Source organism: Lygodium microphyllum, chromosome 22 (genome assembly GCF_053477565.2).
Source record: "Lygodium microphyllum isolate KBCC chromosome 22, Lygodium_microphyllum_v1.1.10, whole genome shotgun sequence".
Lineage (NCBI taxonomy): Eukaryota > Viridiplantae > Streptophyta > Polypodiopsida > Schizaeales > Lygodiaceae > Lygodium > Lygodium microphyllum.
The window spans coordinates 50028103-50100191 of NC_141156.1; the positions used below are offsets into that span (position 1 = coordinate 50028103).

The 72089-nt window shown below is 40.3% G+C and overlaps 1 protein-coding gene across 1 annotated transcript; it reads left to right on the forward strand.

Annotated features, from left to right (window-relative positions):
• The first annotated feature begins 1736 nt into the window (after window positions 1-1736).
• LOC148017136 (uncharacterized) lies at window positions 1737-38952 on the forward strand. The gene is made up of 4 exons (XM_087663423.1): window positions 1737-2333; window positions 2449-4618; window positions 37600-37634; window positions 37815-38952. The coding sequence occupies exons 2-4, from the start codon at window positions 2824-2826 to the stop codon at window positions 38736-38738; spliced, it is 2754 nt and encodes a 917-aa protein (XP_087519549.1). The 5' UTR covers window positions 1737-2333; window positions 2449-2823; the 3' UTR covers window positions 38739-38952.
• The last annotated feature ends 33137 nt before the right edge of the window (window positions 38953-72089 follow it).

A 72089-nucleotide genomic window follows, 5' to 3' on the forward strand; every position in this document is an offset into this window, starting at 1 on the left:
CCTGGATAGGCATGTCTTTATTCATTTTGGTGTATTCGCCAGCACTTTCGGGTGCTTAGAGGGTATCATGTTATTTGGATGGCCATACAGGACAGAATTACGAGCTATTATCCTTTGCCTACATTATAGCTCTTGTCTCCTTGGCACGATTGGATATTTGTGATTTTTGATGATTTCGAGAAAAGGTTGGCCAATTAGATATATCATTAGATGGTGGAGGCCAAGACATGGGTGACGGATAAGGCAAATAAAGTATGGCTCATTTGGGAAAGCAAAAAGAAGTGGCAGGACAGATTCATCAAGCTCTGGAAATCTAAAGTTCTGTATCAGGGAAAAATGTTTATGTGGAGGCTACTTATTGGGGCACTTCCTACTGGGAATGTGCTGCGTGCTCGTAAGATCATTGCTGGGGTGATGTATATTCTGTACTACATGTGATGAGACAATGCTTCATCTTTTTGTCTCCTGCCCTGTTGTAAGACAAATTTGGAATTTTGTTTTCCGTGTCTGGTCCTCGTTGACTCGACACCGGATTTGAGCTCATTTGTGGATTTTGGGAAAGATGACCTCCATGACCTCTTTGAGTTTAGATTATTCCTGCCTTTTCCATTTCCTCAGATGGACAGCCTTGTGGCATATTTGGCATACTCCAAATGCCTTTATTTTTGATTCAATATTTGGGATTCATGGTCATGTGACCCGAATCTGGGGTTTAGTGTTGTGGCAAATCACCTCTATGGTGTTTGCTGACTTGGTTCTTCTTTATATTGCTACTCCCTAGCTGAACATTGTCCACTCCACACTAGCTATGCTTTCAGTGTGATAATTCTGTGTAGACTTTCCTTCATGACTGTTATTTTCCGTTATTTTTGAGCCAACTTGATGGTTTGATGTAAAATATTTACTACTTAATTCAATTATCTTCACGAAGAGAGAGAGAGAGAGAGAGAGAGAGAGAGAGAGAGAGAGAGAGAGAGAGAGAGAGAGAGAGAGAGAGAGAGAGAGAGAGAGAGAGAGAGAGTTGCAAGACAATCATTGATTTATATTTTCTCCACAAGTGGCTTCACCATTTGCAAAGAGAGGATGGACTAAAGAGTAAGGATAGATTGCCATATGATGATGATGGTGATTAATTTTTCCATTTAGGCTTTTCTCTTTTATTATTTGTAAATAAACTCATATTTAGCACACTAAAGAAAGTGTGTTTAGGTCTACTTCTCTAAGAATTTATCTTACTTTTCCTTTAAAAGTTCAATAAGTGTACTCTAGAGTGTTGACATTTAGACAACGTCTATGGATGTGCAAAACTACGACAAAAAGTGCAACATTGTGGGAATATGTGTGCCAACATAAAAGTGTACAATTAAGCAATAACAATAAATATAACTTGCATTTAACAAGCAAACATTTTACTACTAGTTAGATGTGTCTTTCGCCCATCTTGCACCAATATTGGGTTGCCTTTGCAAACCGATGAAATTGCCTCCTCGAGCGATGCAGCTAGGAATTGAACTTGAGAGCACATACAGCAGAGAGTGTGATCCCACCAACTCGGTTGCCGTTCTTGTCGTGTGAAGGTGGCTTTATAATGGGTGTTGGAATCAAGTTTTGCACCGTAGTACCAATGTCTCAAGACACTCCACGTTAGTCTTTGATGCCATGTTGACACTTTCCACTTCGGGGAAGTGAGCTAAATGATTGATTAGCTGATTCTGATTCATTTTGCAGCACGGGGGTAGGGAAAAGCTGTCCACCACCATAAACCACATATCTAGTAGACTAGACGTCCAGTCCTCTTTGCCCTTTTCTGCAAAAAAGAAAAGATCCATGTCTGCCCTTTCTCCTTCCAGCAGCGATTCACGGCCTATCCCTGCCTCGTCGTGTCCTCCCTCTGTGCCTCGCGTTGGATACGCATTCATTGGGCAACCAAAAGGCAAAAGTGCCTCGGCACGCATCATCTCCATCCACAGCTCTTCTGCCAACCAAGTCCATCCCTGCTTTCCTCCCGAATCCTTTCTGATTGCCTAAGGCATCCACAACTCGCGTGTGTGTCTCCGCCTCTCCTTCCGCTCTACTGCCAACCAAGTACATCCCTGCGTGCCTCCCAAATCCTTTCTGATTGCGTAAGGCACTTCATGATATCATGCCTTGTTCATCATCCTTTAGACGTGCAGCAGTTGGTGGCCATGGCGGATTCGCTATCTCGGCCTCCATGAATGAGCCTCCATTAGGTTGCCGTCGCGTCTATATGCTTGCTGAAGACACCGACTTCATGCTTCCCTCAGGTTGCCACGGCTTCTTCATGTTTGTTGAAGACATCGACTGCTGATGAGGTAACATCTGTATAATTTCTCAGGACACGGCAGGTCGAATGTTGTTTGGTCAGAGTGCATGTATCTTAGCAATGACAACTAGATGATTCTTGTGAAAGGATGAATGTTTCTGCAGGTCGTAGAGTCGACAAACACATGAGCGACTTGCAGTGCCTTCAGAAAAGTTTCTGTTTGCTAAAGCTGGCCTGTTTATGCAAATATCAATGTACGTCTCGGACATCCATGTGCAGCTTTGATGCTGTAAGAGCAGCTTGAAAAGCAGCAGTGTTAGCCCTACAGAGGAGCTTGAATACCAGGTGGCCTATTTATGCAAATATCGATGTACATCTCGGACATCCATGTGCACTTTTGATGCTGCAGCGGTGGTAGCTCTGTAAGAGCAGCTTGAATACCAGCAGTGGTAGGCCGTAGAGGAGCTCAAGTACCAAGAGGAGATGGACATCTTACAGACATCATAAGATCTTGAGTCAAGTATCAAGTCCATTCAGAGATGTTGGAGATGGGACAGCCTTCAGACCTTGACTTGTTTAAGCAGTCTGTCAAGATGCATGCCTTAAGTTCTGTCATGGCTTCTGATGCCTTAGCTACCGTATCGGCTGTTAAAGCCAAGCCTACTATTACAGGCTGCCTCCCCTCAGAGACTCTCAGCACAGGAAGCTTAGGAGGGGATAGAGGGCTGAAGTCATCATGGATTCAACGTCTAAAGCCACGGGATGAAGTTGATATGATAAGCAGCAGCTATGCTGAAGCTTCTTCAGAGAAACCACAATCACATGGCTATCTGGAAGGGAAAGCATTCCTGAAGTCTCTTGATGTTACCATTGATGAAGCAGGAACAAAAATCTTGAAGAATGGGAGCATGTCCAGGCAAGTGGTACATGGCCAGAAGGATTTCCTATCAGAGAAAGGTCTTGGTTTGGGACCCTGGATTAATCTTAGCTCAGGAAGTTGGCTAGATCCAAAAGCACTAATGGAATCTGAACCAGCAGAAGCTAATCTTGTGCATGTTGTTGGAGGTGGGATAGCTACAGGATCAGATACAGAAGCTGAAGGAAGGGCAAGAGGTAATGTTAATGCATCGCTAGTCTCAAACAACTTTACAAGTAGTGGTTTGCAGCCAGATGTTGTTATGCCTGTAAACAAGGCCAAGCCTCCATTGCCACCTCGGAACAAGCTTGGATTGCCCCCGAGGCCCAATCAGAAGAGTCAGGGTCTCACTGCTTTGTCAGGAAATTCTTCTCCAACGGCTGGGGATAAGGTCAGGTTTTTAAAATATAACTCACATGCAAAGGTCAATGAGAAGCCTTTGCAATGGGAGCTAGCAGTAGAGGTGGTGTCACCAAGTAAGGTTGGTGTGAACGAGGATGTATCTGATGACCATGCAGTCTCTTCTTCTCAGGGCACAAGACCACCCACATTTCAACGACATGGTTCTAGATTATTTCCAGTGAAAGAATTGTTTTTAAACTCCACAGTTGGAGGGCTACATCCTGAATTGCCCAGTAAGCATCATGAACATGCCATGTCAGGTACTGCTGATTGCGGAGCTTGCCCACACCTTAAAACTGCCATGGGACCTTCAGTTTCATGTGGTGATGGGCAAGTTGGAAGCGGTAGGAAAGAAGTATCTGTGTGCACAGATACAATTTTAAGAGGGAGATTTCCTTCTCTAGAAGGTATAAATGATACTATTGTAGAACCACTCTCTGAAGTTGCTGTTATTGATCTGCAGCCAGAGCGATCCAGGTCCCAAGCTGAAGGATCTAAAGCTGTTTTTGAAAGGACTGATAAAGCATGCGCCCTACAATGTTTGCCATCTGAACCATCTCATAGAGGAACAAAGGGAGATAGAACAGATCCAGTACTGGAACCGGCATCGAGTTCTTCAACTACGGCAAGTTTTCCCTGGGAGATGTTTATAGAAGCTATTGGTGCTTCTAAAGTGGCCAGGGAACAGTTTGTAGAAACATACAATAAAGCTCGTGATGAGCTCAAGAGTCATAAAAGCTTGCACATGGTCTATAGAGCGTCTGAGAAGGAAGTGGATTATCACTCAAAACTGACTTTGGGACAAGGGTTTTATGGCTGTGATCATGCAGCTCTTAGGCTTGAGAGACAGTCTCTAGGGAGTCAACATCTGTTGTCTGGAGGGCATGTAGAGTTTAGCAATTCAAGGCTGGATCAAAAGTCTGAGCCATCTGGTATCAACTCAAAGGCCATTGGTACCTCGCCGCCCAAAAAGGAGCAGCTAAAATTTGAACGAGGCACTGTTCAACTTATTGATGGTAAAGTACAGTTTTTTTCTGTCTTGCATTACTAACATGTTAAAATTGAAGTCTTGTTATTCTTTGTAAATCAAATTGGCTTTCACATAAGCTTGTCGTTTCCTGTATGCTTATTATGGTTGTACAACCAGATTATCTGGGTTTAAAATACTCAAGAAGAGTCACGAATCAAAACTGTGCTTGCTTTTGGTGTAAAGGTTGAACATCCCAATGAAACTCATAAATGTATTGATGCTTGCTTTTGGTGTAAAGGTTGAACATCCCAATGAAACTCATAAATGTATTGATGGGAAACTTGCAATCCCACAGCCATCCCTGAGACTATTGTGTCCATGTTCTCTAGTAGGTTTTATGACTCTTAAAAGATTGCTTTGTTGGTCATGCACTGCTTGCACTTTCTCAGCCCTCTATGTTATTTGTCTCCATGGTTTGGTGCTCCTGGAGTGCTAATATTAGTGTTTGTGCCTGAAGTACTCTACAGCTTCTATTGCCAACCTAGGTGCCTTTTATTGATATTCATCAGATTCCAGATTTTACATGTTTGCTATTTTTGAATGATGATAATGGCTAGGAAAGTTCAACTCTAGGTTGGATAGACAGCAAGGGTGCGTAAGTTGCTGATGGGCCTATATGTATGATGAGCATGTGCTGGGGCTAAGTTGTTCAGGCCAAAGGTAAGCCAATCAGATGGTAAAGTGAGATTAGAGTCTACTATATCTTGTGTCAAGTGTTTTAGTCCACCCATGTCATGGAAAACCCTCTTTGTGTATGTTGCATCTTTTGTATTTTTTATCAATCAATCATGTTTCGTGGTGTACATCCACTCTTTACAAGTGCACATCTGCCTCTTCTTTGTGTGTGTGTGTGAAACCAGGCTTCTCAGATAGTATCATAAATAACTGGATTAAGCACTAATTACAGCAATAATAAAATTCACATAAACTGAAATACAAATGTTATTATCAATCTTGGACAAAGGACACTTGGTTGGCCCCAAAACTAGCGTTTCTTGTGGTATTTCTTCAACTTGCATTGTATTTTGGATGAAGTACATTGAGATTGCTCCAATGTCCTCCACTTTCCAATGCCTCTTGCTGTCATAAATGGCCAGCAAGCCTTCTTTTCAGTTTGCCCCTAGATTTACCTAGGGATTGGCCTTCAATTGTCACACATTGACTTAACAAACTTGCGCAACACGTGCTTCTCACATTTGTACATTTGATAAATAACTAATCAAATGCTAGCTAAGCATTAAAAATTTGTGTCTCCATGACACTCTCCATAGTTGAAGTTGGAATGTTGAAGCTAGAACTCAGATTGCTAAAATTGGAACTTTCCTACCTCTACCAAGTGGAAAGTAGGGCAGTGGAGAGTCTGATCCGAATGATGATGGATGTGATAGTTGTACAAACTCTCTCGATGGAAGTTGTACAAGACTCAAGTGATGCTTATCAAACTAGCAATGTCTAGGTAGCTGCTAGCTTGGTTGTAGTGAATAGCTGTCACCTTGTTTCCAGTTTGCAGCTCGTCTTCAATGGGTGTCTAGCCTCACGTGACTATTGCCACATTGTTACCATTTGTTGTTCAACCATCATTGATTGTAGGCACATCTTCACATGGTATTAGAGAAAGTGCTCTTCTAAAGAGTATCATGTGGCTATCGTGGAGACTTGGTTTGTGTGAGATACATGAATGACATTTAACTGATTGACGATGGCTCGAAGGACTCCATCTTTTTGGATCCTTTGATGCTTTCTCAAGCTACTTTTTCAATGGAGGCTTTGTTGAGGCATTATGTTCTTGATTTGGAGGACCATGCTCCATCTGCTAACATTTCTTTTAGGGTCATTCACAACGGCCCAACTCTTTTTCTCCTCATACTCCTTCAACATCTCAATTAGAGCACTTCATTGAGATTAATCACTTCTTAGTGGAGGAAAGACTTTCCGCTTGAGACATAGTCAAAAGTTCCAGTTCTTCAAAATCAAGCTCAGTGGAAGGTTCATACAATCCATTCTTGGGTGAGTCTAGTTTCGTCTATATTACTTCTTCGGTGGAAGGTTCCATTGCTGATGATTGGTCTCCTATGAAGGAAAAAGGGAGAGGTACAACCCCCCTTACAGAGATCCTCGTGGCATTTCTTGTCCAAAAAGAATAGGTTTTGTACATTTTGCTAGAAACCTAGCCATGTAGATGACAATTGTCACTCAAAGGCCAAGGATTTTAGACCCACCTGCAAAATCACCTCATTCATAGCTAAGGGTCTTTTACCCACACCCAAGTTGAATCCAATCCCCATTCCTAAACCAACCTCAACCCCTTGTGGGAGTGATATTGCCACGCCAAGGAGGTTGAGAGGGGATCTTCCCTAGGGAGGTAGCGGAGTTTCTCCACCCCCTGGTATTAGTGTTCATTAGTGGCTGCACAAGTGTGCTGGATCGTGGATCTCCCGTCAATCAGTGCCTCATAGCATCTTTGACTGGTTTGGCTCTCTCTTTCTCTAGGCTAGTTTCTTAGGTATGCTAGGTCACTCTTAGAAACCTTAGGCTAGTTTCCTTTAGGCTTTTCTCTTTCATTTAGCACAACATCCAAAGAATCTCAGTATGAAACATTTGATATGTAGGTTCCTTTTTGATCCTTTCATGCTGGCTTTTATATTTTAGTTTAGGACTAACATTGCAGGTACTACTTGGGCTAAAGGTTTGTTTTTTTGGTTCTTGCATTGGTGAGTATTGCCTCCATTAGCATGGAGATGGAGATGGCTGTTAGAGTGGAGCAGTGTGGAAGCGTATGACCAAGACAAAGAGTAAATAGAGAGAGAAGAGAGAGAGAGAAAGAGACAATGGAACACAAAAAATCTGCAATGAAGAATGCTGTATGAGGATGCAAATATGTACACAGACGCAGAGTGTATGTTTGAATATGTCTCCACCTCGAAGATCTCACACTTTGTGAACTTCAAGGGCAATCTTCACAATCAATAGCTTGGAAACGTGAGATCTGAATAGTATGAGTGTGTGGAGGTTCGGCCAAATAAATAGCCAACAAAAAATGCCATAAATAATGCAAGCCAGTTGACATGGTGATCAACTTTGTGTTGCTACGTGGCACTCTTGCCTACTAACGTGACACACTTGTGGGTAAAATTGGACTGCCACAACACCCCAATGATAGGAAAGACCTGTCTAGGAGGTGACAATCTCTAATACCCCGTCTCAGATCCTAGACAGGGCAGATAGCTAAGGGATTTAGAGTGCTGTCAAATTAAAGCTTGAGGAAGCACCTTCATTAACAAGTCGGCAAGGTTTTCCTCTTGTCTTGCAGTAGACTAGGGCAATAGTCTCATCTAGAATCTTCTCTCGGACAAAATGGTACTAGATCTCAAGGTGCTTTGTTCGAGCATGGAACCTAGGGTTCCAAGCCAAGGCAATGCAACTCTCATTGTCGCGCAGAAGAACAGTAGGACCTGTTTGCCGGGAGCCAAGCTCCTCCAAGAGCTTGCGAAGCCAAATTGTCTCACATGTAGTAGAAGACACCACCCAATACTCCGCCTCAGTTGAAGATAGCGCAACTTGTGGGCTGCTTCTTGCTGCTCTCGGAAACAGCACTGGCACCCAAGGTAAAGTAATAACTTGTCGCGGACCTGTGATGATCCACATCGCCAACCCAATCTGAATTACTCGATCTTGTAAGTACCAAGTTTGCATCACGTTTATCTGCTGGATAATAGATCCCAAGATCAGGGGTCCCTCCTAGGAACCACAAAATCCTCTGAGCAGCTTGCCAATGAACCATCTTGGGTTCACTCATGAACCTAGCCAGCACACCTACAGCATAACATAAGCCAACACGAGTATTGAGAAGTCGTATCAAGGAGGCAACTAATTGCCAATAACAGGTAGCATCCGCCAAAGGAGAATCGGAATGAGCTGCAGCCTTTCAATTCGGGTCCATAGGAGTCATAAGGGACTTGCATCCCTCCATCTCACACGTGGTAAGAGCGTAGTCAAGAGCTCCTTTACATACCGCTATTGGGAAATGAATATCCCCCTTGGAGTCTGATAGATCGCATGAACTAGAAAGAAATGAAGAAGTCCCATATCCATCATCTCAAACTTCTCATGAAGTGTTGCCTTCGTCTGCTTGACCGTTTGAACATGGTCACTTGTCACAATCAAGTTGTCCACATAAAGGACAAACAACACACAACCTCCACTTGAGGTGTGAACATAAAGCAGGGGTTGGCCTTGGAATGGCAATACCCCAATTTCTCTTGGAGGAACGAGTGAATCTTCTCATTCCAAGCACGGGGAGCTTGCTTAAGGCTATAGAGAGCCTTCCTCAACCTGTACACCTTACCAATAGAAGAATTGAAGCCTGGAGGCTGCTCAACATAGATCTGCTCATTCAACTTCCCATTCAAGAATGCAAACTTGACATCCGATTGATAGACCAACCATATCCTATGGCTAGCCAAGGCAAGAACCGCACGATAGTAGCCATCCAAGCTGTAGGGGCAAAAATATCATGGAAATCAATGCCTGGGCGGTATGAAACACCTTTAGCAACAATGCAAGCCTTGTGCTTGTCCAAGGTGCCATCACTGCGGTGCTTGGTCTTGAAGACCCATTTGACTCCAAAGATCTTTTCATGAGAAGGCTTCGGCACAAGGTACCAAGTGCCATTCCTCTCAATCGACTCCAACTCTAGGTCCATTGCTTGTTGCCAATGATCATGTTGGAAAGCCTCCTTCATGGAGGTGGGCTCTCGATCCTGCATGGCACAAGTCATCAAACAGTAGTTAGTGTACACAAGCTCAGTGTGGTGTGCTTGGTTCATTCAAGAACGCCGCGGGCCATCTTGCAGCTACCACTCCTCAAGGACCCCCTCAATCCTGTTAGCCAGTCATTTCCTGGACAATGTGTACGGCAGTGTTGTGTTAGTAGGCTCCACGTCGACACCTACAATCAGACAGTTTTTTTACTACAGTCGGCTGCATTTAATGCAGTTGACCTGGTTCAATTATTTCCTATTTTTTGGCTGTTTATTGCCGGTTCATGGCATACTCCAGCATTCATTATTTCAGATTCTAATCTTGAGATCTGTTGGCTGAGACAGGGGCTGACAGAGATCGAGGTCATCAAGTCGGAGACATACACAGATATTTCCTCTGCCCCGTGGTGTATTCTGCACTCTTATACAGCATACTACACTGCAGATTTTGTGTTTACACTCTCCTTTTCTCTCTCTTCTCTCTGTGTTCACTCTCTCTCTGTCTTTGTCCTACGCTTTTGAATTGCTGCACTCTGACATGGTATAAGAGCGGTGAAGGTGGATTGACTGAGGACTGAACCTATCCGAAGAGGAGATTTCAGCGCGACACAAGGCTGTGTGTCTAGGATTTGAGGGCGAGTGGGAGGGCTGCGCATCGGATCAAGGCTGAAGCGAGCTTGGTCGTGCGGGAAAGGAGTATCGGGCTGACGGAGATCGAGGTCATCAAGTCGGATACATACGTAGATATTTCCTCTGCCCATAGTTACGCGAAATGCTGTTTCTGGCGTTTTAGAAACGCTACAGCGTTTCTAGAAATGGAAATGCCCAAGAAATGATGTTTCTGTAGACTGCGATTTCGGGCAAAACTTTGGCCCGAACGTGAGCGCCCTAGACTCCCACATTCCAGTCAACTTTTCGCCTGCCTATGTTTCTTCTCTCCAATCTGTCAGGCCTACTCCTTTGTTGACTGAGGACTCCAGAGCCACGCACACACACACACACACACACACACACATTCTCTCTCTCTCTCTCTCTCTCTCTCTCATCTCGAATCTTCTCTCTCAAATTTCTGCGTGGTTGTAGGTTGTAGCCTGTGAATCGTGATTCTGATTCGTGAAGGTGTGACCATCTCACGTTGCAGCCTGGGCCCTGCACTCATCATGGTGAAGGATGCTGCATGGGATCATGTGACGATTCTCACGGAGTATAGAGGTGGTGGTGGCTCCAAGCGATGGAGATGTAATTATTGTGGCATTGAAGAGGAGGGGCAGCCACAAGGATCAAAGATCATCTTGCACATGTGGCAAATAAAGACATAGGCCCATGCCTAAATGTACCTGCAAACATGAAGGCTTTTCTTCAAGCATGGAAGCTCAGTCGGTTAGGCAATCAAAGTGCATCAGTTATAGGGGAGAGGGGAGTAGATGATGTAACTTCTGTAGCAACAGGGCCATCAAGAGGAGTAGAGCTACATTGGAGTTAGATGCAGCTTCAGTGGGGGGGGCTGGGGCGCACAGGACTCCTCCAAGCTGCTTGAGTCTTGACTCTTCAGAGTTCAGACATATGCTCTCTTGTGTGGCTGTGTCTTATCATTTATGTTTATGGTCATTGAGTGAGGACTCAGTGGACCGTGGTGTTTTATGGATCATTAGTTATCAACTTATCTTTTATGCTCTTGTACCTTTTTTTCATGATTCATGAATACGATTCAGCCTCCAGGTGTTTTTGTGATTCATGTATATCTATTATCACGTTAAATGTAAATTGTAATGATCTAATCTTTAAAGTGTGATCTATGAATATCTTTAGAGTGTGCTTGGCACTTGCCAATTCAAAGTTTAAGTATACTGTATGAATCTTGATGTATCTTTCAATTTTGGAAATTGGTGTAGGCTATAGGTAACAGGTTATAGAAGTTAGGATTTAGGACCTCCGACCTAGTATGATAGTATCAAATTTCAATGTCAATAATCAATTGTATGTTAATCATGTATGTCAAGTATTTTCCATTAAGTGACAAGTGTGGCTTATTGTCGTCTATTATCTATATTATATATTAAATCGGGGTTACATATTTCCTTGTATCTTCGTTTCTCCGTTTCCCCGTTTCTTCGTGGAGACAAAACTCCGTTTCTACCGTTTCTCCACCGTTTCCGTTTCGCCGTTTCCGAAACTCCAAGTAACCATGCCTTTGTCCCCTTGTGTATTTCTGCACTCTTATACAGCATATTACATCGCAGATTTTCTGCGTTCACTCTCCTTTTCTCTCTCTCTGTGTTCACTCTGTCTCAGTATTTGTCCTACGCTTCTGCATCGTTGCACCTGATTTGGAAGCATTCTGTCCCTTCAACTGTTCCTCTTGGTCCAAGACGATAGGAACCAACTCTTCCCACCAAAGAGCCGACTCCTGCCTTGATGCAATAAGAGCAAAATAAAAAGTATCGAATCGTGGTGGCAGCTGGGATAGTAAATTGATCGCCAAGTCTTTGGAGGAAATAGGCTTCCCTACATTTTGAACCTGCATTTGAAGTTGCCAAAGCTTGTTGATGTGTTTTTGAAGCGAAGAAGACTTATTCACGGACAAGGTCCGCATTTGCACCTCCAAAGAAACCCTCTTCATCAGGGTTATCTGGTTGTACATTTGACGGAGCTCCAGCCATATCTCACGAGCCAACGTCAAGTGCTTGATGTGAGCTATCACGGTTGTGGTGCAAGACAGAAACAGAAAAGATTGAATCCTGGCATTTAGTTTGTCCCAATGAGACTGGGCCTTGGTCAACTCTGCGTGAGCATTGCAAGGGAGTTTGGACTCATCCCTCACTGAGGTCCTGTTAATCTCCTCCATCACCAGTTCTGCCAAATCATAAGACTCCAAAATGGCCAACATCATCACCCGCCAGATGCGGTAATTGTCACCATCAAGCTTTTGATTCTATGGAAGAGCCGGTAGGATAGGGACCTTCCTGTCCATGATCGCCTGAAACTCCAAATCAGTCTTTGTAGACATGTTAACCTGCAATACCTGCACAAACGCAAAATAGCCCCCTTTGACTGTGAAAACGCAGCCTTCTAGGGCTGGTTCCTCTGCTGCCCAAACTTTCTTCAACCGTCGGAGGCGATGAAAAGGTAAAATCTGCAGTGGAAGGCCTCAAACGCAGCTTTCCTCTCCTTCGAACAGCAATAACCTGCAGCAAATTCACTGATTAGACTCCTGATGCTGCGATGGCAGCTCCCCAGACTCGTGACTGGATCGTGGACAGTGGTGCCTCCCGGCACATGACTCCTTTTCCTGTTGGTGTTGCCCATTTGCGGCCTTCTCGTGGGCAGATTCTCATTGGAGACAACACTTTTGTGTCTATTGCTGCGCGGGGTGAGATTCAACTTATTCCAAATGGACATGGTGGTATCCACACCTCTGAGGTGTTGCATGTGCTAGGTTTGGGGTATCATTTACCTTTGGTCCATAAGATTTGTTCTCTTGGCCTCTTGGTGGAGTTTGACAGTGATACTGTTGGAGTCCTTCATCGTGGATCGAGGACGATTCTCTCTGTAGGGTATAAGGAGAATGGCATCTACAAATTGAAGTCTTCTTCAGGTCTTGCTTCTCTTCTTCTTACTTCTCAGACACAGTCCAAGCTATGGCATGCTCGGTTTGGCCACCTGAACTACGAGTACCTTCGGAAGGCGTCGCGAGGGTCGTTTGTCCAAGGATTGCCGGACATAGTGGTGAGCCATCAGCCATGTGTCTCTTGCATTTGTGGGAAACTGCATTGGGATGCGATTCCCAACAAAGCTTCTAGGCGGTCTACATCACCCATGGAGTTGTGGCCCGATGAGGATGGAGTCCCTGAAACGGAGCTTGTACTTCATGTTGATCGTAGATGACTACAGCAGGATGACTTGGGCCTATTTCTTGACTTTGAAGTCGGAGGCTTTCTCTCACTTTAAGGATTGGCTTCTCTTTGAGGAGAACCGTTCTGGCCGGTAACTGAAGACCTTGCGTTCAAACAAGGGAGGTGAATTTATGTCTAATGAGTTTGCTTGTTTTGGTGCAGATAGGGGCATTCACTAGGAGTTTGCTAACACCAACACTCCCCAAGAGAATGGCATTTTGGAGCGGAAGAACCGAAGTGTGATTGAGATGGTGCGCACCATAATGGAGCATCGACAGACACCTCAGTTTCTATGGGTCGAGGCAGTGGCTACTGCAGTTTCAATCCTCAATCGATCTCCAACTTCGGGCGTTGACAGGATAACACTTTTTGAGGCTTACTTCGGGACTAAGCTTGATGTCTCTTATTTCAGGATCTTTGGGTGTGACTCTTTTGTGCACATTCCAAAGATGCAACATGATAAGTTCGAGGCGGCTTCCTGACGATAGGTTTTTGTTGGCTATAGCTCCTAGTCCCAAGGTTATCGTTTGTTTGATCCTGTCAAGCGGGATGTCTACACGAGTCGAGATGTGCGGTTCGTGGAAGTTCCGGCCATAGAGGGGGTGAGGAGCACCCCGTCCTTGGAGATCCAAGGGAGAGTTGGGCTCTCGAGACAGTTCCTTTGGAGCCAGAATCTTTTGATGGAGATTCTTCTTCTGATTTAGAGTCTTCTCTTCCACTGGCCACCCTTGAGGAGATTTCGTCGGTGGATATTCCTGAGTCTTCAGTAGATGGAGAGCGACGAGGAGAGGTTCGTCCTCCTCCTCGTTGGGCCCGTGACACACTCCGAGATTCAGGGATCGAGGGGGTCCCTGAGGAGTGGGAACCGTAGGATGGACCGCGGCGGTCACGGAGGAACCAGGCACATTCTTCGGAGCTTGGTTGCTCCAACTATTGTTTGCTGGCCTGTGTTATGCAGGATCATGAGTCCACTTCAGTGAAGGAGGCTTTGCAATCTGAACATGGGCGGAAGGCCATGGAAGCCGAGTTGGAGGCTATTGAGAGGAATGGCACTTGGTCTCTTGTGCCTCGTCCCTCTCACAAGAATGTGATTGGTGTCAAGTAGGTCTTCAAGACCAAGTACCTTAGCGATGGTTCTTTGGACAAGCACAAGGCTCGCCTTGTTGCTAAAGGTTTTGCTCAATGCCCAGGCATTGATTTCCATGATACTTTTGCCCCCACTGCTCGTATGGCGACTATTTGAGGTGTTCTTGCCTTGGTTGGCCATAGGAGTTGGCCTGTCTATCAGTTGGATGTGAAGTCAGCCTTTCTGAATGTTGACTTGCAGGAGGAGATCTATGCTGAGCAGCCTCCTGGCTTTGGATCCTCGGAAGGGAAAGTTTACAGGTTGAAGGCGGCCTTGTATGGCCTCAACTAGGCTCCACGTGCATGAAACAAGGAGATTGACTCGTTTCTTCATCAGTTGAAGTTGGGATATCGGCGCTCTAAGGCCGATCTGCAGCTTTATGTGTACACTTCTGAGGTTGGTCGTGTGTTGTTTGATATATGTTGATGATTTGATTCTGATAGGGGATCATACACAGAAGGTCTGAGAGACCAAGACAGCTTTACATCAGGCATTCGAGATGACGGATTTGGAGCTTCTTCATTTCTTCTTGGGTCACGAGATTTATCAGTCTCAGAGGGGGATTCTCATCTCTCAGTAGAGGTACATTCAGGAGCTCTTGGTGACTTTTGAGATGGAGACTTGTCGGCTCATTACTACCCTATGGATCCGAATTGGAAGGCCACTTCATACCCAAATTCTTCTGTGATGGATGCGTCACACTACCGTCAGTTGATTGGATCCTTGATTTAGCTTCTCAACACTCGTGTTGATCTTTGTTTTGCTGTGGGTCTTTTGGCAGGGTTCATGACGGAACCCAAACAGGTGCATTGGCAGGCTACCCTGAGGATTCTTTGGTATTTGAGGGGGACTTCTGACTTAGGGCTTTCTTAACCCGCAGGTACAAGTGCTTCTGATCTGGTTATTGCAGGTTGGAGTGACTCGGATTGGGCTGGCTATGTGGACCACTGACGGTCTACTACAGGCTACTGTTTTACCTTGGGTACAGGTGTTATCTCTTGGAGTAGTAAGAAGCAGCCCATGGTAGCCCTTTCTTCTATTGAGGTGGAGTATTGGGCTGCATCTTCCACCACATGTGAGGTTGTGTGGCTTCGGAGATTGTTGGAGGAGCTTGGCTGCCCCCAGACTCATCCTACTCTTTTGCGCTGCAGCAATGAGAGTTGCATTGCCTTGGTACGGAATCCTATATTCCATGCCCGGACGAAGCACTTTGAGATCTAGTATCACTTCATTCGGGAGAAGCTTCTGGATGGGACCATTGATGTGGAGTACTGCAAGACGGAGAATAATCTTGTAGATTTGTTTACGAAGGCGCTTGCCCAAGCTCTTCTTTGGCAGCATTCCAGATCCCTCAGTCTTTTGACTTGTCCAGGATTTGAGAGGGGGTGTTAGCTAGTCATTTCCTGGACATAGTGTACGGTAGTGCTACGTCAGTAGGTGCCACGTCAGCACCTGTAGTCAGACAGTTTACTGCAGTCGGACAGTTTTTTTTACTGCAGTCGGGCCGACCTGGTGTAGTTATTTCCTATTTTTTGGCTATTTATAGCCAGTCCATGGCACACTCAAGCATTCATTATTTCAGATTCTGATCTTGAGATCTGTTGGCTGAGACAGATTGTGCTCGGGCTGACGAAGATCAAGGTCATCACGTCGGAGACATACGTAGATATTTCCTCTACCCCCTTGTGTATTTTTGCACTCTTATACAGCATACTACACCGCAGATTTTCTGCGTTTACACTGTCTCCTTTTCTCTCTCTCTCTTCTCTCTGTGTTCACTCTCTCTCAGTCTTTGTCCTACGCTTCCGCATCATTGCACTCTGACAAATCCATGTATCATGAAGAGTGTCACGAGCCCAACGAGGGGGCAGCCGGATCTTGCCTCGTTGTTCTCCATCTGCTCAAGTCTCTGCAAGGTCCATCGAGTGTTGGGGCTCAGTTGGTGAGTTTGATGGTTGAGAACTAATCTCCTCATTTGAAGAAGAGTTCTCAAGAGGCACAAGCTTCAAAAAGATAGTTGTTGGCGCTCAACGGGATCTCCAAGAACAAGGTATTCCTCATCCCCCTTTGAGGTTGGAACTTCCATGAACTGAATATCACGGCTTGCGTAGACATCCCGCTTAACGAGATCATACAATTGGTAACCTTGAGACTGTGAGCTATAGCCCACAAACATCTGTCTTCTGGAAGCTGCTTCAAATTTGTCACGTTGTGTTTTCGAGATGTGAACATAGGCATCACACCCAAAAATCCGAAAATAAGAAACATCTGGCTTAGACCCAAAATATGCCTCATAAGGGGTCATACCAACAACAGTGGAAGTAGGGGATCGATTAAGAATGTCGACTGCAATAGCCACAGCCTTAGCCCCATAGACATTGAGGTGTCTGGTGATGCTCCATCGTGGTACGGGCCATCTCGATCACACTGCGATTCTTCCGCTCCTACATGCCATTCTCATGAGGGGTGTTTGTGTTGGCAAACTCCTGATGGATACCACGATTTGCACAAAAACAAGCAAGCTCATTTGAAACAAATTCTCCACCCTTATCTGATTGTAAGGTCTTCAATTTTCGGCTTGATTGGTTCTCCTCAAAGAGCAACCAATCCATAAAGTTGGAGAAAGCCTTCAACTTCAGCTTCAAGAAATAAGCCCTTATCATCGTGCTGTAATCATCCATAATTAGCATAAAATACAAGTTCTCTCTAAGGAACTCCGTCCTCACTAGTCCACAAAGATCGGTAGAAACAAGCTCTAAGGGTGCAGAAGACTACCTTGAAGCCTTGTTGGGAATAGCATCACGAGTTTGCTTCCCATGGATGTAGGATACACAAGGTTGCTAGCTCACCACAATATCTCGCAAACCTTGAACAAGCTGTCCCTTAGACGCCTTTTGTAGGTAATCATAGTTGAGGTGACCAAACTGAGCATGCGAAAGCTTAAACTGTGTTTTAAAGGTAAGAAGAAGAGAAGTCAAGGCAAAAGAAAACCGCAACTTATAGATCCATTCTCCTCACAACTTGAAGCAAGGACCTGCCTTGATCCACGGTCAAGAATTCGAAAAGAATCCATATTAAACTCAACCAAGAGGTCAAGGGCACAAATCTTGTGCATTAAAAGGAGATGATATCCCAAGTCCAGCACATAAAGCACCTTGGATGTATGGGCACCTGAAATAAGATGCATATTACCCCGTCCCTGAATAGGGATAGAAGAACCATCACCAATGAGAATCTGGCCGTGCGAAGACTGCAAATGAGCAACACGTACTAAAGGAGGAGTTATGTGCCAAGAGGCACCACTGCCAACAATCCACTCCTGAGTGTATGGGGCTATCAACGAAGCATCAGAGGTCTTCAAGGTTGATGCCTCAACCACCTCCAAGTGGAGGAAAGTAGTTGAAGAGGGAGTAGCCACCGCTCCGGAATCCTTTGAAGGTTTCTCCTTCTTCTCTTTGTCAAGGCAATCCTTCTTCTAGTGACCTGTCTTGCCACAGATGTGACAAGTGGACTTCTTTTCCTTTTCCTTCTTTGACTTGTCCTCCTTTTTCTTTTGGTCCTTCCCCTTCTTTTGAGAGGACTGACCTACCAATGTCTTCGATTTAGAAGCATTGATCTTTTTCAATTTCTATTCTTGGTCCAAGACCATAGGAACTAACTCCTCCCAACGAAGAGTCTTCGACCGCCTTGAGGCAATCAAGGCGGAATAAAAACCACTGAAACAAGGCAGTAACTGTGAAAGGAGAGTTATTGCCATGTCTTCAGAAGTGATCACCTTCCCTGCGATTTGTATCAACATCTGAAATTGCCTCAGCTTGTTAATATACTCCTGTATAGAAGATGACTTGGTGACACTTATGGTCCTTATCTGCACTTCCAAAGAAACTCGTTTCATGACAGCCATGCGATTATACATCTGATCAAGCTCCAACCATATCTCTCGGGCCACCATCAAATGCTCTATATGAGAGATCACAGCTGTAGTGCATGAGAGAAATAAAAACAAGTAGATGCGAGCATTTGGTTTGTCCCAATGTGCTTGAACATTTGCCAACTCCAACTTATCACTTGCAAAAAGTTTGGGATCATCTCACAAAGAAGGACGATGGATAGCCTCCGTAACAAGCTCCACCAAATCATAAAACTTCAAGGCAAGCATCATAACCTGCCAAATGCGGTAGTTCTTACCATCAAGCTTTTGATTTGATGGATCATGGAAGAGCCGGTAACACGGGCACCTTTTGGTCCATGATCGCATGAAACCGTCTTGGCCTGAGAAAACATCTTCACTCAAAATGCTTGCACAAAACACAAAAAGCAGCCCCCTTTGATTGTGTGAAGGCAGCCTGTGAGGGCTCTTGGCTGCTCATCTTGCTCCTTCTTCACTCGCCAAAGGTGATGAGAAGGTAAAATCTGCACTTGAAGGCCCAAAACGCAGCCTTCATCCTTCTCAAACAGCAAAAATCAGCAACAACTTCAGCAAATCTACTCTTTTCTCGCATGCCCACACTTGTCTCAGCCTTGTTTTGATGCGCAACCCTCTTGTTTGCCCTTGAACATTGAAAATGCAGCCTTGTGTCGTGCTGAAATCTCCTCTTCAGGTAGGTCAGTCCTTCAATGCCCTGATACCATGTCAAAGTGAAGCAATGCAGAAGCGTATGACCGAGTGAGAGTGAACACACACACACACACACACACACACACACACACACACACACATAAGAGGAACATAGAAAATTTGCAATGAAGAATGCTGTATAAAGATGCATGTATGTACACGGGCGCAGAGTGTATGTTTGTGTATGTCTCCACCTCGAAGATCTCACACTTTGTGAACCTTGAGGGAAGTCTGTTGGGGGTAAAGGCGCCTCCGCCTAGTCGCCCGTGTATTACTACACTAACAATACCCGCCACTGCACACTGCAGGTGGCGTGTGTCCGTCATAGTCACTTATTCTTTATTCATTTAGTGACAGTTTGAAAAAAAGAAACGCCCGGCCACACATTGTGGTTGTTGGAGTTCCCACTTTTGAGTCTCTCTCTCTCTCTCTCTCTCTCTCGCTCTTGCTTTCCATCCGCCATAGCTCTCACCGCCAAGCTTCTTCCTCCTGGGTTTTACTTCTCTTTCAAATGGTATCAGAGCAAAGGCATTGGAGCTTACTCGGCATTCTCTTCAGCCCCGATTTGAAGAGCTTCAACCCAAGCTTCAATGGCAGCCATGGCACCTTCATTTGCAGGTATGTTTTGATCTCTTGCCTCCTCCCCAATCTTCCAGCCTTCCATTGGTATCTTGCAGGGCTGCATCGGAGTCCCCTCAACATTGCCAAGTGCTCCAGAGCACTGCTGAAGATCCCCCAGCCCCTAGGAGCAGCCAGTGCGAAATGTGGCGCATTTTTAGGGGGCTGGGCTGATCTCCTCCTGGCATTTTCAGCTCCTTCCCCGGCTTCCCGGCATTGTTGGTAACCTTCCTGATCATCTTTGGACTCCCCGGCATTAGTTCTTGGCTCTCAGTGATTGATTCAAGTGCTTTCACCTTCAGCCATTGCTGTATACACAGTCACTGGACCGTCAAAACAGGGCAGTACTTGACATTTACTATTTGATGCTTCTTGGCATTTTCCGTTTGATGCCGGGATGCTATGTCTATGCCTTGGGACCGATTTGGAGCAGATTTGGGCATCGATTGAGCTTCATTTAACAGTAAATATGCTACTGTAATACAGTGGGCTGAAGCTCATTTACTTGGTATGTGCATTGGTTCTTGGATACGGGGTGCTTACTAGATTTGCATGATCATACCGATGTATTTGGAGATTGTCAAATGCTTCTTTTTGGTTTCGGAATGCTTTTGAGCTTGGATTAGGCTCCGACTTGGTCGGCATTCATTGGCATTTGGCTTCAGTTGGCATGCTTTGGACCAGTTTATGCCTACTGTCACTGCTTGACATTTAGGCTTCTTGCATTTATGCTTTGGTCAGGTATGGATGCCACTTGGTTTGCCCATGCTTGACAGTCACTTGAAGCTTCACGTTCAGATGTACTTGAGCATTTTGGACCTACTGGGCATTACATTTGGTTCAGTTACATGCTATTTGAATGCTTTCAGTCTGAGATAGCTTGGGATTTATGCTCCGTATGTACCCTACTGGGATTTGGCATGTCTGATGCTATGTACTCGATGTATTTGAGCATTGCTTGTTCTATTTGCATCTGACTTTACTTCCAGTGGGAGCCTCTTGGCATATTCGGATGTACAGACAATTTTACTTATACTTGAGCTTGAGCTTGTGGGACAGTTACATGCATTTGCTCTCTTGAGAGCTTTATGCCTGCAGTTAGTTTGTAGTAGGCTGATTTGATACGCCTATTGGGGCAGGCACCTATCTCTGTCACAGGTTCGTCAGTTTTGTATGCATCTTGGATGGTTATACATTGAGCTTCTTGCTCTATCAGTGTGCTTGTGCTTGGTCTCTTCTCTTACCTCGAGACCCATTACATGCACGACTTCTAGGCCTATGAGATGTCTCTTACCTGACAGGTTATTGGTTTGATAGTTTTTGGTATCTTCTTACCCCTTGACACTCATTGTTGGATGTATCTTGCTACCTGGCAGTTGCAGTGACCTATGTATCAGTGATTGCTTCACTTTGGGACAGTTTTACATACTACTGTCATTTATTCCAACAAGCTGAAATCTGCAGATTTTGAGCACTGTATGAGGGTTATGCTTACTGTTTGATGTTATCTTGGTCATATTTGGCGGACAGGTGGTTCTCTTGGTGAAATCCACTCTTTCAGCCAGATTTAGCAGTGGTTTTAGTGCATTTTCTGCTAATTACAGCAATCTGCAATTTTGCATTTTTGCTTTGATTTGGGACAGTATTGCTGGTCATCTGAAAGACACAACTCTGTTTAACATTGCCAAGTTGGATGGTACCAACTATGGGTATTGGAAGTCCCAGATATGGCAGGTTTTGGTACAGAAGTTGCAGATTAAACCCTTGCATTTCAAGGGTGTTAAACCCGAGGATATGGATGATGATGTTTGGATGGAAGTTGATGAGCTATGCAAGTCTACCATTATCTTGTCACTCTGAGAAGAGTTCCATCATAATGTTGTTGAAGATGAGAATCAGAGTGCATGGGATTTATGGGAGGAGATTCAGGAGCTTTATGCCCAGTAGAGTCCTGTGTCTCACAAATGTATTGGCTGAAGCAGTTAATGGACCTTTGCATAAAGGAGGGGACATCCCTATCATCTCATTTCAATCAGTTTCATGCTATCATGAAAAATCTGTTGTCATAGGGTATTGAGTTCAAAGATAACTTGCACCCGTTGTTTTTGCTTGGCACCTTGCTTGAATCATGGGGCGTCTTCCGTACTGCTATATGTATGAACAAGCTTGATGGGCTGAAAATCAAAGATGTTGAGAGTACTTTATTGATTGAGGAAATCAACAGGAGAAACAATGATGCTTCTCGCTCTTCACATGCATTGATCATTGGAGGTGGCAGACATGACAGGCATGATAATGATCATAAGGGCAGGGACTCTCAAAAGTCCAGGTCCAAGTCACATGGTCGCAAAAAGTTCCGTGGACGGAAATTTAATTTTACTTGTCATTATTGTGGGAAAGTAGGACATATTAGGCCGCAGTGCTATAAGATGCACGATGATAAGCACAAGGAAAAGGGAAAAGAGAAAGTGTAAGAAAAGTCTTCTGAGCGCAGTATTGTACTTGCAAAATCTAGTGTGAAGATAGAAGAGGTTAATGTCATGCAGGCCACTGATTTAGATGAAGATTACATATTTGCAGCTTCTTCATGCGATGCCTTACAGGCTTCTGAGATACATTCTATGTATGCGCAGTGTTGGCTCTTGGATTCGGGTGCGTCATTTCATGTGACACCGTGTAGAGATTGGTTTCATATCTATCGTACCATCTTTGGTTCTGTGCGTCTTGGTGATGGCGGGTCTCTTGACATTATGAGCATTGGAGATGTTAGGTTGTAGTTTCTTTCTGGCAGTTCTTTTGTTTTACATGATGTACGGTATGTACTTGCGTTGACTCGTAGCCTTATGCCAACTGGACAGCTTGATGATGCAGGATATTTTGTGTCTTTTGGAGACTCTACATGGAAGATTACTCATGGCAGGCTTGTGCTTGCAAGAGGTGCCAAGTCTAGCAGCCTCTATCCTTTACTTGTATCTGGAGCTATCTTGGATCATGTTTTTTCTGTGGGTTCTATCCCCCATGTATCCCTTTGGCATGGTCGTTTGGGACATATGTCTCTTAAAGGAATGAAAATGCTCCGTGCTTTGTAGTATCTTTTGCCTTTTGACTCTTCGCATTTTGATTCTTGTGATCATTGTTTGTATGGCAAGCATACTAGAAATACGTATAAAAAGTTTGGTAAGAAACGCATGGGTGAGCCCTTGGCTCTTGTCCACTCAGATGTATGTGGGCCCATGCCCTGTCAGTCACTCGGTGGGGCAAAGTACTTTGTTACTGTCATAGATGGTTACTCATGTAAGGTTTAGGCTTATTCCATAAAGCGAAAATCCGATATCTTAGACACATTTCAGCGTTGGCTTGCATTAGCAGAGAACTAGTCTGGGAAAAGACTAAAATGCCTAAGGTCAGATAATGGGGGTGAGTATGTATCACGTGCTTTTGAGCAGTTTTGTGATGAGCGGGGTATTAAGCGTCAGTTGATTGCCCCTTACAATCATTTAGAAAAGGGACCGTAGCATGCTTAACCAGGCTGGTTTACCGCATCACTTTTGGGTTGAGGCAGTTACTACTGTAGCGTATCTCATTAACAGGTCGCCTAGCAATGGCATTGACTTTCAGGTTGCAGAGGAGGTATAGGCAGGCAAGCTCCCCTCGTATGATCATTTGCGTGTCTTTGGATGTGAGGCATTCTGCCATGTGCCCAAGGACAAACGCAATAAGTTGGATCCTAAAAGTATCAAATGCATTTTCATTGGCTATGGAGATGCAAGAGAGATGGGTTACCGTCTATAGGATCTGCAGGCGCGGAAAGTGATCCGCAGCCATGGTGCCATCTTTCATGAGGACAAAATGCATATGCAGCCTAAGAAAGTGGTTGAGGTACGCAAAGTTATCTTTCAAGAGGAGCCACTTGCTCCCGTACAGCCCACTCCACGGCTAGCTAGACAGCGTGTAGCATCACCTGATATTCATGGTCCAGATGTTAGACATGTTGATGTTAGATAGGATGTTGGTCAAGCAGCAGAGCCTGGGTGAGTTGTTCTACTAGAGATAGACCACCTCGTGACCGTTTTGCGCCCTCTATGGATAATGTAATAGTTACAGATGCAGGAGAGCCTTTCACTTATGATGAGGCTATGCACAGGGGTGATTGTCATTCTTGGGAGAGGGCTATGCAGTCTGAGCTTGACTCATTGCATAAGAATCAGACTTGGGATTTGGTTTCCTTGCCTCAGGGTAAGAAGACTTTGCCATGCAAGGGGGTGTACAAGCTGAAAAGTATCCTTGGATACTCCAAGCCGGCATACAAGGTTCGATTGGTTGCTAAGTGTTTTAAGCAGGAGCATGGTGTTGACTTTGATGAAGTCTTTTCTCTTGTGGTCAAGATGACCACCCTACGCTTAGTCTTGGCCTTGGTTGCACAGCTTGACCTGGACTTGTACCAGATGGATGTCAAGATGGCTTTTTTACATGGGGACTTGCATGATGAGATTTACATGGAGCAACCTAAGGGCTTTGCTGACCCTGGCAGGGAATATCTAGTGTGCAAGCTAAAGAAGAGTCTATATGGCTTGAAGCAGGCACCTAGGGAATGGTACCATAAGTTTGATGCATTCATGCAGTCATAGGGCTACAGCTGCAGTGCTATGGATCCGTGCTTGTACACGAAGAAAGCCCATGTTGGTTTTTTATTGATTTTGGTACTCTATGTGGATGACATGCTTTTAGTAGGGACAGCTTATGAGGAGCTAGATGCTCTTAAGGCTCAGCTCAAGAAGAGCTTTGAGATGAAAGATCTGGGACAGGCCTCTCATATACTTGGTATGCGCATTACGCGTAATAGATCTCAGGGACTACTCTATCTGTCAGAGAGGAAGTACATTCATAAAGTCCTTGAGCGCTTCCGTATACAGGATGCTAAGTCCATTGGCTGTTCATTACCTTCTCATGTGAAGGTTTCACAGGCCAATTGTCCGCAGACAGATGAGTAGAGGGCTGAGATGGTCAAGATTCCCTATGCATCAGCTGTGGGTAGTCTTATGCATATCATGATAGCCACCTATCTAGATATTGCTTTTGTAGTTGGGGTTGTGGCACGTTATATGGCTACACTTGATAAGAAACATTGGGACGCTGTGAAGGTATCATGAGGTACTTGAAGGGCACAACAGATATGTGTATTTGCTATGGCAGCTAGGATATAGGAGTCGTGGGTGGGGTACACTGACTCTGATTATGCAGGACATGTAGATAGTAGGAAGTCCATTTCTGGCTATGTGTTCACTTATGCCGGAGGGACTATCTCTTGGATGTCCAGGGCGCAGAAGTGTACGGCCCTTTCTACTACAGAGGCCGAGTATATTGCAGCCACAGAGGCTTGCAAGGAGGCTAATTGGTTAGGCCGTTTGATTGTAGACCTTGGTATGACAGATGCTATGTCTACATTGCATTCGGATTCTATAAGTGCCATTCAGTTGGCCAAGAATCTGGTTTTCCATGCGAAGACAAAATATATTAAGATGAGGTATCGCTTCATTCGCGAGGTCGTTGAGGACAGGTTTGTTGACCTTGTCAAGATTCCGACCGAACAGAATCTTGCAGACTTGCTCACGAAGAGTCTCACTACAGAGCGCTTTGCCTTCCTCCGGAGATTGATGGGGGCATTGGATGAGATGACGTCTTTTTCCTCATCTTGTTGTACATGTGTACATGTTGTATTGTCTTTTTCTTTTATTTTCTCTCTCACTCGGGCAGATTCGCCTTTAAGTGGGAGGTTGTTGGGGATCAAGGCGCCTCCGCCTAGCCGCACGTGTATTACTACACTGACAGTACCCGCCACTGCACACTGTAGGTGGCGGGCATCCATCACAGTCACTTATTCTTTATTCTTTTAGTGACAATTTGAAAAAAAGGAAGGCCCGGCCACACATTGTGGTTGTTGGAGTTCCCACTTTTGAGTCTCTCTCTCTCTCTTGCTCTTGCTTTCCATCCGCCATAGCTCTCACCGCCAAGCTTCTTCCTCCTGGGTTCTACTTCTCTTCACAGTCTCCACGATCAGCAGCCTGGAAACTTGAGATTTGAATTGTATGAGTGTGTGGAGGTTGGGCCAAATAAATAGCCAATAGAAAATGCCATAAAAAATGCAAGTTGGCTACATTAAATGTAGCTAATTGCCTAGCAGTTGTCCGATTGCAGAGAACTGTCCGACCTTTCCATCTGACGTGGTGATTAGCTCTGCACTGCCATATGGCACATGTGTGGACAAAGCTGGATTGCTAGCATACACCAATGACAAGAAAGGCCTGTCAAGGAGGTGACAATCTCTAAGAATAGTATCTTTTCTCTCTCAAGAATAGATATAGGGCATTCTTTATCTCTTGGCATCCATTTGTCTTTTCTTTCAGTTGAGGTATTTTTTACTAACCATTTTTTCCTATACTACTAGTTTGTTTACTTTTCCACAATAATGGCATCTAAGATCAGACTTACATCCACAGGACTTGCTACGTCCACATGACTTAGATTAGGACTTTTGAGAGTCCTTCCCATGATGATTGATCATTATCTTTCTTGCCACTTTTGCCACCTCTAACAGATAAAGCATGTGAACTGTGGGAAGCATCATTGTTTTACCTTTTAATTTCTTCAATCAAAAGAGCACTCTCTACATCTTTCAATTTCAGCCCATCAAGTTTGTTGGTATAGATCGCAATGCGAAATACATCCCAAGACTCAAGTAAAGTGCCAAGCAAAAACAAAGGATGTAGATTATCCTAAAACTCAATACCTTATTGAAGAAGATTCTTCATGACTCTCTTGAGATCGAGTATGGGCACATTGTGAGTGCCTTAGTGGTTGACTTTTCCTCGCTCCTCCAATTGAGGAAGGTCAAGTCTTCCCCCTTCATTCGTTCGATCTATTTGCATTGTGGATTGCTATCTTGGCATTTTTCGACTAGTATGGAGCCATCTCTCAAGGTTGAGATTCGGGCTTGCCTATGCCACTTGGTTAGCATTGGAGCCCTCTCTTGAGATTGAGTATAAGGAAGGTCCGCATCCCAAATTGTTGATTCTTCTTTAACTATTTTGGCCAAGGGATGTTAGGTCTACCTTTATCATGAGATTCATCATGGTTCTCGGCACCATACAAAGACCAAGGTCTGACATCAAGCTCCTTTTCCTCCTTTGGCATTGACATCGATGGTTCAGAGGGGGTTTCTACCCTCCTTGGTATTCTATAGGTTTTGGCACTTATCTGTGATATCGGTTTGTCTTTTCTGCTGTACGAACCTTTTACATTGCACGATTATCATCATCTTTGTAAAAGGGCACTTGGGCAAGCAAATAAATTTTCCCATCTCATCATGTAGCATTACTCTTTGCACCTCATTGTGCAGAGCACCCTTGAGTGGATCTTGGGTTGTTTCCACTTGTAGTTTTTTTACCACCTTACCACTACACCTCTATACTTCTTCACTCTCTTACTTTGTCATCAACACCCATGGATGGTCGAGATAGCTTGTTTGTTTTGTGATATATTGGATCTAATAATTCCTTTCATTCTCCTCTTGGGGAACATTTGCTTAGTAGGATGAAAACCGTACCATTAAAAAAGTTCATTTGCCTTTGCAAGTCCTGGTGGGTCATTGGGCAGTTGACAAGCACCCTTTGTCTGATGCATTGGCCTCTTTGGGGTAATCACTTGGACTCCCTTGGTAAGATAACCATCGCCTTTGTAGTCTTGGTAAGCCATTGGGCAGTTGATGTGTACCCTTTTTCTGATGCCCTGTTGGGAATAAAGGGCCATCGTGCCTTTTATATGTGCACGGGTGTGAACACACCCTTAGCACATTGTACTTTCATATATATATATATCTATCTAAAAACCTAAAGTGGTACACTTTTCATTGTACCTAAAAACGTGTTTACTCTCTACTCTGCTCTCTCGCACTCTCTCTGTCTCTCTCACTGCGTGTAACGACTATCTACCTCGATCTCGGTGCCTAACCGATTCCCTACAAACTGGTATCAGAGCTTCGGCTAAGGTGTTCACACTCCTCAGAGATTGTGCTGGACATCTCTAGTGTTTCGCTCACGCGAAATCTTCAGGTTGCCACTGATTTCAGGCACGTGTGTGTCCTGCACTGTCAGTCGACAGTCTGGAAACCCAAAGTCTGCACAGGCGACCAGGTCTGAGACCACGCTGCAGACCAGCGTCGACAGGGCAGCTAGGCGACAGCTTCATCAGGTGGCGGGCGTGACGGCTGCGTGACTGGTGACGGGCATGGCAGCTGCGTGACAGGTGACAGGCGCGACAGGTGCGTGGCTGGTGATGGGCGACAGGTGCGTGGCAGGCGAACAGGTGGTGTCAGCATCAAGGTGCATGACTGACGGGTCAACGGACCCGTCATCAATCTTTTTTTTCTCTTCAAAATCCTTTGAAATTTCCCCCTCTAACCAAGGTGTTTCGCGCGCGCAAGCACAATATCTCAGATTAGTGCAAAATTGGCCCGAAAATTTGGAGCTTTTCTCGAATTTGGGGATCTCAACACAGAATTGGACTATCTGACTCAGAAATTGCAAAGTTGGTGCACATTTGCCCGGGAATTTTGGGGCTTTTTCACATTTTAGTGAAATTCCTTCAATTTCACTGAAATTAGTGCACGCAAGACTTGGAAAATTTGGGGATTTGTCCGATTTGATGTGAACAAGATGCAACAGTGATATCTGTCTCCGAAATTGCAGGAATTTGTGACATATTGTCCCCGACATTTGGGGCTTTTCATGTACATGCACAAATTGGGCTGAAATTAACCCAATTTCTCGACATTGGGGCACATTGGACCCCGTGCAATTTGGGGCTTTTGCGATTTGGGCAAAATTTGTACAACATTTGGTCATTTTATGTACATGCAGGTTGAATTCCGCGCAATTTGGACATCAACACTTGGTTGAATTTGGGGGTTTTACTGAAATTGTTCTATTTTGGCAAAATTGGACTGTCCTATGCATGGCAGAGGAAATGCAGATGTGTGTTTGATGCTTTTGAGCACAAGATTTGGGGCTTTTGACCGTTTATGTCAAATTTTATGCCCGTGGGTACATGTACAACAGAAATTGCAGCTGAAATTTTGGGATTTCTCATGTAATGTGATGCACATGCCCTTGGAACAGCTGTAATCAGTTGGATAATGCTGTAGCACTTGGTTTGGCGCTTTTGAAAATTTAATTACAGATCTGAAATCTGTACTTCTACGTGGTCATTTATTGCTGACTGGTATTTGTTTGTACCTTGGTCACTTGGGTGACAGTTTGGGTCTGCATTTACTGGTTTTTTGGTCACATTTGGGCTGAAAATCATGGCTGGCAGCAATGACAGCAGTAATCTGATGCACATAAAGAAGCTTGAAGGGGCACACAATTTTGCAGTTTGGCAAAAGCAATGCTACAATATCTTGTTACAAAAGAAGAATGCAAAGCCGATCAAAACCAAAGGGGCAAAGCCTGGGACATGGATCAGGATGATTGGGATGAGTTAAATGAGCTTGCACGCTCAACCATAGAGCTATCAATTTCTGATGCGTTGCTGTTCAACATTGAAGGTTTGGATTCTGCATATGCTATATGGACTAGACTGGAAAATTGTATACTCAGAAGAGTGTTGCAAGCAAAGTGTATTGGCTGAAAAGGCTTATGGATTTGCGTATGAAAGAAGGTACAGCAATGCCTACTCACTTGAGTGAGTTTAACTCCATTTTCAGCCAGCTGGTTGCCTTGAAGTTCATGATTGATGAGGAATTTAAGGCTACTTTCTTGCTTTGCACTCTACTAGAGAGTTGGGATACATTTAGGACTGCTATGAGCAATTCTAATGTAATCCTTTTGTATGCTGATGTAGAGAGTGCTCTACTTGTGGAAGAGATGAATCGGTAGAACAATGCATCCAGTAAGTCTTCCAGTGCTTTGCATACTAGGGGCAGATCACAGGAAAAGGGCAATTATAATGGCAAGGGACGCAGTAAATCACGTGGCAAAGATGTTGAATGTCATCATTGTGGAAAGAAGGGTCACTTTAGACGTGACTGCTACAAATGTAAGAAAGAGAAAGGAAAAGGCAAGAAGATAGATGATTGCAAGGAAGAGAAGGAGGACAGTTAGCCTAAGAAGAGTAGTGAAAAAATTGAAGAGGTGAATGTAGTCGCTCATGACAATGATAGTGGGAGTGATGTACTCTGTCTTTTCACATTTTGGTGCACATGCTTTACTTGTAGATACAAATGATGACATGCATACATGGATTCTTGATTCAGGTGCTTCCTTTCATGTCACCCCTCATCGTGAGTGGTTTTCCGCCTATACAGGGGGTCGACATGGTGTTGTCCATCTTGGGGACAACTATGCATGTGAGATTGCAAGTATTGGCAGTGTGCAGTTACAGTTTTAGCATGGCTTTGTCTTTACACTTCAGCATGTACGGCATGTATCTCAGCTCAAGAAGAGTTTGATTAGTACAAGGCATCTAGATGATGATGGTTTTCATACCACCTTTGGTGATGGAAAATAGAAAATCTGTAAGGGATCTAGGGTTATTGCCAGAGGTTGCAAGAGTGATACTTTGTATCCATTTTATGTATCTAGTGTGCGTGACCATGTTGTTGCCGTGACCAAGCAGCCAAGCGTTTCTTTGTGGCATGGCCGGTTGGGACACATGAGTCGAACATGAATGAAAGTGCTTTCTCGTTTGGGTTACTTACCTCGTCTTCATTATGCTGATTTTGAGCGTTGTGATCATTGCATTTATGGCAAACATGCAAAAACGTCTCACAAAAAGTCTCTTTCTTTGAAGTGGTGAACTGTCTTGCTTTAAGGAAGCAATGGACAGACATGACAACAAGAAATGGTATAAAGCCATGTTGTCAGAGATGGAATCTCTTGAAAAAAATGACACTTGGGACTTGGTGCAGTTGCCTAAAGGGCAGAAAACCCTTCCATGCAAATGGGTTTATAAGATAAAGGTCATTTCTGATTCCTCACCAAAGTAAAAGCAAGATTGGTTGCAAAAGGGTATAAGGAGGAGCATGGAATTGACTTTGATGAGATTTTCTCTCCTGTAGTCAAGATGACTACATTGAGAACCATTTTGGGCTTGGTTGCAGTTGAAGATATGGAACTCATGCAAATGGATGTAAAGACTGTGTTTTTATATGGTGATCTGGATGAAGACATATATATGCAGCAGCCTGAAGGGTTTGTTGAACAAGGGAAATAAAAAATGGTATGTAAACTCGAAAGGAGTTTGTATGGGCTGAAACAAGCACCAAGAGAATGGTATCATAAGTTTAATACATTCATGCAGTCCCAAGGCTTTCATAGAAGTCAAGTGGATCACTGCTTGTACTCCAAGAAGGCAGCAGACGACAGCTTGATTATCTTGGTTTTGTATGTTGATGACATGCTGATTGATGGCAGGGATACTCATGTCTTGGATTCATTGAAGCACAGTCTTCATGGCAGCTTTGACATGAAGGATCTGGGTGATGCAAATCACATTCTTAGCATGAGAATACTCAGAGATAGATCGAAAGGCTTACTCTATCTATCTTAGCAGGAGTATATCTCCAAAGTTTTGCAGGGTTTCAATATGGAGGGGGGGAAAACAATTGGGGTTCCATTGCCTCCATATGTGAAAATCAATGCAGAGGACAGCCCTACATCTGATGATGAGAAGGCTGAAATGGCCAAGATACCATATGCTTCAGCTGTTGGCAGTTTGATGTATGCTATGGTTGCTACACGTCCTGACATTGCCTTTGCAGTGGGAGTGGTTAGCAGATACATGGCAACCCCTGGCAGGAAGCATTGGGATGCAGTGAAATGTATTATGAGATGCCTCAAAGGCACAAAGGAGTTGTGCATCTGCTTTGGAAAGCAGAAGGCATCTGTTGTTGGCTTTACGGATGCAGACTATGCTGGTCATGCGGACCGCAGGAAGTCCACTTCTGGTTATGTGTTTACTTTCACAGGAGGAGCAGTCTCTTGGATCTCCAGGCTACAAAAGTGTGTTGCATTGTCTACTACAGAGGCAGAGTATGTGGCTGCCACTGAGGCATGCAAGGAGGCTTTATGGCTTTCACATTTGGTGGGAGAACTTGGCATCTCAGTGCTAGCACGGAATCCTGTCTTTCATGCAAAGACAAAGCACATATAGGTGAAGTACCACTTCATTAGAGATGTACTTGACAGCAAGAGCATTGAGCTTGTCAAAGTGCATACAGATAATAACCTTGTAGACCTTCTCACGAAAAGTCTTCCAGCAAAGCAATTCGCTCATTGCCGACAGATGATGGGAGTTGGATAGATATATTTATTTCACCTTTGTACATACTTAGACTTAGCTGATTCTTTTCTCCTCTTAAGGCACATTGCCTTTAGGTGGGAGGTTGTTGGGAATAAAGGGCTATCGTGCCTTTTATATGTGCACAGGTGTGAACACACCCTTAGCACATTGTACTTTCATATATATATCTATCTAAAAACCTAAAGTGGTACACTCGTCATTGTACCTAAAAACGTGTTCACTCTCTACTCTGCTCTCTCGCACTCTCTCTGTCTCTCTCACTGCGTGTAACGATTGTCTACCTCGATCTCCTTGCCTAACCGATCCCCTATATGCCCTAGGTCTTTTGGGGTGGGATGCCTTGGGGTAAAATGGGCTTGAGCTTTTTTAAAAGTCCCTTTTCTAGTTTTAGTTTTGGGTGTGAGAGGGGATGTTGAGCTAAAAATGCATTACAAAACTAATTAGCTCTTTTAAACAGCCCAAAAACTCAAATGTTACCAAACTTTCATTAAAAAAAAAAAGCTTTTCTAGAGAGTTTTCGTCCCATAGGCAAAACTCTAATTTGGGAGGATCCTTTTGCATCTATAAATAGTCAAGCTGCTCACCGTTTAGCCTATTCCATTTCTATTTGTTTTGCAAGTTACACTAGTCCACAACCTCTCTATGCTGTTGGCACTCCGTTTCCAGCTTGCTAGGAAGTGCTAGACAGCTGTGTTTTGTATTAGGCCTGCATGGATTGCCATGTTAGCATTGAGGCGACAATTCTCAGCTTACTGCCTTGCTTCAATACACATCCCTACAGCTGCTGCCCTGCTGTTATCAGCCTCGATGATCGGTTTCCAACCTCCAATAGGTGGTACACTATTGCTTTTGCTAAATTTCAGCCTTGCGATGGCTGTGTTTTGGTTACCAGCGTGCTGCCATTCCACATTCAGCACTCTTTCATTTCCGATTGGTAGTTACAACACTCCGGATCCGTCTCTAGTGGACGTCACATTCTCACTACTCTCTTAGCCCGCTCATATGAGAGCCATTGGTTGTTAGAGAGCTCTGCCTTCGAGCATCTCTTTCCTTCATTTGCATTTTTGATTCATTCACTTTGGAGTTCTTTATTCTCTGTTTATGTTTGTATTTTTGTGTTTTGTATGTATTGTGTTTTAGATTTGTTCATGTATTTTGTGTTTTCTTAACATTCCTATAACAAGAGGTTCATCTACCATTTTTCAAAGTTTGCTTTGCCTCTCGAGTCTTCATGCTCTATAGAAGAAGGGAATCTTGGAAAGATTTTGATGCCTAGTGTAATGCATGCGGCAACAACATTGGTGCAATCCTCATGTAAGATGTCCATGCGTTGGCTTGTGAGAGTAGAGTTTGTAGAGTGGTGTGAAGAACGTGCAACCCTATAAGAAAGAGCTCTTGGCTGTCATTCAAGCTCTTTTTTTCTTTTTTTTTGAAAGCGATTTGCATAATGTTGATAATGTTGATTTTGTAGTTTAGATTGATCATTGGACTTCAAGATATTTTCTCACTCAAAGTTTTCTGAGAAGCATATGAGATGAGCCAATGCCTTGTCCATGTTCAATTTTTTGATTGTTCATGTGGATGGAAAGAAGAATCTTGTGGCTAATGTTTTGTCTAGAAACCACAGGTTTCAATGGCGCGCATTGCTTATCACAAGGAATTGGTTGGGGTGTAGACACAAAATGTGCAAGATGAAGACTTTAGCAAGAGTTACGATTAGTTGATTAATATCAGTACCAAAAGCATTATGCTCTTTGAGATTGTTGTAAATCTTTGAGGTAAAAAAACGATAATTGGAAGCTATGCCCCATTGTATGTAGGGTATTTAGGTATTGATGCAATGTCTGAAGTAGTGGAGTCTTTCTTGTATGAGCTAGCTTTGAGGTGAGATGTTGAGGCCTTTGTGCAAACATGCATAGTATCTCAAAAGGTTAAGTATGACCAGCAAAAGGCACTTGGATTACTATATCCGTTGCCTCTTTGTACTGTCATAGATTGCTGTATCCACTTGGATTACTATATCCATTGCCACTTTGTACTGTTATAGATTATTGTATCCACTTGGATGAGTTTGTGCATCCTATATATGGGTGAGTTTGGGATTTTATCATCTTTCCTAGATTTTCTAGCATATCATGGAGAGGAGTTTGTAGGCCACCTCATTGGATTCATGTTTATGCCCTTTATTCCATGTTTTAGGCTCATTAGTGTATTTAAATTGTCACTTAAGACAGTTGTTACGCCTAGTCACCCTGGACTCTAGTGTCACTAGGGTTAGGGTTTCTTATGATGGTTAAGCTGATTTTGTCTATAAAAGGACACTTTGTGCAACCCTGGTCCCTAGCATATTAAGTGTAGCCTTATTCACAATTGTATTTGGAGCATTCTACTTTCATTTATCCATTAGGACATTGGCTTTCATTTGTGATTATGATTGTGCTTCAATTATCTCATGTTAGAAACATGGATCTAGAGCGTAGCAGCTATGGCAGGTGGAAGATGAAGACGAGACTCATGATGACATAGACTTAGAGACTGACTGTTACACAAGTGAATTAGATTCCAAGATGGAAGCTTGGACTCATAAACACAATCTTGTGTAAGAGATTGATAATGACAATGACAATAACTGAAAGGAGAAAGTATCATGATATATTGCATTCAACTTTATGAAAGTGATAGTCAAGTATAATGCTTTATAGTAGTTGGATAGTAGCATTCTACCTCATTGTGCCTATGGGATTTAAGATTGTTTACATGTCTCTTGCCTTACAGCTCCATACAAAGAGGCATACAAACAGGTGTGATTGCCAAACTCTCAATACCCCTCCTCAATCACAACCGTGAAAAGGCACTAAGTTTACAAAGGCTGTCATGCGTATAACCTTGCTAAGTGTGGGTATGCCATTAACATGATAATCATCTAGAGGCTGTTGCAGAAAAGGCTAAATGTGGGTACCAAACACATGATGGACATGCAGAGGTTGTAACAGGGGCTTCATTAAGTGTGTAGATGTTGTTATGCATAGGTTACATGAGGAGTTTTTCATGGTTTATGAAAGGAGCATTACTAAAGAAAGGCTTAGCAAAATTTTGGGTCAAGGACCAATAGGTCCTTGTGCTTTTTTTCATCTTTAGATATGTCATTATGAGCATAAGAAATCTTCTTGTCCTTCTTCACATTGATGTAGTCCACTTTACTCTTTTGGTTTTCATGGTTGATCTTCTTCTTCTTCTTCTCCATCGCTTTGCTTGCTTTGATCTTTTGGTCCTCTTCTTCATGGTCTTTTTGATCTTTTTCTTCTTTGACTTTGCTTGCATTAGTTTTCATGTCCCCCTCAAGCAAAGGTACTTATATGATGACTAGAATGTCTTCAAAGTCTTTAAATAAGATCATTGATTGCACTTTAGAACAAGTAAATCCATCCATCCGTGCAAGTGGAACAAAAGATTCTTCCATGTAGTATAGATGAGCAGCATGAGTAATGTTACTCTTCATGAGCGGCAACCACTCAAAAACCTTCATGCTTGGCATTCTATGATAGGAAATCAGCTTCAAATGATTGAGAATAACTAGTAAACCAAATGATCTTGAATGTTCCAAAAAACACAAGTGCCAAGAATCACTAGATTAGTTTCAAAAGATACTAGCTATGAAAAACTTGATGTCAAGCTTGATGATGCTTGATCTGCAGGTGGACTGCTTCAAATCTTTTTCTTGAGGGTTAACTTGCTTGGTATTGATCAGATTTGAGTAACAGAGGGTTACTTGAGCTGAGAACAGTGAGAAAATGAAGTGGATTGAAGCTTGAAGAAAAATGGCTATGGAGTCTCTGTTTAGGCTTTTAGGACAGGACTGGTTTTTCTGTTGTAGCAACTCCCATAGTGGACTATTTGGCCTCAAAATTTATTAGGAGAATGCTTATGTGATGGGCTTCAAATGCCCCATAGCTGCAGAATGAACCGTGGCTTGTAGGAGGAGAATCAACAGTATGAACAGTGATAGGCGCAGACACGACAATGACGACGAATTTCAGCAATGCCAGGCAGAGGGAGCAGCAATGTCGTGCTATGATGTGACAGAGAGTTGCGCAGGGAGTCAAGGGAGAGAATTCCAGAAGAAAGCGTGATAAGATATGGCTTGTAGAGAGAGTAATGAAAGCTCAAAGTGATGTAGGTCCAATCTGGCTATGGCTGTAAAACAGTGAGTGTAAGATTCAAGTGAGAGAATGAAGACATGCATTCAAACTGAGCTGACCTGAGGTTGAACAAAGTTGAGAGGAGGGTTGAGCCATGCTTGATTGAGCTTTGATACCATGTTAGAAACACGGATCTAGAGCGTGGTAGCTATGGCGGGTGGAAGATGGAGACAAGACTTATGATGACATAGACTTAGAGACTGAGTCTTACACAAGTGAATTAGGTTCCAAGATGGAGGCTTAGACTCGTAAACACAATCTTGTGTAAGAGATTGATAATGACAATGACGCTAACTAAAAGTAGAATGTATCATGATATATTGCATTCAACTTTATGAAAGTGATAGTCAAGTACAATGCTTTATAGTAGCTGGATAGTAGCATTCTCCCTCATTGTGCCTATGGGGTTCAACACTGGTTACATGTCTCTTGCCTTACAGCTCCATACAAAGAGGCATACAAACGGGTGTGATTGCCAAACTCTCAACATCTCACACATACACACCCCCTCTCTCTCTCTCTCATCTATTGCCCAACCACTTCACAGCTAGGCCAACAAAAACTGTGAAATGCAGCCTCTATGACTCATGGTGAGTAGTAGTAGTGAATGACAGCATGCTGGGCAGCTTGATCTGATGAAAACACAACTGTGGAAGGTGATGCCAGTAGTGCAGATGACCTCCACACAATGATCAGCAGCAGGGTTATTTCAGGAGGTATGGCATCCTTTAGATGGCCACGACAACAATTGGTGATGTCGGGCAGACTAGAGAGATTGGGATGGGAAAAGAGATGCAAGTGCTTTTCTGTTGCTGAATTTCAGTGTTTTAAGGTTAGTTGCTTGCAAATCCTTTGATTCAACCAAATATGTTTCAGCCTGCCAGCAAGCTATTTATTGGCCACCCAATAACTGCTAGAATCAGTAGATTCACAACCCGAGTTAGGCAAGCAGAACCTTAGGGGGTGTGGATATATCATGCAAAGCATTGAAGAAATTAGAAACTCAAAAACCAAGCATCCAAGGCTTCAATTCACATGATTTAATGAGGATAAAGTTCTAGCAGAACATACTTTTTTCTTTAATAGCATAAGATTTTCAGCTTTGCGGATCATATGGATATTGTAAGATCATTATGCATTTGCATGTTCAGATTTCTCCATGGGCAAAGTTCTAAGATTTATCTGAAGGTAGAACAAATTGGTGTCATATATGTATTCTAATGGTTTTGGACATCTGCAGAGTAAATAAAGGGCCTTAAAGTTGTGAGCTTCCAGATGTGTAGTAGTAGAAGATAATTTTTGGTGGAACTTTCGTGTAAAGTACCTGATAATGAACATACTAGGTACACAATGAATGTATTGACTGTGTGATACTCACAAGCTGTTTGCTCATGCAGGTAATAGTGGGGCTTCAACAATTGGAGATTTTCAGGTGTGTTTTAGAGCATGAGATTGACTCCTTCACATATTCCTATTGGCCTGGTTTTAAACCATTTCTAGCGTTTCAACTTTTTCTTGAAGCCATTATTAATGTTTTGAAACGCCATGAGCTCAGCTAGCACTAGTGCCAGTTTGTTGCAGGGATGCTAAACAGTGTTCCATTTGCTTGCAGAACCAAGGGACATTTTCAGGCTTCCCACTCCGATCGACTTGTGATTTGAAGATTCCTGTTTTGGATCACACAGCTCTTAAGAGAGCTCAGATATCTCCTATAGAACCTCATTCTAAAGCAAGTGTGCAATCTGAACATGGAGATAGAAGGAAGGAAATATATTTTCAAGGGGATTTGCGGAATAAACCATCAAGATTGGGAGGAGTTGTATATCATGAAGGTCATGATTACTCAAACAACGTGGCTGTAAAACATCAAGAATTAGAAAATCTACACACAATGCATGGGGTTTCTCAATCAAAAAATCTAGCCCATTTTTCTGAAGCTGGCAATAGAGTCAATGATTCACAGAATCAAGCCCTTCTCTCTCTAGGAAAGAGGTCTCGTGGGGTTTTTGAGGAAGTTACTAGTTCAGAAAATCTTAACTCAAAAGCAAATAAGGCTGCCACTGCTCAACGTGATATATCAACTTGCAGGGCCAATGTTTGGCTTCAAAGATGGCATCCTACTATTCATATTAACAAAGGTGCTCAAGGGCATGAGAGTATACAGTCCGATGGAGTTGGAACAGAGTCCATGAAATGTTTTCACCTTGGCACGAACAAGTCTGAAGGTGGCAATGTTTGTGGACTGGCCGATATGGGGACAGGTACCAGAACTGAGAAGAATGCATTTTCTCAACTGAATAAGAAGGGGCAGATTTTGGAACACATAAATGCACACTCTGCAAAGAAACTTCCTAGTGCAGCAGCCATGGCCATTGTGGGAACAGCTGCAAGACAATTCTGCTCAACACAGCCTCAACGGAAGGGCTCGTTTGCTTTTTGGTCAGGATTTGGGATGACATCAATGCAAAACGAAGATGCTTTAAAAGATAAAGGGAAGGGAAAATTGGAAGACAAAGGGAAGGGAAAGTTGGATTAGTAACACAATTAGAAGCGAATTGACAAGCAGCAGCAAACTGTCTCTGTATTCTGGCATCTTGTAACTTCATTATCATTGGGACTACACTGTAAGTTGTCTCTGTCCCAACATATTCGTACATTGAGTGCAATGTGTATCGAGAATCATTAACACAAGATTCATCCCAAATCATACGAAGCAACACATTTGTGTAAGATGATTGGTTTGATTTTCCCATTTGAAATACTCATGTTTATATAGGTTCTATATTATGATTGTATAACTAGAGGCTGTTCAAAAGTGCCAGTGAATAGAAATAGTGTTAACCACTTAAAGAACTTGTATTTTTGTGTGCCTGTTAATGCTCTTTGTTGCAAACAGCTTCTCTCCTCTTCCATTGCTTCCAAAGACTATCATGGTAAACATGTTAATTTCCATATTTAGCTGCTGGCAGTAAGATTGTGTTGTGGCACCGTGTTGTCTCCCATTTAAGCTGAATGATAGTGCATGACCTACTGCGCTAATGCATCACTATGGTTTCCTAAACCTACCATTGTGAACCAAAAAGCTCAATAGGCACACATGACCAATTGGCGAACGAGTGCAGTTATTCGAGAGTAGATGACTTGGAAATCACTTTTGGGAGAGTCCAATTAAATCCGATGTTGTAGAATATTCCATGACACATAAGCAGGTCAAGTACCATGGTGACCCAACACATGATCTCAGTTTTTCATATGTGCGGGCTTTGAGTCATAGCAATTATTGGAGATCATCTGAATGCATCCTGTTCAGCAATCAATACAGAGAGAAGAGGTTCTCAAAATGTCTTGGCTGTCGTTGCTTAGGCCTGGTAATAGGCATCATTTGGGCTCACAAGAACTGAGTGCACAATGCATTTGCAGGGCATCGCATTGCATAAGGAATGTCCATTGCAACAAGCTATTACTGCGAAGAATTAATCCTTCTATGTATGTTCGAAGTGACTTATCAACAACAATGTAGCTCTATGTGTTTTCACCGTGACTTATCAACAATGTAATATAGCAAGATTTGTAGCATCATGATCTTAAAGGTGATTTTCGTTGTGCAGTTGCATAGTTCTGTGTGCACAAGCACAATCTCCATTACAATCTGATTTGGGTGTGCCTAAATGTACGGATGGGGAATTTTAAAAACCACATAGGTCTAGAGTAGTTTATTGTTTACACTTGTAGAACTCTACTTCATTTCCCTTCTCTCCTAGTTGCTTTCATTTGGCCTTCCATTGAATTTGGGATGTAGGAACTAATATCTTGTTTATTTGAAACATATAGCATGGTTTTTTGAATATGTCATAGAGTCTAACTTGTACTTAGCACTTGATGTATATGTCTTTGTAATAGAGTCTAACTTGTGCCTAAATGTACGGATGGGGAATTTTAAAAACCACATAGGTCTACAGTAGTTTATTGTTTACACTTGTAGAGCTCTACTTCATTTCCCTTCTCTCTTAGTTGCTTTCATTTGGTCTTCCATTGAATTTGGGGTGTAGGAACTAATATCTTGTTAATTTGAAACATATAGCATGGTTTTTTGAACATGTCATAAAGTCTAACTTCTACTTGGCACTTGATGTATATGTCTTTGTAATGCTTGATCATGTGTGGTTTATTTGGTAGGAGGTGCTCAAGGCATCGATGACTAAAAGTGCAAAAGTAGGTATGTTGGTGATGAATTTAGGAGTAATGTGGTTGGCAAATAAGTTTTACAGGGGCAATGCAAGGGAGGGAAGATGGAATTCAACGATGCTGTAAGTTTTGCATTGATCCTTGGCCCAAGAGTCCAACTACCTTAAGATTCCTTGACTTGATATTTGCTTGCAACATTTCCCTGAACTAGGCCAACGATAGTGTCGTGTTGTCCATGCTCCCTTTTTCATCCTTGATTATGTGGCCATGCAATTTGAACTACCTCTTTTAATGATTTTTAAATTGTCCCCTTTTTTGGGAATGACTACCCCTAGAAAATGGTACATTGATAGTAAGTTCTGTAGTTGAGTTTGAAGCTAAAATGATATGAATAGCGCTTGGTGCACCTTGTCCTCTAGATCATCGTGTTTCTTCATACCTCAGGGCCACTCAAATCATACATAAAGAGCAAGGCTTTAAAGTATTGCTCAAGAGGCATGTTTGCACTTTAGAGTATCATGTTGTAATTGAAAAAAGATGGTCAAATGCATACCATGCTCTAGCTCTACCTAGTATGGTTAATTGGCAATCAATATGAGTAATCTACTACTACATCTAGCGAGTTGGTAAGGCTTCATGTAAATAATTTATGGAGTAGGAAGGAGTCGTGTTGTGTCTTGATGTAGGGTTTGTATTGACATCATGATGCGATTAGAACAATGGCCTTCCCATAATTATACTTCTTAGAAAAGTATCACCTGTAGATAGTGGACTAATTGGAGGGGTTTGCATAGCAAAGGAGGATTGATTGGATGGAGATGCATAGCCATCAAGCCATGAAGGGCTTTCATATCACAATTGGCCTTGATTAATAATTCACACATATACCAAGGTACAAAAAAGGTAAACTTGTAGAAAATATGGCATGACCTTAGTACACAAGTAGCTAAAAGCTTTGATATATACAAGGACAAGTAGTTTGCTTGATTCCACGTAGTCATGCATATTGAAATTGAAAACAAGTCAAGCATATCATATGTTGACCTTGATCAACAAGCAACTAATTGGCCACAATTGATTACAACTTGACAAGGGAGGGAGGGAGGAATGCCATGTCAAGGTGTGACATTCAAGATAGAGGAAAACTTCAAATTGCTAGACAATAGTGGCATGGAGTGATAGGAAGGAGGGATGACATGTGTTGACCCTAACTAGTCCTATATGAAACACATTCATTAGTTTGAAGGATGAAATGATATGCATATCATGTGTGGATTAATAAGATGGATTAAAGTTGCACTTGATTAATATTGTATTGTCTTTTATGGTTCTTTAGTGGATTTTTTACATTCAACGAGTAACTCTCTAATTGATGTAGTTGACAATTTGGGTGAATCTGGTTGGTAACATTGATGCTGTTGATAATTAGGATAAATTTGGTTTGGCAATGTTAGGTGTGTAACCCCACGAAGATGGATAGACTCCTAAGTTCCTAAACACTAAGTTCACCAATTCAATAAGGTGATGTACAATGCAAGTGTGCAAAGTGAGCACTTGGCCCCATTGCATGATGAGAGCATAACATTCATTTGAATCATGGTTGATAAGTATTGTGGATGGATTTTCAACAAGTGATAAGAAAAAAGCTTACCATAAGGCATACTTCAACATATTTTGTGCATATTGTTTCTGTATCATCCATATCCTATGAGGTGTGTGCATAACTTCAAGTCCTAAGAAAAAATTTAGCTCTCCCAAGTTTGTAATATGAAATTCTTTCTGCAACATAGCTTTCATGTCATCAATGCCTTGCACGTCATCACATGTGATCACCAAATCATCTACATAGATCACCAAAATCACATATCCTGTCTGTGTTTTCCGAGTAAATAGGCCGTGATAAGCTTTACCTAGCTGAAATCTAAGTGATTGCAAGTGGGAAGTAATCCTAGCATTTCATGCTTGTGGGGCTTGCTTTAAGCCATACGATGCTTTCTTCAATTTGCATACATACAACAGATAGTCAGGATGCACATAGCCCTTTGGATGATCCATATAAACCTCTTTTATCAAATCTTCATTTAAGAAAGCATTTTTCACGTCCATTTGATAAAGATTTCAGTGTTTGGATGCAACCAATGCAATAATAGTTCGTACATTACAGTTGCCATATTAGCAACCGAACTAAAGGCCTCCTCATAATCTAGTCCATACTATTGGGCATATCCTTTCACTATTAATCTGGCTTTGTACCTCTCAAGTGAGCAATCGGACTTAACATTTTACTTTATAAACCGACTTGCATCCAATAGGTATTTTGCCCTCAAGCAACCCAACCAAATCCCATGTTCTATTTTTCAGCAAAGTCTCATATTCATCATCCATAGCCTTGTACTAGTTCTCATCCTTAAATGCTTCTACAAAGGATGTAGGCTCTTTAGCTAAGTGTAATAATAACATAACTATTATAAATGCTAACTATCCCTTCATGGCTAATGTCGATGTGCTAGCCCCAAACTCTGTCTAAACTCAAAGTATTTCTACTTAAGCCTTTATATTCAACAATTGTATTTTTTAAGCACTCAAATAGCTTCAAGCTTCCGTAGGGTTCTACATCTCATGTATGATTGACTATGTATAGTCAACTAGGTATAATGCCAAAGGAAACAAGTAGATTTTACCATATGGTCTACTTAAAAAGAAAACAACTTTTAGAAGTAATTACTCATAAAACTATATCCGTTGAGGAGTTGTTAGTCAACTAGCAAAAGTTAGTTCCATGCTTGATGTTGTTGGCATGCTTATCCAATTGTTGATAAATACTTGTTTGGTACATTGTTCTTGATGTCATTAGTATGCTTATCCAATTTATGAAAAATACTCGTTTGGTACATTGTTCTTTATTTCTAAAAAATAAGAAAATAATATATATGACATAAAGTACCTCCAATATCTTATAACAATTAACAAGTGTTCAAATACGAAAATTAAAATACACAATAGATAAAATAATGATTCATAGACAAATAGTCACAACAAAGGACTACTTTTACTTTAGGACATGAGCAAACAAAGATCTAGACAATTCTATTGAGGTTATCCCCAGACATATATCCATTCACTACCATTGATATTGATGTTGTTTGTTGAGATGTCGAGCTCTACATGAGCTGGCATCCACTAGGTGCCTTGGTGATATGGCATTGTATTATTCACTAGTGTGTTAGGTGACCGACATGAGGATATGCCAATGATTCTACGGTTGGACTACACCCATGTAATCCATCCTTAGTTATGGCACATTTATTGTGCCATCTCTTATTTACTAGCAGATTCACACTTAGTGACCATGTGTACATACATTGTGGTACTTTCTTTTAAGAAGCCACTTCTATGAAAATCCCTTATGATGGCCATTTTAGCCACTAGAGTAAAGGTCTCCTCATAATCAATACCATGAGTTTGCACATACCCTTTGGCAACTAGTTGTGCCTTATACCGCTCGATAGATCTATCTAACTTATTATTGACCTTGTAAACCCATTTGCAGCCAATAACTTTCTTGCCTTCAAGTAAAGGCACTAACTCCCATGTGTCATTATCCATAAGTATTGCTATTTCTTCATCCTAGACCATAGCATGATCCCAATACTTATTACCCATTATATCCTCAAAACAAGGGGGTTCCACATTTTGCACAACCTTAGCCATGTATGCATAGTGATGATCTACATAGTTATCATATGTCAATCACTAGATTGGCTTTCTCATTATACTTGACCTACATGGACCTGGATCACTACCAAGTGCCTTAGCATCCTCTTGTGCCTTCCGCGCACCATGTGTTTTAATAGATGGAATCCTAAACTCCTCATCCAAGCTTTACTCAAAGCCATCTGAATCGGCATTAATATGAGTGAAACCTAACGATACATCTATCACAATAGGTGAGTCCCCAACTTTCTCTTTACCTTTTCTTAACACATGTGATGTATTGGGTGGTGTAACATGTGACCTCAATTTGCCACTCCAAGGTCCATCAACAAAACCATGACTAGGAGACTCTTGTGGTCCACTCAATGTGGATTTTTTCCATTTTTAATTTCAGTCATCTGAAGGTTGGATCATGCATCAAATGGATGTTAAGAATGCCTTCTTGTAGAGGGAGTTGTAAGAGGAAGTTTGTGTGGAGCAGCCACCTGGTTATGTGAATGAGAATCATCTAGATTATTTATGCAGGCTTTGTAAGGCCTTGTATGGGCTAAAGTAAGCACCTAGGGCATGACATGTCAAGATTGCAGAATACCTTTTCAACATTGGATTTATAGGGCATAGATTGACCACTCACTCTATGTATGTGGCGAGAATAATGCATGTATTGTCGTCATTACTATATATGTGGATGATTTGATCATTGTGGGTGATACTGAGATAGAGATTGATAATGTAAGGGGTCTTCTCAAGGCTAAATTTGAGATGAAGGATTTAGAAGAGTTGCGCTATTTTCTCAGCATAGAGATAATCAGGACTCTAGAGGGTATATGGTTGTCACAGAGACAATATGCATTGGATATATTGAAGAAGTATGGTATGGCTAATTGCAAGCCTATTTCTATATCTTTGGATGTTAATGCTAAGCTTAGTGCACATGAGGATGACTTGATTGAGGATGTCACTATGTATCAGAAGATTATGGGAAGCCTTATCTATTTGACAAGATCACTAGGCCGCCAGACCTAAACTACATAGTTGGTTTGGAGAGTTAGTTTATGTAGCCTCCACAAAAGCCACATTTGGATGCAACACGACACACATTGCACTATGTAGTCCACATTGGACTATGCCTTATTCTACGATGCAGGTGTATCCCATTGGAGTTGCATGGTTACATAGATGTAGATTGGGCTCGTAGTATTTCAGACAAGAGATCTACTAGTTGTTTTATGTTTTCCTTTAAAAGTGTTGTTGTTACTTGGAGTAGCAAGAAATGGCCAACTGTTGCCATATCTAGTATAGAGGCAGAGTATAGAGGTGCTGAAATTGCAATACGTGAGGTAGCTTGGTTATACAAGCAATTTGGTGATTTGAGGATGTAAGTGGATAAGAAGGTTATCATCTACTGTGATAACCTTAGTAGCATTCAATTGGTTAGGAACCTAGTGTATCATGTGTGGATCAAACACATAGATGTCCATTACCATTTCATTTGGGAGTGGGTTCTAGCAAGTGATATTGACTTGGTTTATGTTAGCACAAATGATCAAGCAATCAACATTTTAACCAAGGCCTTGGGAGCTGAGAAGCTTCAATGCTCCAGGACTATGCTTGGAGTTCATGAGCTCATGCTGAGCTCGAGGGGTAGTGTTGAGATGTTGAACTCTACATGAACTTGCATCCACTATGTGCCTTAGTGATGTGGCACAATGTTATTCATTGGTGTGTTAGGTGACCGGCATGAGGATACGCCAATGATTCTATAATTGGACTACACCCACATAGTCCATCCTTAGTTATGGCACATTGATTGTGCCATCTTTTCTTTCCTAGCGGATTCACACTTAGTGATCGTGTGTACATATATTGTGGTACTCTCATATTAGTCTTTTATCATGTTGTAGACTAAGTTCTTTTGTGTGGAAGAAGAAGAAAGAAAAAGATGAAGATTTTAGCTCTATCTCTCTATGCGCTCAAGTCTCCATTGCTTTTGTGTGTGTGCTCTCTTGGGTGATTCACCTCTCTCCCCTCTTGTATGTTTTCATTGTCAACCAAAGTTATTTCAATAAGGATAAGTAGTTGCAAGTTTCCACATTGTTGCTTTGCCTCTATAGGCTGTGAATAGAGCAGTTTTAGTCCCTATCTTAGTCATGACAAAATGATTTTAACGCCATAGAAGGCCCTGAATTAATGCCAATAGAAGGAATGCCTTTCTTATTCTTGTGCCATGTGTGATGAATGTATGCAATTTATGAGTAAGGTTGAAATCGATATCAATGATCCCAACAAATATCCATTCAGTAGCATTGATATCAATGTTGTCCATGCACAAACAATACTCGAATGTTCAACTAATATTTTGTGCATGAACAACAAAAACATTTGAGTTGACACAACACACAATTCATTGGTGCACTAAACAAAATCCGCATAGGAACACACAAAATAAATGATAAATAACACTTAAATCAAATGTACCAAAAACTAGTACAAAATGTACTCGCAATAAAACACCTATTTTATGAACAAACAAATAGATGACCACAACAAACCAATATCTAAACTAAAAAAAAAAAGGAATCAACAATTCTTGAAAGTGTCAATAATTGATCACTAACAAATGCCCAAAAACAATACAAGTACTAGCAGGTTCAAAGCATTTGTTGAGCTAAATGACTTGTTAGTAAAACAATCCAAGCTAATCAAAAGATGCCCCATGAAACATCAACATCATAAAAATGGATTAATAAATGGTGTCATTGGTATCTTTAGAAAGGACAAACAACATCAACCACATACAAAATGGATAAAAGATCACTAACATATGCCTAAAAAAAATCCAAGTATGAGTAGATTCAAAGCATTTGTTGAGCTACACAACTTGTTACTAAAACAATCCAAGCTAATTGAAACATGCCATGAAACATCAAAATCATAAAAATGGATTAATAGATGGTATCATTGGTGGTTTTAGACAATATAAACAATGCCATCTAGATAGAAAATGGATTGAGTTTGCAAACAAGTTGAAAGAAGAATAAGATGTAAATAACTATATGTATTTAAAATAAACATTTCTTTGACATCATCACAAAAAATAACACGAGAATTTCCGGTGGGAACAAGCAACAACAACATGTTAATGAAAACACAAATTGGACACCACCAATGTAACCACTTGTTAACATACACTTGGTAAATTGAAAGTAGTCCATGCAAAAGGGCACTTCTAACAAAAAATGGCATTTTAATGTATTTGTACTAGCTAAAATACAAGTTGAAGTTTTGTTATGATCTTAAAAACATCGATAAAATTTTTAACTATTTTACCTATAAAACTAGCATTCCATGTAGATTTGAACATCAAACAGGTTGCTTTGAGAGCTTACCTTTATTTTTACTGATTAACTTTTTGTGAGCATGTAAAAATGTATTTGTTGGCACATTTTTCTCATGTTCTACAATGTTATCAAGGCCATTTCCAGTGTCCATTGTTACTCTCATTATGTTCTATGAGTGTTGTTCCCAATTTTGTGTCATCATGTTATTGTTTTGTTTGGACAATGGTGGTTATGGCAAGTTTAATAGCACTCCCATTACTAACAATGGTCTTATATTAGCTAATGTGTATGAGAAATTGTGCTTCAATTTTCACTTGCTAGAGAGTGAAACTTAACATGTTTCATCAATGAATAGTGGTAGAATGTGTATGTGCAATTGTGCTCCAATTTTCAATTTTCGTTTGCTAGAGAGTGAAACTTAATATGTTTCATCAATGAATAGTGGTAGAATGTGTTGTTACGCATTAATTTTACAATTTCATTGACAATGCTTCCTCCTAAGTCCATTTTCCCATCATGTATTCACTTTTGTATTGTATGTATGCTGTTTGCTACAAAGTTAGTTTTGCTTCTATGCTAGTGGGAATATGTTGTAAGGCATGATTATTTAAGCCAATATTCGTGATTGCAATTTTGGTTGATATATCTTTGCTTCGAGATAGCTTAGTAGTCAATGTGTGTTTTCTTTGTATGTTCATGTCATTACAAATAATTTCTAATTCTTGAAAGCGTTGCAAAATAGTCCTTAATGTATGATATAATTATTTTGTGAATAAAGATGATTGCAACAAAAGTATGTCTATGGAGGTGAAGAGGATGTTTGTTATGTACTTTGTTGTTTCCAATGTGCCATGCAAGCTCCTATTAATATAACGTGGTCCTTTTTATTGTTGGTTTTCCATGTTGTTTGCATTCATCTCATTGAATGGGTAAGTTTTGGGTTTGTTCTAGCATGTGTTGTTGTTGCTACCAAATTGTGGTAATGGTTTGTGTGAATACACTTACAACCACCAAGATACTTTTCCCTCACTAATATATATTTGTCCCTCAAATTTTTGTACATACCCATTCACTTTAGAGAAAAAATGGTCTAGTAAATATTTACATTGATGCTTCTCTATACATTTTTGTGTTGTGTGCTCTTAAGCTTCTTCTTTTTCTCTAAGTTGTGTTTGTGCATTCTTCCAATGATAAATCAAACATATGGCATTAGTGCAGGCTTTGGATTCTTGGATAGAGCCATCAGCACCCTCCACTTCATCTACTCCAATTGGGGTTAGATTCAATGAGCATTCATAGGTTGACTAATAATGTTGGTAAGCTTATAGGCCTCAATATAATTAGATTTTAAATTTCAATTCATTTTGGATTTTGTTTGCACTATTGTTAGTAGTATGTAGGCTATTTTTTCATTTTGTGTAGAATTTTTGATATCTTTCATTTCTATATGAAAGGCCTATTATAGTCTACTTTGTGCTATGCTATATAGCATAGGTTGACTTTATGAAAAATTTCCTATGTATCTGTAACTTATAGATCAAGTGAGTTAATCACCATGGTTGGAAATAATGATTTATTATGTACATTGGCTATTAATAACAAGTTGGATGGAACTAACTAACTACTATGTGGTTATCATGATATGTCATGTTTGCTTGTGAAAGTGTTGTGGAACATTGTGCAAGGAATTGGTGAACATCCTATTCTGGCTATGGAAATTGCAAGTGTGGCAAAAACTAGTATTATTCGAGGAGATGTTTCAGGTTCCAATAGAGCTCTGTAATCAATGCTAAACTGCACTACTTATTGGAGAGAAAATTTGCTTGGATGATAGAGATATGCAAGCTTATGCATTGATTCTACTATTTGTTAAGCAGACCATGACCTCACACATTCACTCATGCAAGACAACCTAAAGATGCTTGTTGTACACTTGGACATTTACATTAAGAAAGAATGAGATATGTGTTTCTTGCCTATGTAAGAAATTGGAGAGTGAAATTGTGGATGAAGGTGACTCCATGGATAGTCTTTTTGACAAAGATCAAATATGTTAAGGAGTAGTTAGTTGGTGTAGATGAGATCTTGCTAGACAGTTCACTTGTGCAAAATGTTCTCAATGGTCTTCTTGGTTCTTATTAGAAATTTGCATTTACTCTTTTGTAACACCTTGTTATTTGAGGAGTCAATTTCTGTTTTGATGCAAGAAGACCAATCTTGGGTAAATAGGTCCATTATGCATGGTATAAATCAAGAGTTTGTGGATAGTTAGAAAGGAAAAGAAAAAGATATCACCATTTGCTATATGATTCTTGCAAGTCTATTGTGGATTTAGATATGGTTACTCTAAAGTTGATGCCACTTAGCACATTAATTCATAGCACAAATTTCCCTCTTATTTTGAGTTTGCCATCAAGTACATTGATAACCCCTCTTATCTTGTTAAAGGAGTTGGTAAATGTGTGCTAACAATTGCTACTAGTAGTACTTTCACACTTTTAGATACTTTCTATGTACCAAATATAAAAAAGAATTTGTTGTCAAATTTTGGACTCACCAATATTAGTTTGATTGTCAATTTTGTAGATGAGAGATGTACCATTCATGATCCATCATGTGGTGATATGATTATTGCATCTAGTTTGCAATGTTATGGATTGCACAAGCTCAAGAATCATGGAAAATGTGTGGAAGATATTGCATGTGTAGGTGTAGATTTATGAGCTATTCTAGATGGAAAAGTTTTGCACCAACATGTTGGTCATTTGAATTTTTCCACTTTGTTGCATTTGTGGATTTGACATGATGTCTTTATTGCCCACTCTTGAAGCACTTGTAAAATTATTAGTGAGGGTTGCACATTGTGTAAAATGTGGCATGCTCCCTTTTCAAAGATGGTTCATTAAGAGCTATTTGCAAATTTTAGCTTGTGCACATTGACATTTGCAGTGGTTTGATGCAAACATTGCCAGTTGGAAATTACCTATACTTTGTAAATTTTATGGATAATTAATCTAGGCATGCATGGGCATATCCATTTAAAGCTAAGTTCAAAGTGTTCTTATGCTTCAAATAGTTTGTATGCATGAACATATTTGACATATTCCAAATCAAGCACTTTCCAATTCAAACAAAGGGAGGAATATATGTCTAAAAAGTCCTGTTTTGGTGGGGCTGAGTATGGGATAAAACACCAAGGTATAGTGCCATATATATGTCAAAAAAATTGTAGTTGATAGAAAGAATAGATAGATTACTTTGCATGTTTTTGGCTGCTTGGCTTATGCTTTCACATGCATGCAACATTGCTAAATTGGATGACAAGGCCATGACATGTATCTTTGTTGATGCATAAGGAAGAAATTTATTTTAGTCTTGAGTTTTTGTTTAGAAAGGGTAGAAATCAAGATAGATTTAATAAAGCATTGTGTTGTGTAAAGCAAGTGCCTTGGGGTTGGTATGAGAAAATATATGCATACTTGACTTCACTTGGTTTTCAGAGTAGTCCAATTGAGAGAACCTTGTAACTCAAACATGAGAGTGATGGACATCTAATAATTGTGGCAAAGTTGATTAAATATTATCCATTGATCCTAATAAGACATATATTGCTATATTAATAATCATTTAAATTTGGTTTTTAATATGTAATATTAGGCAATAATCATTTTGCACCAAACAAAGTATGTTGAGACATTGTTGCATAGATTTGGTCTTAAGAATTCTAAGCCTATTGATGCTCCTATGGAGACATGTTTGAAGTTGAGCCTTCATGTATGTGTGAATTCTTGCATCCTTATATCTAGCAATGGTAATGTTCTTTGTGCTTGTGTTAGGAACAATGTGAGTTGTGCATCTTGCTTTTCTTATTTTATCAAGAACATTGTAGGCTTTAATTTTACTTAGTTTTAGATTATACCTTGTGTTATGGAATACAATTAAGGATTAACATGTGATGTATTTGGAAATTGTTGTGCATGGCTCCAAAACATTTCTTTCATTAGCTAACCATTTTACTTGTTGCTTTTCTTTTATTGATTACATTGTAATTAGAAGTAAGTGTATTGAGATTGTAGACTAGGTGATAACAATGTGGATAATTTTGTCAGGGTTTTCTCTATAGATGTTTATGTAAGTGCTCTTGAAATTTTAGCGTTTTTATATAAATGATATACTATAGACATTTTCTCTATAGATGGCTATAGAGGGTAGACTATTGATTTTTCAATGGGATGGCATTATTTTGTAGAGATTCATGAAAAGTTGGTAAAAGATGAAGGTGTGCATTTTTAGTGAGTAATTGGATGGTAATTAAGATTGCCACATGTTATGAAAAGTTAGTAAAAGTTGATGTGGTATGTTTGTAGTGTGAGTAATTGGATGGCAAAAAAGATTGCCATATATTACACAATTTCTTGTTGTTTGTGTTTATTTTAGTAACGTTTTATACATCCTTATTCAACTCATATAGATTAGTAACATTGATCGTATATGCCATAGCATTCCACATGTTACTTATATAGTCAATTTTTTTTCTTAAATGTATCATTGTTCTGAACTATATGTTTTATCTTTGAAGTTGTCAATAAATGTGTTCAAGCCCAGGTTTGTGGTAATGTTGGTTACATACATAGAAGTACTATTGTCCATGCAAAAACAATATTGTCCATTGGTTTTACAATGCAAATGACAACAACTATAATCAATGTTGAAAGGTATTAAGTAAGGAAGTTTAAAATTTATGTTTTTTTTCCTTTTTCTCTCCCTTGTTTTGTCACCCTTGCTTGGATGTAGTAGATGCTGCAAGGAAATTATGTCATCTTCAATGAGGTGGAGTTAGGTAGTTTATATGTGGTAAGTGCACTTGCAATATTTGTTAAATTTCCACCTTTATGTGTAATTGTTGCATTTAAAGGTGTGTGATAATGGTAGTTATTTCCTTCCAATTTAGGTGTGCTTGGTGCAATAAGTGGAAAAATGAGAAGGCAAAGTAAGGTAGTTAGGATGATTGAACTTCTGTTGAATTGTTAAGAGAGCTAAGGAGTAGACATAGTGAGCATTTTATAAATATAATTTCATATTTTTTTGTGATCTCCAAATATTATTGAAGACAAAACTATACAAGACAAAAAAACGCTTCAAAAGATGCACTTTGTTAATCACGGGATTAAGAAAAGGGCCAAAGAGAGTTTGCCATGTGTGCAAGAATATGGTATTCTTGTCTCCTCTTTTTTGGAGGTAATATATTCCTTTGTATTCTTTTCAACCACAAGCAATGCTAGACTTTCAAACTCAAGAAACTCCTCTACACAAAACTTTTTGCAAGATTTCACCACATTATCAAGATCCTAAATAGGGTTGGAAATATCTTTTGCAATTGCATAATAAGCTAACTCCATGCCATTTTGAAGAAGAAAGTCTAGGAGCCTTTCTGAAGGAGAAAACTATGTGATTTGAGATAATTCAAGAATCCTCAATGGTGACTTACCTTTGCCTAGAGATTTCTCAGGCATCCCAATACTTGCTACTGAGCATGGAGAAGAAGCTGAAGGAATTTCAAGAGCAAAGGTAGTACAAACTGAACCCCTTAACCCCTAGAGACAACCTTCTTCTTTTCCTCTTCTGTGTGTCCACATTTGGGGAGCCTTGAAAATTTTTGGGACAAGATATCTCAAGATCTAAGATATGGTGCGAAAAATGGTATCCAACCACACCCAAGTGCATCATTGCTTTGTATCTTGACAAAGAGATATAGCAAACACAAAACACTACAACAAAATAGTGAATGAAAGGGAGTATATGGTGCAATACAAATATGTTGCAAAAACAAACATCTGATCCTAACAAACAAACCTCCTCAATTTGTATCATTTTGCAATCAATAAGCTTGAAAAACAATTCAAAAAAATGTAGGAATATACAAAAATAATGCTTAGAGTGCAAAACAATCAAGATGCAAGATCGAGTTTAAAAAAAGTGTACAAGAAACTTGCCACAGATTTTTATACACCACTAAGCCGACTTAACATGTGGACGATCATCAAAAACCCTAGTCAATGATAGGATGCTATGTATCATGGACTACATCAACTATATAAGATGGGCCCTAACTTATGTAGACCATTTTAGCTATCACACAATGGCATGAAAGCCATTTTTGAGTTCCTCCTCCTACTACTAATCACACCATATCATTTTTCCCTTGCTCTCTACCTCAAAGCGCCAATAATACAACATGATTGTTTGATTTCAAAGATCCCCATTGTTGGTCCTCATGCCGTATCATTTTTTCCTTGCTCTTTGCCTTAAGCACCAACAATACAGTACAATTGTTCAATTTCAAAGAACCCCACTATTGGTCCTTGCATTGTATCATTTTTCCCTCGCTTTGTACCTTGTAGTGCCTCTTTGTACCCATCTATATGACACAATGCTTCAATTGCGAAGGGAACCAACTGTTTGTCCTTGCACTATATCAGATTTTCATTTCCCTCTGCATCTCCCAACATCTCCTATAGACACCTAATGATATGGCATGATAGTTCAATTGCAAAGGGATCCACTGTTTGTCCTCACACCGTATTGTCTTTACTAAGTATTGAAACTTAGATATTCATTGCTTGTTTGTGCTGCCATTTTCTATTAGGCCAATGGCAAGGACAAAGTAGACAACAAGGTACATTTTTATAGACAGCAAGGATAGTGGACTAGAGGCTAGGCTACCAGAGGTTCCAGCAAAGGCTATTTCCCCTGAGAGGGGAAGGGCAAGAAGCGAGTTTTTTGAGTGAGTTTTTTTTTGGCAACCCCTCTATTCTTATTCCACATAGTTCACTTATTCCAACCTTAGATGTACCCACCTCAACTTTTCACTTCCACCACCATCGCCACCACCGCCACTACCGCTAGCTCTACTGCCATCATTTCCTTCACCACCACACACACACACACACACACACACACACACACACTCTCTCTCTCTCTCTCTCTCTCTCTCTCTCTCTCTCTCTCTCTCTCTCAACCCAAAAATAATTTGTGCTAGCACTCTCGATTGATAGAATCTATATTATATTATATTATCAAAGGTGTTTCACAACAAATTCTTCACACATACTCTCTCTCTCTCTCTCTCTCTCTCTCTCATATATTTGCAATATGGAAATATTTATATAAGCACTCCAAATCGATAGAACTTGTATTACCATGGATTGTGATATGTGTTGCAACGAATAGTTCTCTCTTTATTGATATATAGCTCTCTCTCTCTCTCTCTCTCTCTCTACAAAATCATTTCTACAAGAAATCTAGATCTAGATTCATATTACATCGGCCTCTAACAAGTGTACTATTGTTCCACAAACTAACAGATAATGATAGTAAAATATTATCATAAATTTGATCATAGCCAACCAAGCGAGGTATGTCTCAATTTTCTCAAAAAAAAAAAAACATTTTCTCTAAGAATTAGTAGAGTCTTTGCTTTGTTGGTCACACTATGGGTGACATTGGGAAAGTTCTTCTCTGGGGCCAAATATGAGATGTAAGTTCTCTTCGGTAAGCATGGTTTGGTGAATAAACATGTCTACATTTGCATCCATTCCAAATAATCACTAAATAGTTTTCTTTATACATGGCTCTAGCAACCTCATTAAACATTGGTTAAAAAATAAAAACTCGTTATTAAAGCTTCCACATTTGTGGATTATTATTGTGGTGATAAGAAGGGATATTGATTGGTGAAAATAAGTATAAATTCAATGCTCAATCAATATGCTTAATGAGAAAGAGAAAGAGACCATCATCTTGATCTCTCATTGTGCATGTCTTTGCTAACTTGATATCATGACATTGTTGTAATATTAATATTCATAGGCTATAAAATACAGTTATACTTCTTTGAACTGATTATATGTGTGTACATGTGTGTATGCACATGTTAAAACTTTCAATATACACACATAAATGCATTCATACATACATATGTATATATATCTATGTGTGAATGTATTATATGTGTATATTAATATTCAAAGGCTATAAAATATAGTTATACTTCATGGGCTATAAAATAACTTCTTTGAACTAATCATGTGTGTGTGTGTGTGTGTGTGTGTGTGTGTGTGTGTGCGCGTGTGTGTGTGCTTCCAATATACCCACATAAATACATGCACACATATAATATGTATATGTACTAATCAGAGAGAGGGAGAGAAAGAGAGTTTTTTTAGTGACAATAGTTTTTGAATAAGAGAGAGATATAGAAATAAGTTCTTAATGAGTGACACACACAACGCGTGCATGAATGCATACACGCATACACATAGAGAGACAAATCAAGGTAGGTTTGTCTGGTATATATTGCAAACTAAAGACATAGCTTTAAATGCTATTGCTCATACAAACTCTAATCACCCAATTCAGAGTTGAGACCATGATTGAAGAAAGCCATGCAAATGTAGATATTGTGTCCAACTTCCCTTCTTTCTATACTATACATTCTCTTTTAACTTTTTCTATCAAGGACAAGGAATACATACTATTATCATCCAAAGGCTCCTTAATCTTAGATAGGATTATTGTTTAACAATCATTGTAGAGGCTTTTGATGTTGTAAATGGTATAGCTGATGTCGAGAATGAATCCAATGAAGAGTTACTTAAACTGGACACAGAAATTGTAGATGACAAGTTTATTGATGCAATGGATATCCTTTCTCTTTGTTTCAATGAGGCAAGAGATGCTAAGAAAGAGTTGGGGATTATTGATGAGGAGTTTCACTCTCTTCAACACCGACTTGGAATTTTTGATTTTGAAAGAGAATAGTCAAAGTATGTTAAAGAATTGCAAGCCACCAATGAGACATCATTGCCAATTAATTTATGGAATCCAACTAAACTAGAGTATAATGAAAATTGTGGTAATATTATCTTCAATTTTGTAAGATACATTGATAGGTTTGAGTTTGAATCTCATTTGGTATTTGTCTTTTTAGGAGTTGGGAATCGTAGATTCTAATAGTTCCTTGGGATGTGGCAAAGGGTCAAGAGTTGGTGGTAGTTCATTGAAGGATGTTGCACTTGGGCTTACTTGGCAGCAAGGATTGATCCTCTTGTTTTCTTAATATTTCACAATACCTTCTCAGAGGAAGCAACATGGTCTATACTATGTATTAAGGCACTTACAAGGCTACTTGGTTTCTCTAGGTTACAATATAATGCCCACAAGGTGATGGTTTTGGAGAAGACAACAACAATTAGGATCTTTGGTCATGTTCCTAGCTTCTTTGCATCTTGTGATGTGCCCGCCCGAGCTTTTCTTGGCGGGTACATTCTTAGTAGCCCATTAAGAGATGTCCTAGAAAGTGCCATTCAGGATTTTGATAAAAACCCTTAGAGTTTGTTAACTAGGCTCGCTTGAGTCTACCCTGTAGTGGAAGTTTTGACTATTCCCATGAGGATCGACCCGAGTCTTTATGGTCTAATCAATTACTAACTGTTGATTAGTAATAGCGGTTCAAGATTCCATCCCTTATAGGAATTGCTGATTGAAACGAACTTAGGTTGCACTGGGTTCAAAGAGAATGGGAGAAGTATGTCACTTTAATCTTTTTTGCCCAGGATTCTAAAGTGATACGAGTCATGCTTTCAGATCTCTAACGGTCTATCAAAAATGTGATTTTTATTCCGTCTTAGAAAAGCTCTCGATAGCCATAGGTCTGGATCCGTCATAGTTCATTCTCCCACTTCCTTCGAGAGAGTGTTTTTAATTACCCAATTACCTACCACTTTAGGTTCAACATAGAAAAATAAATTCTTTGAATTATCTCTTGATACAAATTTGTTACACCCATTTAATTCATGACACAAAAACAGAGTAAAGCAATTCCTTCTTAATAGTTCCTTAAAAAAAAAAGACTTTTCATACAATGTTTTTTGTTTGAAGGTATTATTCTCTCCAAGTTCTGTTTCCCAACTTGTATTGGAGTTTCCAAGACAAAGTCTAGAAATCAAAGGGTAGTTGGTAGTTCGTAAGAGCCTAAGGAGTTTTATGACCAGAGTTCCCTCATATCCACACTTCATCCTGTCGACCAGAGTTCCCTACAATGAGACCTTTCGCATCATGAGATAGGTCTATACTCACTAACACGAAATAAAAAGAGAAAACCCCTTGGAGTAGGTTTTATTCACGTTGGTCTTGGGGAGGTCTAGCACCATAAAGAACACTGCCTTAGTCGGCGTTCTGTGCTCATCAGAATACTACCTTAGTCAGTGATTTGTACTCGGTCATCCGTCTCTTAGCCTGATGATTTTAAGAAAGATTAGTACCTAACTTGGAATTGCAAACATCTTAATTTGAATGCATTATACATAAAAATTTTATTTTTCAAGAAAAATCTTTTATTTCAAAAATAATAACATCAAGGCAAAACTCAGCATAAAGTGGCAATACCTTTTAATGGTCTTTTTGGATTTCCCCTTCCTTAGGATCTAGTTTGGACTGAATCTAAACAAGAATTTTATTCTTGAGAATAATCCCTTTGGAGTTTCGTGGGTCCTTGCCCACGATAAAAGAAAATCCTAGCTACAAACAATATTCTTTGACAATTCCATCTCAAGGTCCCATATATATCGAGATTAGTGTTTGTGATTATCAATCCGGGGTTTCAATTAGAAATATTAAGTATCTCAGGGCATAATACCTTCCTTGTACTTGCTTAGGTTCATCTTGTACAAACCCAAGTTACCCCTTGGAATTTGCGGTTAGAAATTCCTTTGAAAGATTATATGTAGGAATTGAATAAAATCTTCTTTTACGAATGCAATTTTTGTTGCTTGTTCATGGGATGGTAGCCCGCTAGCTGCCTTTATTATGAAAATATAGTAGCTAGGGATCCATGACAACAGGTACTTGGTTGATGGTATTCGTAGCTTCATTTGTAATCCCAATACTCCTCATTCCGTTTGTAGTGATTGTGTCTGTGGCATTATTGGTAGCTCCTGCCTCCGCGACGTTCGTAACTTTCTTCTTCCGGGCCATGGTCTTTAATTGCAAGATTGAAAAGGGGATTTTGGTGAAGGAGCTTGGGGGTAATTAGATTGATGGAATTTTGATTAATGGGGGAAGGCGATCACTAAGAATTTAGAAAAATCAAGAAGAGTCTTGATTCCACAAGGAATAGGATAGAAGGGATGGAGGATTCGAATTCAAGAGCTTGCGGCATATCCTCGTTGTCTTCGTGATGAGAAATTCCCATCCTCGTGCATCCCTTGCTCCACTCCCTCTTGCTCTATACTCCTAGGAAGGGCCTCTCCTCCGTTGCTCAGGCTGCTCCCCAATGGCTCCTCATGCCTCATATTTATAGCTAAATTAAAGAAGAAGGGTTATGGCCAAGAAGAAGAGCTCTTTATGGAGGGGATCTTGGCAAATCAACAATCTAGAAGCTTTCAAGATGTAATCTAATACTAGTGATTTGATCTTTGAGATTGAGAGAGGCAGTTAGAGATGCCATGATTGATTCACTTGGCCCTTGGATGATCTTGCTTTAATCCAAGCCTCTCATTGAACTAAGAAGAGGGGGAGATGGTTGGAGTGAACAGCTGAATTAGAAAATTAGAATTCAGGATTTTTCATCCATAAATAGGAATTCCAAAATTGGTGGTTCATGGTGCCGTTTTTTAATCGAAAAAGGAGTTTGTCAATGTCTTCATTTCCTTCTTCCTTTTCTTAATAAGATTTTTAGCTTTAAAGCTTAAAACTTTGTGATTTTTCTTACTTGTGCCAAGTTTTAAATGGGTTTGGTCCAATTCGACTTATCGCTCATAAATCTTGTTCACATGGCAACTTCCATGAGGAATGGCTACAATCCTTATCAATGCGAGAAAATGTCGGATTACAAACCTCAGGTCATTTTGCTCGAGACCTTCTCTATCTAATGGTTTAGAGTTCTTCAAGTCCATTTTATGAGAAGTCGAAAAGATTTGAAATTAAAGTCGGGATATCACATCCTCTCCCCCTTAGAGGTATCAAGATGTCCTTATCTCGAATGAAATTGGGGATATTGGTTACATACTGATTTTTTGTCAATATATGTGGCATCCTCTTTAGGGTAGTCTTTCCACCACTGGATGAGATACTCTCTAAGGGTTTTACTTCTTAGAGTCCTTTCACACATGTCAAGTATCTTTTTTGGTTGAGGTTCGAGGACTACTTGACTTGACATCATAATTTATTGGTTGTTAAGTACATGGTCTGGGTTAGGAACATAAGCTTTCAATAGACTGACATGAAATACATTATATAATTTCAAGTTATTAGGGAGTTGTAGCTTGTAGGCACTTGGCCCTAGACACTTTATCACCTTATATTGCCTAGAATACCTAGAACTTAGCTTCTTGAATTCCCCAAAGATAGGGAACTTTTCTTTGGACGAACTCGTAGGAAAACCATGTCACCTTCTTTGAAAATGCATTCTTGCCTTTGTTGATTGGCATATGCCTTCTGTCGATCCTTGGTGGCTTGAATGTATTGCCTTATATCTTTCACTTGTTAATCCATTTCTTCCAGCATTTGCCTAGATGCTTCTACCTGTAGGGTAGGATCGGAAAAATTTAATGGTGTAAGACAATCTTGCCCATATAGTGCCTGAAAAGGAGTAATTTGAATACTTTGATGGTATGATGCATTGTAGGTGAATCAAATAAGGGTAGGTATTGGATCCATCGTTTGGGTTTCCTATTACAATAAGCTCTTAGTATGTCCTTAATAACTTGGTTGACATGCTCCGTTTGACCATTGGTTTGGGGATGGTAAGCAGTACAGCAGAGCTGGGTTCTGAGAGCTATGAACAAACTCTTCCAAAAGTTCGAGGTGAAGAGAGAATCGTGGTCACTGATGATACTTTGGGGTAATCCATGTAACCTAAAAATTTCCTTAATGAAAAGCCTGGTGATATGGGAAGCCTTGTAATTAGTTTTTATAGGAGTAAGGTGTGCAACTTTTGTTAACATATCAATGACTACAATTAGTTATATCCTCCTTGTATCAGGGGTAATCCAACCATGAAGTCCATGCTGATACACTCCCATTTCATTTGAGGGATACCAAGTGACTGGCAACTTAATTCGTTGTCAGTTTAGGCATTTGATGACATACTTGAGTACATTACCCTTGAGTTTTTTCCAATAGAAGCTTCTTCTGATTGTATTAAGAGTCTTAGCATAACTAGGATGACCCAAAAATGGAGAATCGTGAGCTTCCCAGAGTATTTTTCTTTTGAGTTCCTGACTTGCAAGAATACATAGTCTTGTCTTGTAATAGGCAAGCTCCTTGTTTATGGAAAAATCTTGATACTTAGTCTGGAGTTTTGGATTTGAATCCTTGATGGAAAGTTCTCTTAACAATCTCTAATAGCTTGGATTCTTCACTGCCTCTTGTTTAGCCATTTCTATGAGAGGGTTATTGGGCATTGAAATCATTGTGGAAAGAGCTCCAACCCTAGAGGGTTCCTCTAGGATTAGAGCATTAAGAAATGATTTACATGTTAGGGCATCCTCAATCACATTCTCCTTGCTTGGTCTATATTTGATTTCAAAGTCAAATTCTTATAGAGTCTCAATCCATCGGTGTTGTCTCATATTGAGATCTGGTTGAGTAAAAATCCACTTTAGACTTTTATGATCAATGACTAGAGAAAACCTATTACCAAGCATATAATGTCTCCATAATTTAAAGGCATGAATTATAGCAAGTAATTTTAGGTCATGTGTGGCATAGTTTCTTTCGTGGATCTTTAATTTTTTTGAAGCATAAGCTACTGGATGTTCTTCTTGTGCATAAGCACGCAACCCAAAGTAAGATAGCTTGCATCTGTTATGACTTCAAATTCTTTGCTAAGATTGGGTAGCCTTAATGGGGGCGGTTACCAAACTCTGCTTAAGCTTCTCAAAGTTAGATTGTTTAGCGGGGACATCCATGTAATGCAGACCTGCTTTTTGAGAAGGTTGATGAGAGGTATGGCGATTGAGGCATAGTCTTTAATGAAGACTCTATACCAACCCGTTAGCTCTAGAAAGCTTCACACTTCCTTGACCATTGTCGGGGGTGGCCAATCTTGTACATCTCACACCTTGGCAGGATCCACTGAAATGCCATCTGTCAACACTATGAATCATAGATAATCTGCTTCTTGAAGAAGGCACATTTCTTCTTTTTAGCATACAATTTGTGGACCCTCATTGTTTCAAGAACTATTGTAAGTTGTGGCCCATGGTCTTCTATGTTAAGATACCATCAAAGAAGACGAGGACGAAGTCGTCAAGGTAGGGCCAAAAAATGTATTGCATCAATTTGTTGAAGGTGGCAGGAGCATTTGTTAAGCCAAATGATATCACAATATACTCGTAATGACCATACCTTGTGGTAAAAGTAGTTTTAGGGGTATCTTTCTCCCTAATTCTTATTTGATAATATCTTGATGTGAGATCGATCTTTGAAAAGACCTTTGCTCCTTGGAGTTGCTCAAGCAACTCATCTATCCTAAGAATTGGATATTTATTTTTCGATGTCACCTGGTTTAATACACAATAATCGATACAAAGGCGGAGTGTTTCGTCTTTTTTTTTCTGAAATAGTACCGGGGATCCCCATGGTGAATTACTTGGTGTATTTCAGCCTAATAGTTGCTTGTGTTGTTCTTTTAGCTCAATGCTTTAGGAATTGACATTCGGTAGGGCCGTTTGGCGAGGGGAGTAGCGCTTAGAATGAGTTGAATTTCATGATCTACTACTCCCTTGCTGGTGGGAGCTCTATCAAGTCTTATGGAAAAACATCCGCATATTCTTTTAGCCAAGTTGTTTGATCCTTGGCTTCACTATCCTATTCATCCTTATTGAGTTTAATTAGATAGACGAGTAATCCTTTCTTTAATCCTTTTACTATTCAAGAGGCTTTAGCCAGTTGAACCTTAGGGTTCCCCACTTCTCCTTGAGTGGTTACTTGTTCTTCCTTTGAGTTTTGGAATGTGATTTTGCCATTTTTGCAATGGATATGGGAATTATTTGAAATTAACCAATCCATACCTAGAAGATATTCATAAGCCTCGAGGTTCATAATTCGGAAGCTCATTTAGGAAGAATTTCCACCCAAGCTAAATTCTACCTTGCTAGTTTGTTGTGTTGATAGAACTTCTTTACCGTTTGCTAACTCTACGAGAAAACTAGGTGCAAGAGTGTGTTTACGTCTAGTCTTTTTGCACATTTTGGTGGTACGAAAGAGTGGGTACTTCTACAGTTGATTAAAATTTAAAAGGGTTTACCTTGATAATTTTTTGGTGTTTGAATTACTGAGAATGGGTGATTTGGACCCTTCTTATTGAGAGTAGCATGTACTTTGGCTCTTTCCATCTTGGCTTTGCTCGTGAAACTGACCTTGGCCAAGCTTCGGGCATTGCCTCTTGAAATGTCTTGGTTCCTTGTAGTAGAAGCACCTTGGAGCCTTATTGCTCTTTCTTGTGGACATAAATCTTTCCACTCCATTTGATTTGGCTTTCTTTGTCCTATTTGGTTGGTATTGCACTGGGATATTTTTGCATAACCTTGGAAGTTTCCCTTGCCTTGACTGTTTCTGTTCCAAATTTTTGCATTTCTTGGCCTTTGTTCAATCTCCTGAACTATTGGAGCTGCTCAAATCAATGCATCATGTAAATCCGATGGTCTCATTGATTCAAGATGCGTATTCAGGGGTGGATCTAGTCCATTGAAAAATTTGGATACTTGATGTGAAACATCCATCATAGGTGCATTATTTAGAAGTATTACGAATTTGGAGTAGTAGGCTTCTAGGCTTAGGCTTAACTGCTTTAGATTGAAGAAGTAGTTCATCTTCTGGGCTTGATATGTGGGCGGAAGATATCCCCCACGCATAGTGTCCTTAATCTTATCCCAAGTGATAGCACTTTCGGATGCTTTTTGGTCCTTGCACCAATGTTTCCACCAAAGACGGGTATCTCCTGTGAGTTTTAGCTTGGCGATCATGGCTTGATTTGATGGTGCAGTCCCTGCAGTGAAATAGTCCTCCATAGATTCTATCCATGTTTCTACTTTGATTGGAATGTCCCTCCCTTTACCATCAAACTTCGGTGGCTTACACTACTTGAGAAGAAATTTATTCTCTTGAGCTTCTGTAATATCGAGATTCGGGATGAAATTCTAGGGGATTATGCAATTTTATGATCAATTTTCTCTCCAACCATATTCAAAAAAGATGTTTACTTACTTAATCTACCTCATTAATTTAGGAAAGAAATTATATACTACTTATCCTTTTGATAATGATCAGGGTTTACACTACAAGAGAGATTTTGAATTTTAATAAAAAACTCATCAAACAAATAATATATTTCCACTATTTTTGATTATCAAGGAGACAAACAGATGGACAAAAATAATTCTTTATGTCAATAGGAAGGGGATATATTATTTGAGTGGTTGGGGTGCTCATATTATTTTTGAGAAAGGTTTTTCTACCACAATCTAGGCATGGCATTGCGATACATCCATCACATAGTAATTAGGATTCTGAGAATAGATATTCCAGAAATCTATATTTCAAGGGAAGATCAAGTAATTCATCTTTCTTGTCGTTGTGACAATTGGAGCATCCCCTACAATCATGAATTGATTAGTCAATATAACCCTTGTAAAATTATTCTAGAGATAAGCAAGATGGTTTGCATCAATGTAGCAATACCCTCCACTTAACATCCATCACATTTCATAATATAAGGGTGAAGAATTGTATATCTGATCTAATATTTGCATCATCTGGTTTCTCTAGGCTGAAATTGGAGGAGTGCATTGCTAACGTAAACATAACTTGGAAAATCAAGAATAGTTTCCAAGGTTTTCCTTTTTGTTAGAAATCATAAACATATATTAATAAGAGAATATTTTCACTATTTAAGGAAAAGATATATTTTTGTTGTAAATATAACTAATTTTATTTGCTTGTGTCATGTCCTACATCAATGTGTGCTCTCATACCAACTGTGACATGCCTGCTTGAGCTTTCGTTGGCGGGTACATTCTTAGTAGCCCATCAAGAGATGTCCTAGAAAGTGTCGTTCGGGATTTTGATGAAAACCCTTAAAGTTTGCTGACTAGGCTCGCTTGAGTCTACCTTGTAGTGGAAGTTTTGGCTATTCCCATGAGGATAGATATGAGTCTTTTTGATCAAATCAATTATTAATGGTTGATTAGTGCTAGCAGTTCAAGATTCCATCCCTTATAGGAATTGAAATGGACTTACATTGCGCTGGGTTCCAAGAGAATGGGAGAAGTATGACATTTTAATCTCTTTTGCCCAAGGTTCTAAATTGATGCAAGCCAGGCTTTTAGTTATCTTATGGTTTATCAAAAATGCAAATTTTATTCCTTCTTTGGAAAGCTCTCGGCTTACCGAGACCACCCAGCCATAGGTCTACTTCCGTCGGGGTTCATTCTCCTACTTCCCTCAAGAGAGTGTTTTTAATTACCTAATTACCTACCACTTTAGGTTCAACATATAAAAACAACTTCTTTGAATGATCTCTTGATATGAATTCATTACACGCCTTTAATTCATGATACAAAAACAAAGTAAAGTAATTCCTTCTTAATAGTTCTTTTCAGAAAAATGACTTTTTGCAATGTTTTCTATTCGAATGTATTATTCTCTCCAAGTTTCGTTCCCCAACTAGTATTGGAACTTCCAAGACACAGTCTAGAAATCAAAGGATAGTTGGCAATTAGTAAGAGCCTAAGGAGTTTTATGACCAGAGCCCCCTAGTATCCTCACCTCCTCCCATCTACTAGAATTCCCTACGATGAGACCTTTCGTGTCATGATTGGTCTATACTCATTAATGTGAAACAAAAAGAGAAAACCCCTTGGAGTAGGTTTTATTCACGCTAGCCTTGGGAAAGTCTAGCGCCATCAAGAACACTGTCTCAGTCTCATGACGTTTTGTGCTCATTGAAATACTGCCTCTACATCATCCGTCTCTTAGCCTGATGATTTTAGGAAAGATTAGTACCTAACTGGGAATCACAAAGATCTTAATTTGAATGCATTATACATAGAAAGTTTATTTTTAAAGAAAAAATTTTTATTTAAAAAATAATAACATCAAGGCAAAACTTAGCATAAAGTGGCAATACCTTTCAATGGTCTTTTTGGATTTTCCCTTCCTCACGATCTAGTTTGGACTGAATCTAAACAAGAATTTTATTCTTGAGAATAATCCCTTTGGAGTTTCGTGGGTCCTTGCCCACGATAAAAGAAAATCCTAGTTACAAACAATATTCCTTGGAAATTTCATCTCAAGGTCTCTTATATATCAAGATTAGTGTTTGTGATTATTCGTCGGGGGTTTCAATTAGAAATATTAAGTATCTTAGGGCACAGTACCTTCCTTATACTTGCTTAGGTTCATCTTGTACAAACCCAAGTTACCCCTTGGAATTTGCGGTTAGAAATTTCTTTGAAAGATTATATGTAGGAATTGAATAAAATCTTATTTTATGAATGCAATTTTTGTTGCCTGTTCATGGGATGGTAGCCTGCTAGCTGCCTTTATTATGAAAATATAGTAGCTAGGGATCCATGACGACAGGTACTTGGTTGATGGTATTCGTAGCTTCATTTGTAATCCCAATACTCCTCATTCAGTTTGTAGTGATTGTGTCCGTGGCATTATTGGCAGCTCCTACCTCTGCAACCTTTGTAACTTTCTTCTTTGAGGCCATGGTCTTTAATCGCAAGATTGAAAAGGGGATTTTGGTGAAGAAGCTTGGGGGTAATTATATTGATGGAATTTTGATTAATGGGGGAAGGCGATCACTAAGAATTTATAAAAATTGAGAAGAGTCTTGATTCCATAGGGAATAGGACAGAAGGGATGGAGGATTCAAATTTAAGAGCTCGTGGTGTATCTTCGTTGTCTTCGTGATGAGAAATTCAAGTCCTCATACTTCCCTTGTCCCACTCCCTCTTCCTCTATACTCCTAGGAAGGGCCTCTCCTCCCTTGCTTAGGTTGCCCCCCAACGGCTCCTCACCTCTCGTATTTATAGCTAAATTGAAGAAGAAAGGTTGTGGCCAAGAAGAAGAGCTCTTTATGGAGGGGATCTTGGCAAATCAACAATCTAGAAGCTTTCAAGATGCAATTTGATGTTGGCGATTTGATCTTTGAGATCGAGAGAGGCTATTAGAGATGCCATGATTGATTCACTTGGCCCTTGGATGATCTTGCTTTAATCCAAGCCTCTCATCAAATTAAGAAGAGGGGGAAGATTGTTGGAGTTAACTACTGAGTTATAGAAGAAGAATTAAGGTTTTTTATCCATAAACAAGAATTCCAAAATTGGGGGTTCATGGCACCGTTTTTTTAATCGAAAAAAGAGGGGGGGGGGGAAGGAGCGGCGGTCTGTTCGTCAACATCTTCCTTTCTTTCTTCTTTTTCTTAATAAGCTTTTTAACTTTAAAGCTTAAAGCTTTGTGATTTGTCTTACTTGCCAATTTTTAAATGAGTTTGGTCAATTTGACTTATGGCTCCTCATAACTCTCGTTCACATTGTAGCTTCCATGATGGATGGCTACAATCCTTATCAATGCAAAAAAATGGATGGATTTTCTCGAGAACTTTTCTATTTAATGGTTTAGAGTTCTTCAAGTCCATTTTTCAAGAAGTCGGGATATCACACATCTAGAGTGGGATACTTTTTGGCCCTCTCATCTTATACTTGTCGGGATCTAAAATGGGCCCGACATTGGCTCTAAGGCTCTAACCAAGCCTCTATGCTCAACCAAAATACCCCACAGCCTCGCAATGCCAAGATCTTTCGAAGGCTACACATCGATTTAACCTCTTATTTAAATATTTACATTTGTATGGGTGGTAGTCCAATGGATAGCCCTTTCCAAACTCCTCACAAGGAGCCCCTATATATATATATATATGTTATCCACCACGTGAAACAAATATAGGGAGTACGCCTTGACTATTTGCTGCGGCTCCACTACAGCTCTCCTACACCTTAGGGATTGGTTGCGAGATGCATTGTGAACACATGAAGCATGTATGATACATAATCCTCTCTTTTAAACAATTGTTCTAGGAGAGAAAAAATAGTCCTCACTGAACACTTCCTAGATGAAAGGAATATCTAGCCCTATAGCTTGGGATACCTCACTCTCAGCGTGGGTCAATGTTTATGAAGACAATTGCCATGCATCCATGATGATTCCATGTGTTGAATGCAATGCAACTGTGAATGATTCATCGTGCTCAGCCATTTTTAATCATTTCAAACAAAATTATGACAGTGCAAAATCCATTTTTCTTCATGCTTTCATTGTAAACGTAATTGTTGTATTGCATAAAGTCAACACCGAGCATGCTCATACTAGTAAACTATTTTAATTTTCAAAACACATCGAGAATGCTTTCATTGTAAACGTAATTATTGCATTGCATAGGGTCAGCACCGAGAATGGGAGAAGTATGACACTTTAATCCCTTCTGCTCAAGGTTCTAAAGTGATGCAAGCCAAGCTTTTAGTTCTCTAATGGTTTATCAAAAATGAGATTTTTGTTTCTTCTTAGGAAAGCTCTTGGCTTACTGAGACCACCCAACCATAGGTCTAGATCCGTCGGGATTCATTTTCCTGCTTCCCTCAAGAGAGTGTTTTTAATTACCTAATTACCTACCACTTTAGGTTCAACGTAAAAAACAACTTCTTTGAACGATCTCTTGATACAAATTCATTACACGCCTTTAATTCATGATACAAAAACAAAGTAAAGTAATTCCTTCTTCATAGTTCTTTTAAGAAAAATGACTTTTTGCAAAGTTTTCTATTCGAATGTATTATTCTCTCCAAGTTTTGTTCCCCAACTAGTATTGGAACTTCCAAGACACAGTCTAGAAATCAAAGGATAGTTGGCAATTAGTAAGAGCCTAAGGAGTTTTATGACCAGAGCCCCCTAGTATCCTCACCTCCTCCCATCTACTAGAATTCCCTACGATGAGACCTTTCGTGTCATGATTGGTCTATACTCATTAATGTGAAACAAAAAGAGAAAACCCCTTGGAGTAGGTTTTATTCACGCTAGCCTTGGGAAAGTCTAGCACCATCAAGAACACTATCTCAATCATGACGTTTTGTGCTCATTGAAATACTGCCTCTACATCATCTGTCTCTTAGCCTGATGATTTTAGGAAAGATTAGTACCTAACTTGGAATCACAAATATCTTAATTTGAATGCATTGTACATAAAAATTTTATTTTTCAAGAAAAAATTTTTATTTCAAAAATAATAACATCAAGGCAAAACTCAGCATAAAGTGGCAATACCTTTCAATGGTCTTTTTGGATTTTCCCTTCCTCAGGATCTAGTTTGGACTCAATCTAAACAAGAATTTTATTCTTGAGAATAATCCCTTTGGAGTTTCGTGGGTCCTTGCCCACAATAAAAGAAAATTCTAGTTACAAACAATATTCCTTGGCAATTTCATCTCAAGGTCTCTTATATATCAAGATTAGTGTTTGTGATTATCCATCGGGGGTTTCAATTAGAAATATTAAGTATCTTAGGGCACAGTACCTTCCTTATACTTGCTTAGGTTCATCTTGTACAAACCCAAGTTACCCCTTGGAATTTGCGGTTAGAAATTTCTTTGAAAGATTATATGTAGGAATTGAATAAAATCTTATTTTATGAATGCAACTTTTGTTGCCTATTCATGGGATGGTAGCCTGCTAGCTGCCTTTATTATGAAAATATAGTAGCTAGGGATCCATGATGATAGGTACTTGGTTGATGGTATTCGTAGCTTCATTTGTAATCCCAATACTCCTCATTCGGTTTGTAGTGATTGTGTCCGTGGCATTATTGGCAACTCCTGCCTCCGCGACATTCATAACTTTCTTCTTCGGGGCTATGGTATTTAATTGCAAGATTGAAAAGGGGATTTTGGTGAAGGAGCTTGGGGGTAATTAAATTGATGGAATTTTGATTAATGGGGGAAGGCAATTACTAAGAATTTAGAAAAATCGAGAAGAGTCTTGATTCCACAGGGAATAGGATAGAAGGGATGGAGGATTCAAATTTAAGAGCTCACGGCGTATCTTCCTTGTCTTTGTGATGAGAAATTCTAGTCCTCGTACTTCCCTTGCCCGACTCCTTATTGCTCTATACTCCTAGGAAGGGCCTCTCCTCCCTTTATCAGGCTGCCTCCCAACGGCTCCTCACGTCTTGTATTTTTAGCTAAATTGAAGAAGAAGGGTTGTGGCCAAGAAGAAGAGCTCTTTATGGAGGGGATCTTGGCAAATCAACAATCTATAAGCTTTCAAGATGCAATCTGATGCTGGCGATTTGATCTTTGAGGTCGAGAGAGGCTGTCAAAGATGCCATGGCTGATTTTCCTAGCTCTCGGATGATCTTGCTTCAATCCAAGCCTCTTGTTGAACCAAGAAGTGGGGGAAGACTGTTGGAGTTAACTACTGAATTATAGAAGGAGAATTAGGGCTTTTTCATCCATAAACAAGAATTCCAAAATTGGGGGTTCATGGCACTCTTTTTTTAATCGAAAAAAAGAGGGGGGGAGGGGTGGCGGTCTATTCGTCAAGATCTTCCTTTCTTTCTTCTTTTTCTTAATAAGCTTTTTAACTTTAAAGCTTAAAGCTTTGTGATTTGTCTTACTTGCCAAGTTTTAAATGAGTTTGGTCAAATTTGACTTATGGCTCCTCATAACTCTCGTTCACGTCGTAACTTCCATGATGGATGGCTACAGTCCTTATCAATGCAGAAAAATGGATGTTTTTTCTTGAGAACTTCTCTATTTAATGGTTTAGAGTTCTTCAAGTCCACTTTTTGAGAAGTTGGGATATCACACATCTAGAGTGGGATACTTTTTGGCCCTCTCATCTTATACCTGTCAGGACCTAAAACGGGCTTGACATTGGCTCTAAGGCTCTAACCCGAGTCTCTGTGCTCAACCAAAATACCCCACATCCTTGCAGTGGCAAGAGCATTCGAAGGCTACACACCGATTTAACCTCTTATTTAAATATTTACATTTGTATGGGTGGTAGTCCAATGGATAGCCCTTTCCAAAATCCTCACAAGGAGCCCCTATATATATTGGTGTTGTCCACCACATGAAAAAAATATAGGGAGCACGCCTCGACTAATTGTTGCGGCTCCACTACAGCTCTCCTACACCTTAGGGATTGGCCGTGAGATGCATTGTGAACACATGAAGCACATATGACACATAATCCTCTCTTTTAAACAATTGTTCTAGGAGAGAAAAAATAGTCCTCACTGAACACTTCCCAGATGAAACGAATATCTAGCCCTATAGCTTGGGGTACCTCACTCTTAGCATGGATCAATGTTTATGAAGACAATTGCCATGCATCCATGATGATACCATGTGTTGAATGCAATGGAACTGTGAATGATTCATAGTACTTAGCCATTTTTATTCATTTCAAACAACATTGTGACAGTGCAAAACCATTTTTTATCATGCTTTCATTGTAAACGTAATTGTTGCATTGCATAGGGTCAGCACCAAGCATGCTACAGCTTCCTCTCCCTACCGTTTAGAGTTGTGCATTCGGTGGTAGGTTTAGAGAGGATTTTGATGTTTTTTAACATAGAGTGATAAACACTCACTTTAACATAAATATAGGGTTAAACTAAGGCTAAACCTCGTGCTTCAACCATACCATACATCCATGGACACATACATTATTTTTTTCTATTTTAAAAGCACAAAAAATATATTTTTATATATTTCTTATTTATTTTATCAATAAATACTAATATTTATTGATTTTCTAATGTGATTCGATTTGACTTGTTGAGAATTGTTTTTGTTCCTAATTTCATCCCATGCAAACACCATTAACACATCAAAACTCCCAAAATCCACAATTTGCCTTAAAATCACAATTTTACAGGTTTTGCATGTTTATAAAAAATTAATAGATGATCACTTTTTGTCGATTTTCTTAATGTCTCCCATAAAACAGATAATTAACAATAAAGAGCAATCATTTTTAACCAATCAAAATTTATCATAAAATGATAAAGTTGATCACTTACTCATAAAACTGTGCTTTATCTCACATGTATCTTGCATTTGGAAAGCCGCTGATGCTCATTGAGAGCCATTAGTGCTCTTCTAAACATGGATCTATGCTCCATCATATCTCAGCATCATCTTCCAATTGAAATCTCTGAAATTAGCCCACCCCTCTCTTACATAGATTGAGCCATGGGAACAAGGTGCAGAGAGGAGAGAGAAATAATGAAATCGGATATTTTCATTCCTCACGTCATATCACATGTGCATACAGTCAGATTGAAGCCCTCAATGCGCAGATTGAGGATATGCCTTCCATCTCTGATCAATCGGTCCGATTGAAAAGCCATGAACATTCCAATCAATGAGGTGCCAAAAAAATGTGCCCTCTTCCTTCTCCACACTAAAAAAACATTTTTTTATTAAGCCCTTAGCTTAACCATTAACCTTGGAAGTTAACCGGTTCAGTTTTTGCATGTTCACACTATCTAATAAGTGGTTTTGTCTTTGTTGAGGGTG

Excerpts from the sequence above, each read along its gene's own strand:
- LOC148017136 (XM_087663423.1), top strand. The coding sequence starts at position 2,824 with ATGTTGGAGATGGGACAGCCTTCAGACCTTGACTTGTTTAAGCAGTCT. Across the intron at positions 4,619-37,599 it reads CACTGTTCAACTTATTGATG|GTAATAGTGGGGCTTCAACA; the intron begins GTAAAGTACAGT and ends TTGCTCATGCAG. Across the intron at positions 37,635-37,814 it reads CAACAATTGGAGATTTTCAG|AACCAAGGGACATTTTCAGG; the intron begins GTGTGTTTTAGA and ends ATTTGCTTGCAG.